The sequence below is a fragment of the Salvelinus alpinus genome, chromosome 11 (genome assembly GCF_045679555.1).
Source record: "Salvelinus alpinus chromosome 11, SLU_Salpinus.1, whole genome shotgun sequence".
Classification (NCBI taxonomy): Eukaryota; Metazoa; Chordata; class Actinopteri; order Salmoniformes; family Salmonidae; genus Salvelinus; species Salvelinus alpinus.
Window position 1 is genome coordinate 56824503 of NC_092096.1, and position 72089 is coordinate 56896591.

A 72089-nucleotide genomic window follows, 5' to 3' on the forward strand; every position below is an offset into this window, starting at 1 on the left:
ATACGACACAGTCCTTTCTATTAAGTGTTTTGTAGGCCAACCACATATTCTCCCTACCCTCTTAACCAGTTTCAGTTCCCAAATGGTCACTATCTGAGATGTCTTTCACATTAATTACCTGTACCGGATTGGAGAGCTTAGGTGGTGGTGTGGGACTTGGTCTTGAAGTGGTGGAGGAGGCCGGCTGAACCCTGGTCCGTTGGAACTGGTGGTGGTTCTGGCAGTACTGTGATGGTAACATCCCCATCGTATCCTAATCAGACAGCTCAGGACTACAAGCAGTCCTGTAAAGCCCCATCCTCTCCCAGAGAACACATCATCAGCCAGAGATCAAGCAACACTTTCACTTCTATGAACGTACACAGTGATGAGAGGGCGGGGTCAGGGATTCTTCATTAAGGAGTTGACCCCCGAACTCTATTAGCAACGGTTCTTCTCCTTAACTCTGTGATCATTCGACAGTGTCAGTGTGTCTCACCCTCCAAGTGCGATATGCCCCCAGGTCGAGTGAATCACCTTCTCCTTTAATTCACCTGTAACGCATAAAATCCTGGACATACAGGTTTGGTTAACAAACAGTTTCTCATTTGTTCTATCTGATTATATATTTAACTTCTATGCCTATTTGTTAGCTAGAAATTTTTCATTTTTAATTAGTTTATTATCCAATAGGCCCCATCCTATCCTAGACCACAATGTACCCCTCCCCCGTTTGATACCTGGCTCTGGCCAGGTATCAACCTTACCTACTCTAAATAATGACTTAGGTAAGATTAGTAAAATATTCTTATGTTCTACATTATAATATAGGAACGCCCCTTTCATTTTCCACATGTCCAATTGTCCCTTGGGCGTCCATTCATATCTATCCTTTACTTTAAAATGTATCTGTGCTGCTTATATATGTTAACCCCCTTCTCTCCTATCTTATTCCACAGCCTACCTTGCTCATTTCCTGGTCCCCCCTCCCCACTCTGCTCTCAAACCTTCAAGGTCTCAACAGTGCGGGGTAGACCCATCTGTCTGCCTTTTTCTAATAATAGTCAATAACAACTATGTGTTCCTTTAGCAATATTAACTAAGTGTCTCACTATTTTGACTTAATCTAAAATCATGGATTTAAAAATAACAACAACATGTCTTATAGTGTCAATCTCTAAAGTCCGTACATAACCTTAATAAACCTATCTCTATCCTATCAATAATTTTAATACTATTTAAATAAAAATCTTCTAATGGCCAAAACAAATGCTAACCCTATCAAAGCCTTTCTTTACTAATAAGCTTTTTCCCCCAAGAGTCCACTATCAATAATTAATATATGTTTTACAGTGTGGATACCTTATCAACAGTAAAGTACCACTCCTAAGAACTGAAACTTATGTCTTTTCATTAATGATTTTAATGTTTATGTATTTTCCTGCCCTATTGGCTTAAAATATCTCCCGTTCAACCCTCAATGTATAAGATATCTCCCTCCATTTATTATCAATGACAAATGGGATCTTTTCTGTTGTAATACCAAATCAATAATAGCCAATGCAAAACCTTCATAGCCAATGTTTAAAAACAGAATCCTGAACCACTTCCTCTTTCTCCCTAGAGGTTATTCCCCTGTTCCCCATAATGAAAACAGATAATGTTTAGAATACGTTTACTCTTTGTTCGAATTCCCTGGTGTTACCTAACCAAAAACCAATAACTTTTAGCCACTTTTGAAAGTGACTCAAAGCTATAATGTACGCATATTCCCTCTAAATGAGAAAACCAGATTTCTCTGTCATAATTTGATACGGCCACACCCGGTGGGGAAAGAACAAATTGTATCCCGTTCCTCCTATAATACCCAATGCTAAATTCAAAGTTGTGGTTAATATACGGATTTGCCAATCATTATCAAATGTTGAATATATAGGTTTAGTAATGTTATCAAACAGATTAGTATAGTTCAAATCAGGATACAACATCATTGCCTGGTTGCAAAAGTGCATCGTGAGTTATGTCGACAACTAGCGCTCAACCCGTGTTCAGAACGCAGCAACTTTTAACGAACTGTAAATCATCGTTGACTCACTGCAACAGGCAATAGTACGGGTTCGATAACCCAAAACAAATTTATCACAAAGGTTGGATCTTGAATAGAATTTACAACATCCATCAACATCTCTCAATCAAAATTATATTGCAGGAAATACAGAAAATAGTGTACCTGAACAATGCGTCGTTACACAACAAATCATTCTGTCTCTAGCAACGTACCCTGAAAATTTAGTAGCCAATACAATACCAAAACTAACTCTCTTATTCCTGCCTCTAGGCAAAACATCCACTTACTCCAACTGAGTTTTGCACCAAAACTATCGTATAAGTAAAATCAACTTCTCAACTGTCTCAATTCCAAAATGTAAACGTACCATATACTTCGCTAAATTCAAATCGCATGTCAGTCATCCATAATAATTATAACATTCCGATGGGCACAACTTTATCGTATTTCTCCGTTATTCTTTAGAATTCATCAGGTTTAGGTAACTGTCACTTCTACGATTCAGTAATATAAATACGACTCACGTCTCCATACATTATTCATGAAGATCATTGAGGCAACACAACGTATCACATCGAAAGGGCATCGCTATCATCGACACTAATGACCATATTTCTTTTAGGCAAAACATACAAATGGTTTAATTACAATTAAAAACTCAGATTTTAGTCAGTACCGTGAATCGAAGTCCGGTCTCAAGCTTGGGAGGCAGCTATTTAACCCCTAAACCACCATTACTTTTGGAATAAAGGAGCCAATAACCCTATTATTATAATTTTCTGTAGTCTCTCTACTTCGAAAGTTTTTCGTTATGTCACCAGCATTCAACCAGACTCCCCGTCGAATTTAGGCTGCTCAAATCAGCTCTGACCTCAGTCAGTGTTCTGGAAGGAATTGGGGCTGGAGTGCAGTGTGTAAGGTGGTGCCAAGGTGCGCCTGATTTACCTTTGACCTGGACAGAGTGTGAAGTAATCTCCTTCACTTCGTACGGTCCAGTCCACCTGGGTTCCAGCCACTTTCTTTTGTGGACATTAACCCTCACCCAGTCACCAACTTTTACCTTCAGTGGTGGCGTGTCTCCCGGCAGCTCCCCCTCTTGGACCTTGCGAACCTGGGAAGAGAGTGCTGCAGAGAGTTCCGTCAATTTTTCACATAGTCTAACATTTCAATTTGTTGTACATCAAGAGCGGGCATATGACCACCCTCCCTTGGTGGACCAGGCATGACTCTTCCAGTCATTATCTCATGAGGAGAGAGATGGGTGCCTGCTCCTGGTGAGGCTCTCATGGCCATCAACGCCAGAGGCAGGGCTTCAACCCATGTCAACTTCGTACCTGCACATGCTTTAGCTATCTTAGCTTTCAACGTTTGGTTTGGCGTTCCACCAGACCTTGGGACCGGGGGTTGGTACACAGAACCGAATCTGTGTGTTATGCCAAATCTTTCTTCCACCTGTCTTAGGTGTTTGTTACTGAAATGTGAGCCATTTTCAGATCTGATTTGTCTTTAGATGCCATACCTGGGTATTAGTTTGGTTTGTAGCCACTTAACGACTGATTTGGCATCCTCTTTTGCTGTTGGTATTGCCTCTACCCATTTGGAGAACCTATCTACCATGACTAAGAGATAGCGTTTCCCTTTAGATACATTATCGGCACCCTTATCGGTGTAATCTATGCTAATGTCCTGAAAACATGCATTAGGCACTGGGTATGAGCCCATTGGTGTTTGATATGGTTTCTTTGGATTGTGGTATCTGCTATGGTGGTATAAACTAGTGTGTTCGGGCTACTTCCTGTTTTAAATCGTTATTTTCTATCTTTGTATACTTAGCCCGTCCTTGGTCGAAACCAGGGATGTATTCGTGGTGCAGACACAGACTTATCTCTTGTGTCTCACCCTCGCACACAAAGAAATAATGAGTATGTGGTGATATCGTCGGGGGTGTTATCGGAATCTGTTCAGTGATTTATATAAGCATTTTCTAAAAATGATTCGGCAATATCCCTTTGGAACAATATATTAGTAAATTCAAGCGGTTCTATAACAATTGTCAGAATAATTTTAGCACTTTGGGAAATACCAACAGCAGAAAGAGGGAAAAAGTAACCAGTCAGTATTCAGCACGGCGGCTGGGTTAATTCACAGCTCGGCGGCTGGTATGAGCAGTATTTGGGCTCAGCGGCCGTCAATATTACACCGTTTATATATTCACAGTATGGCAATTATTCCCCAACAAATGTTTTCTCTGATTTTGACACAAACGCATCCCCAGTCACAAAACTGTGGAACGTCAAATCCGGTTATTCTAATCCTACCTGACTACACCTCATACACGACCTATTCGATAGTACACAACTTATCAATAGGACATTTTACATGCAGATTCAGTCCATTTAACCACACCTCATACACAACCTATTCGATAGTACACAACTTATCAATAGGACATTTTACATGCAGATTCGGTTCATCAATACACCTGGAACCACACCTCAGACACAGCCTAAGTAATAGGTCTATGCAGATTCGGTTCAACCACACCTCATACAAGACCTATTCGATAGTACACAACTTATCAATAGGACATTTTACATGCAGATTCGGTTCATCAATACACCTGGAACCACACCTCAGACACAGCCTAAGTAATAGGTCTATGCAGATTCGGTTCAACCACACCTCATACAAGACCTATTCGATAGTACACAACTTATCGATAGGACATTTTACATGCAGATTCGGTTAACAAGTCTCCATTGAGACATCAATTTAAACATATATCAATATATTTTCCATGCAAGATATCTTTTAACCATGCCTTAATTTCTTAAAAGTAATTTAACAGCAATTCATACTCACGCTCAGTACTACTGATCAAAAATTTGGCAATTGACTAAAATATAATATGCAGATTTTTGATTTAACAGGCTCTGCTTGCCTTTTATGTCGAGCGCTCTGATCAGTTTCCTGAGGCAAGTTGAATGGCCGATGTCACCTGGCGACAGGTCACTCTTCCGTCTGGTTTGCGCTCAATGATTTGTCTCCTCTCACACCAACTTGTCATAGGTCGAATTCAGATGTTGAAACCATCCTCTGCGACCAAGTTTTGTTGATGATTAACTACCAGAGAGAGACCAAATCAAGACGCTGGACAGAGTGGATTTCAGTTGTAACAAAAAGGCAGTTTATTGGCACAAAGATATCTTGTCCTGCAGTTTAGCGTGCACGGACCTAGTCATATGGCTCAGTCTGGAGTCAGCTGAAAGAGGCTGCCTAAACAGAGGTTACAGCAGATTTTATACATGGAACAATGTAGGTAGAGTCTCGTCGTGTTGGTCTTCTGACTGGTCCTGAAGAGTTGGAGGCGGGCCTGCTCTAGCCAGAACAGGAGCCCCATTGGTGCACAGCAGAGTCCTCTGCTCTTGGCACCCGACCAGTAGAGAGGGGAGTGAAGTGTGTGTGTTCATGCGATGTAATGTTTGTGTGTCCAGGAGTCATGAGATAAGGGGAACTGTAACTGGCAGTTACTGTCTGGGGCTAGGGGGTTTCCTGATTAGAGGGATGTGAGCAATTACTTAAGTCAGGCGGTTTAGTTTGGCGCTCTATAACTGTTTTGTGCGGTCAGCATCCTTGTGACAATGGGGTACCTTGTTCTGTGCAACAGCAGTCTTGTGTTTTAGTCATGGGGTGTGTTGTGCAAGCTTTTAATCCTATGGTCACAAGCAGGCTCTAAAGCAGCCGGAGGGCCCTAGGCCAGTATATGAATATATGTATATATGACAAATCCCCCTCTTCACGTCTATTAGACGTGAACAATAGAAGCAACCAAACAATTTGGTAGGAACCACATTTTTTAATCCCCCTCTTCACGTCTTTTAAGACGTGAAAACTCTATCAGAAACAAGAAGAAGGATATAACGAAAACAAGAAGCCCCCTCTAGTAACCAGCGAAGCGAGGTAATTAAGCAAGGACAATTAATAGTATCCACCCTCCTCCAAGTGGTGCACCTGGAGTGGCCAAGAGGAGTAGTCAGGAGGAGGGGGTTCCTGAAAAGGTGCAAACGCCTCATCAGGGTCATCAACCGCCAAAAGCGGTTACATATGGGTCTGGTCGCTGGGCAATGGGGTAATGGCAGTGGTGATCACTCTAGTGGCTAATGTGCGTGCGCAAGGAATACAGCAACAACCGCACAGGGTTATGATAGCCACAAAAACAGCTACGGACACTAGGACAGAGGAGATCAGGGTCTTATAGTTACCAAACGCATCCATCCAGGAGTCCCACATAGTAGTGTCAACTCCGGAGTGTTGTTTAATCTTCCCATTAAGTGTACGAAGACCCTCTAGGGCAACAGTAAGACTACCATCAGTTGCTGTTATTGGGAATGAAAGTACAACATTGCTCCCCAAAACATGGCACAGACCCCCCCCCGCGTTCAGCCAATAACATATCGACCGCGATTCTATTTTGAAATGTCATCAGGGATGTAGCTGCCAATTGGCCATGGACCGCCTCGAAGCCTTGTTAACCAAAATCACACATTAGTAACCAAAAAACAAGAAAATGTTAAACCCTCAGGTCCATCCCTCTATACAACCTGTACCAGGTGGGCTCGTCGCCACCCGGGAACTTCAAACCTTCACAACAGGGAGGACAAACATCACTTTTTATTCATTCGACAACATCAACTACAGCAAACCAAGGGTCCTCCTCTGTCAGGCCCACTCTCCTGCGAAAGCTTGATTCCGTATCAGCCTCTCCAACTGGAGCATCAAGCAACGGCATCATACCAGAAGTCCTTGCCACATCTGTAACAGACTTCTTCAAACAAGGTATGATACAGGCAGCACAGCACATGAGCATAAGAAAAACAACAACTAGGGTCAGAAATCCAGTAATCATCATTGCAGTGTACTTACCAAACCAACCACCCAGCCAGGGGAACAGTCCACTCTCCTCCACACCTGCAAGACCCTTCATCTCCACCGATAACCTTGCCAACCCACTCAGAGCTTTTGAAATGCTCCCATCCGGACTAGTATTGTTAGGGACAAACGTGCAACACTGTTCTCCAATCATTTTACATACACCTCCCTGGTTGGCCAGAATCATGTCCAGTGCTAGTCTATTTTGTCTACTGGTTTGAGAGGTAGCATCCAATTGTTCAGCCATCCCCGTAAGTGCTGTGTGGGTGTAGTTAACAAATCGCTGTTAATTATAATAAAGATAATTGATCCAGGCATTTTGTTTAGTATCAACAATAGCTGGGCCAATGGTGGGCATCAGATGCCACAGACCATCATTTCTGTTTAATGCCTGGAATTCGTGGGGGACCCCTATTGGGACCCCCAACAGGTTGGTGTGGATGTTATCTGTACCCTCGGACCAAGGAGCGTCACGGTTCTGCCGTCTCCTGGTTTGGTCCCGGGCCTCTGTGTCATGTGCAGCTCCCAGGAGGTGGTTAGCTGTAGCCTCAATAATAGGCAATGGTGTTTATCAGACTGGCCAAAGCACATGTGCCCTGACAATCTCCTTTCAAAATGGGGGTCAACCGCCTGGCAGGTCCACACATCCACCATATATCAGCAACACCTCTAGTTAATAGTGACATTAGTGATGCAGGCAGTAGTAGGGAGCCTCCCATAGTCTATACCCCTACCTGTACCAGTGTTACAGCTGTAATATCCCCCATATGCCTTGACTCCCCACGGTACCTTCTGGGGAGGGACTTCTGGGAACACAAGACTCAGAGTTTTACACAGGGTTGAATTTGGCTTAAACTTTCCAATATGCACATCCAACCTTCCCCATTACTTAGGGCAAATGGGTGAGCAGCCAGAATAGGTCTGGCATGTCCACATACGACACAGTCCTTTCTATTAAGTGTTTTGTAGGCCAACCACATATTCTCCCTACCCTCTTAACCAGTTTCAGTTCCCAAATGGTCACTATCTGAGATGTCTTTCACATTAATTACCTGTACCGGATTGGAGAGCTTAGGTGGTGGTGTGGGACTTGGTCTTGAAGTGGTGGAGGAGGCCGGCTGAACCCTGGTCCGTTGGAACTGGTGGTGGTTCTGGCAGTACTGTGATGGTAACATCCCCATCGTATCCTAATCAGACAGCTCAGGACTACAAGCAGTCCTGTAAAGCCCCATCCTCTCCCAGAGAACACATCATCAGCCAGAGATCAAGCAACACTTTCACTTCTATGAACGTACACAGTGATGAGAGGGCGGGGTCAGGGATTCTTCATTAAGGAGTTGACCCCCGAACTCTATTAGCAACGGTTCTTCTCCTTAACTCTGTGATCATTCGACAGTGTCAGTGTGTCTCACCCTCCAAGTGCGATATGCCCCCAGGTCGAGTGAATCACCTTCTCCTTTAATTCACCTGTAACGCATAAAATCCTGGACATACAGGTTTGGTTAACAAACAGTTTCTCATTTGTTCTATCTGATTATATATTTAACTTCTATGCCTATTTGTTAGCTAGAAATTTTAAATTTTTAATTAGTTTATTATCCAATAGGCCCCATCCTATCCTAGACCACAATGTACCCCTCCCCCGTTTGATACCTGGCTCTGGCCAGGTATCAACCTTACCTACTCTAAATAATGACTTAGGTAAGATTAGTAAAATATTCTTATGTTCTACATTATAATATAGGAACGCCCCTTTCATTTTCCACATGTCCAATTGTCCCTTGGGCGTCCATTCATATCTATCCTTTACTTTAAAATGTATCTGTGCTGCTTATATATGTTAACCCCCTTCTCTCCTATCTTATTCCACAGCCTACCTTGCTCATTTCCTGGTCCCCCCTCCCCACTCTGCTCTCAAACCTTCAAGGTCTCAACAGTGCGGGGTAGACCCATCTGTCTGCCTTTTTCTAATAATAGTCAATAACAACTATGTGTTCCTTTAGCAATATTAACTAAGTGTCTCACTATTTTGACTTAATCTAAAATCATGGATTTAAAAATAACAACAACATGTCTTATAGTGTCAATCTCTAAAGTCCGTACATAACCTTAATAAACCTATCTCTATCCTATCAATAATTTTAATACTATTTAAATAAAAATCTTCTAATGGCCAAAACAAATGCTAACCCTATCAAAGCCTTTCTTTACTAATAAGCTTTTTCCCCCAAGAGTCCACTATCAATAATTAATATATGTTTTACAGTGTGGATACCTTATCAACAGTAAAGTACCACTCCTAAGAACTGAAACTTATGTCTTTTCATTAATGATTTTAATGTTTATGTATTTTCCTGCCCTATTGGCTTAAAATATCTCCCGTTCAACCCTCAATGTATAAGATATCTCCCTCCATTTATTATCAATGACAAATGGGATCTTTTCTGTTGTAATACCAAATCAATAATAGCCAATGCAAAACCTTCATAGCCAATGTTTAAAAACAGAATCCTGAACCACTTCCTCTTTCTCCCTAGAGGTTATTCCCCTGTTCCCCATAATGAAAACAGATAATGTTTAGAATACGTTTACTCTTTGTTCGAATTCCCTGGTGTTACCTAACCAAAAACCAATAACTTTTAGCCACTTTTGAAAGTGACTCAAAGCTATAATGTACGCATATTCCCTCTAAATGAGAAAACCAGATTTCTCTGTCATAATTTGATACGGCCACACCCGGTGGGGAAAGAACAAATTGTATCCCGTTCCTCCTATAATACCCAATGCTAAATTCAAAGTTGTGGTTAATATACGGATTTGCCAATCATTATCAAATGTTGAATATATAGGTTTAGTAATGTTATCAAACAGATTAGTATAGTTCAAATCAGGATACAACATCATTGCCTGGTTGCAAAAGTGCATCGTGAGTTATGTCGACAACTAGCGCTCAACCCGTGTTCAGAACGCAGCAACTTTTAACGAACTGTAAATCATCGTTGACTCACTGCAACAGGCAATAGTACGGGTTCGATAACCCAAAACAAATTTATCACAAAGGTTGGATCTTGAATAGAATTTACAACATCCATCAACATCTCTCAATCAAAATTATATTGCAGGAAATACAGAAAATAGTGTACCTGAACAATGCGTCGTTACACAACAAATCATTCTGTCTCTAGCAACGTACCCTGAAAATTTAGTAGCCAATACAATACCAAAACTAACTCTCTTATTCCTGCCTCTAGGCAAAACATCCACTTACTCCAACTGAGTTTTGCACCAAAACTATCGTATAAGTAAAATCAACTTCTCAACTGTCTCAATTCCAAAATGTAAACGTACCATATACTTCGCTAAATTCAAATCGCATGTCAGTCATCCATAATAATTATAACATTCCGATGGGCACAACTTTATCGTATTTCTCCGTTATTCTTTAGAATTCATCAGGTTTAGGTAACTGTCACTTCTACGATTCAGTAATATAAATACGACTCACGTCTCCATACATTATTCATGAAGATCATTGAGGCAACACAACGTATCACATCGAAAGGGCATCGCTATCATCGACACTAATGACCATATTTTTTTTAGGCAAAACATACAAATGGTTTAATTACAATTAAAAACTCAGATTTTAGTCAGTACCGTGAATCGAAGTCCGGTCTCAAGCTTGGGAGGCAGCTATTTAACCCCTAAACCACCATTACTTTTGGAATAAAGGAGCCAATAACCCTATTATTATAATTTTCTGTAGTCTCTCTACTTCGAATTGGTTTTAAGTTTTTCTTTATGTCACCAGCATTCAACCAGACTCCCCGTCGAATTTAGGCTGCTCAAATCAGCTCTGACCTCAGTCAGTGTTCTGGAAGGAATTGGGGCTGGAGTGCAGTGTGTAAGGTGGTGCCAAGGTGCGCCTGATTTACCTTTGACCTGGACAGAGTGTGAAGTAATCTCCTTCACTTCGTACGGTCCAGTCCACCTGGGTTCCAGCCACTTTCTTTTGTGGACATTAACCCTCACCCAGTCACCAACTTTTACCTTCAGTGGTGGCGTGTCTCCCGGCAGCTCCCCCTCTTGGACCTTGCGAACCTGGGAAGAGAGTGCTGCAGAGAGTTCCGTCAATTTTTCACATAGTCTAACATTTCAATTTGTTGTACATCAAGAGCGGGCATATGACCACCCTCCCTTGGTGGACCAGGCATGACTCTTCCAGTCATTATCTCATGAGGAGAGAGATGGGTGCCTGCTCCTGGTGAGGCTCTCATGGCCATCAACGCCAGAGGCAGGGCTTCAACCCATGTCAACTTCGTACCTGCACATGCTTTAGCTATCTTAGCTTTCAACGTTTGGTTTGGCGTTCCACCAGACCTTGGGACCGGGGGTTGGTACACAGAACCGAATCTGTGTGTTATGCCAAATCTTTCTTCCACCTGTCTTAGGTGTTTGTTACTGAAATGTGAGCCATTTTCAGATCTGATTTGTCTTTAGATGCCATACCTGGGTATTAGTTTGGTTTGTAGCCACTTAACGACTGATTTGGCATCCTCTTTTGCTGTTGGTATTGCCTCTACCCATTTGGAGAACCTATCTACCATGACTAAGAGATAGCGTTTCCCTTTAGATACATTATCGGCACCCTTATCGGTGTAATCTATGCTAATGTCCTGAAAACATGCATTAGGCACTGGGTATGAGCCCATTGGTGTTTGATATGGTTTCTTTGGATTGTGGTATCTGCTATGGTGGTATAAACTAGTGTGTTCGGGCTACTTCCTGTTTTAAATCGTTATTTTCTATCTTTGTATACTTAGCCCGTCCTTGGTCGAAACCAGGGATGTATTCGTGGTGCAGACACAGACTTATCTCTTGTGTCTCACCCTCGCACACAAAGAAATAATGAGTATGTGGTGATATCGTCGGGGGTGTTATCGGAATCTGTTCAGTGATTTATATAAGCATTTTCTAAAAATGATTCGGCAATATCCCTTTGGAACAATATATTAGTAAATTCAAGCGGTTCTATAACAATTGTCAGAATAATTTTAGCACTTTGGGAAATACCAACAGCAGAAAGAGGGAAAAAGTAACCAGTCAGTATTCAGCACGGCGGCTGGGTTAATTCACAGCTCGGCGGCTGGTATGAGCAGTATTTGGGCTCAGCGGCCGTCAATATTACACCGTTTATATATTCACAGTATGGCAATTATTCCCCAACAAATGTTTTCTCTGATTTTGACACAAACGCATCCCCAGTCACAAAACTGTGGAACGTCAAATCCGGTTATTCTAATCCTACCTGACTACACCTCATACACGACCTATTCGATAGTACACAACTTATCAATAGGACATTTTACATGCAGATTCAGTCCATTTAACCACACCTCATACACAACCTATTCGATAGTACACAACTTATCAATAGGACATTTTACATGCAGATTCGGTTCATCAATACACCTGGAACCACACCTCAGACACAGCCTAAGTAATAGGTCTATGCAGATTCGGTTCAACCACACCTCATACAAGACCTATTCGATAGTACACAACTTATCAATAGGACATTTTACATGCAGATTCGGTTCATCAATACACCTGGAACCACACCTCAGACACAGCCTAAGTAATAGGTCTATGCAGATTCGGTTCAACCACACCTCATACAAGACCTATTCGATAGTACACAACTTATCGATAGGACATTTTACATGCAGATTCGGTTAACAAGTCTCCATTGAGACATCAATTTAAACATATATCAATATATTTTCCATGCAAGATATCTTTTAACCATGCCTTAATTTCTTAAAAGTAATTTAACAGCAATTCATACTCACGCTCAGTACTACTGATCAAAAATTTGGCAATTGACTAAAATATAATATGCAGATTTTTGATTTAACAGGCTCTGCTTGCCTTTTATGTCGAGCGCTCTGATCAGTTTCCTGAGGCAAGTTGAATGGCCGATGTCACCTGGCGACAGGTCACTCTTCCGTCTGGTTTGCGCTCAATGATTTGTCTCCTCTCACACCAACTTGTCATAGGTCGAATTCAGATGTTGAAACCATCCTCTGCGACCAAGTTTTGTTGATGATTAACTACCAGAGAGAGACCAAATCAAGACGCTGGACAGAGTGGATTTCAGTTGTAACAAAAAGGCAGTTTATTGGCACAAAGATATCTTGTCCTGCAGTTTAGCGTGCACGGACCTAGTCATATGGCTCAGTCTGGAGTCAGCTGAAAGAGGCTGCCTAAACAGAGGTTACAGCAGATTTTATACATGGAACAATGTAGGTAGAGTCTCGTCGTGTTGGTCTTCTGACTGGTCCTGAAGAGTTGGAGGCGGGCCTGCTCTAGCCAGAACAGGAGCCCCATTGGTGCACAGCAGAGTCCTCTGCTCTTGGCACCCGACCAGTAGAGAGGGGAGTGAAGTGTGTGTGTTCATGCGATGTAATGTTTGTGTGTCCAGGAGTCATGAGATAAGGGGAACTGTAACTGGCAGTTACTGTCTGGGGCTAGGGGGTTTCCTGATTAGAGGGATGTGAGCAATTACTTAAGTCAGGCGGTTTAGTTTGGCGCTCTATAACTGTTTTGTGCGGTCAGCATCCTTGTGACAATGGGGTACCTTGTTCTGTGCAACAGCAGTCTTGTGTTTTAGTCATGGGGTGTGTTGTGCAAGCTTTTAATCCTATGGTCACAAGCAGGCTCTAAAGCAGCCGGAGGGCCCTAGGCCAGTATATGAATATATGTATATGACACTAGCCAGAGCATATCAAATCTGTCTGGTTTCTAGTTGGTGAATGCCATGGCAAGCAAGGAATTAAGCTAGCAACACTAACCATTTAGTTAGTGAACATCAGCAAGCTAAATAGATGATCTGAGTAAGACTAGCAGGAGTATGGGGTAAAGTTCTAACATGGTAAATTATGCAAGTCAACCTCTTGCTAGCTACATTAGTGACACCAGCTCGTCACATATTGGCTACCTAAGGTAGCATCATGGCAATCTTATTTCTGGAGGCAATGGAAATAGCATTTGAGTTAGCCCACCCAGGGTTGACTTCAGTGCCAATGTTAGAGCTTTAAAGTGTTAATTAATTAGTATTCACTTGGGGTATAATCCAAACTGAATGAAGCCACATCAGGACAAGCTAGAGACTTGCAAGATTTTATTTAAGACATTTACACTCAATACTCTTAACATTCAGTCACTTCATTAGTTCCTACGGAGAGAGGGGGAAAAAAGTTAGCTCAGTTTGAAATGTAACACCATACTAGTAGTCATTGTATGTCATAAAATTGTTGTGTGACTTGTGGGCCAAATGCCAACTTAGCCTTATAATGCAGGCATTTCTCCCAGGAGTACCTCCTGTTTGAGGTATAATGGTGGGCTGAAATAATTTGTGGACAGAGTCAGGAGTAAGTATCTCCACTTTTTAGATGCATGACAAAGTATTGAACACTCACTTTACAGGAACTCTAGTCAAGATGGTGCCATGTCCTGGTGAGTCTGCTTCAAACCGCCGATACGCAAACAGCTTGTATAGGCCACTCAGTGGATAGACACACCGCACTGTTAACCTAACGAGAAAACAATTGAACAGTGTACATTAAAGCCACAAGAGCCTGTAGTGAGAGTTATTGACTGATGAATATTTATTGTACTTGTGTTTGAACCAATGAGACAGTATATTATTAGTGAAGTCATGTACACAAAGGCAGTATACCTGGTTGAGACTGGTGCTTCCACAGATTGGCTTGTGTGCTCAACGGTTATCTCATTTTCGTAGGTAAGGTGCTGGTAATCAAACTGCAACACAAGAGGTCAAAACAAACCGGAATTTAATAAGTTAACCATTAACCTGTTGAAAGCCATGTCTAAACGCTTACGGTTCATTCTTGTCAGGCCTCATGAGAAATCAAGACAGTTTAAGTCTAAATAGTTGGCCTGTATGCTGAAAGTTCTTGAGCTAAACCAGGGTTTCCCCAAACTCAGTCCTGGGGCACATACTTTGCCCTGGCATTACACAGATTCAAATACCAACTCAGCAAGCTTTGAATAAGCTGTGTAGCACATAAGCAAAATAATATAAGGTCCCAGGGGCCCTAGAATAAAGTTTGGGAACACAGAGTTAAAGGCACACTCATCACTTGGACCGATTCTGCACATGTAGTATAACTAGATGGGTTATTCTGGTGTTCAAATTATTTGGCCAGATTAGGATATGGGGCAAAGGTTGTGCTTAAACAATTTAAGTTAAATGAGGGCTTCAGCTGAGTCCTTTGGTAAGAGTGGAGGCTTCAAACCAAAAATCCAGAACTGGACCCAGAACTAAAACCCGCAGCTGACAAATTTATCAAGATTGTTATTGGTTAAGATTGAAGACCGTTGGAACTTTAATTTTAAATACCGATCACTCGTAGAGCCAGACACCTGATTGCAGTTATGACTAATTCTATGGGTTGGACAGTGCTATACCTTGACCCTGGTTCCACAGGTGTCGAGTCTAAAGCTAAAGAGAACCCTGGTGTCATCCATCTCTTGGGGCCTGCAGGTGGAGTCCAGGAGGGAGGTTCTGCTGGGTTCAGATCCAGGGATGGCCAAAATCACAGACACCACTGTCATCACACCTTCAGTGGAACACACTGGAGAGAGGAAGGCCTGTTAGTGCTGATCAATCCTATAAAAGCGTCACCAGGCAAAAGCAATCGAAGCTGCAGGTCAATATATGACCAACTAGTAGTTACCTATGACCTCAGTAGTCTGGAAGAGACACGCTTTGGCCAAGGAGCTCTTGACCGCCAAGGTCTTTGGAACCCTTGAGAGAATTTCAAAAGTGCCACGGAACTGCTTCAAATTGATGTCCTGGGGAAAAAAAAGAGCAGGTACATTTTAAAATTATAACTCCTACTTTACCCAACGACAAGTCAGTTTAAGCGCTTGACCAATGAGCATCTCACCTTATAAGTGTAGCCAACAGTGAAGAGGGGCACTTCCAGGGTCAGACTCTTGCTGTCATTCCGCATAATGTATCCCCGCTTGGCTGCCAGATTTGGGGTCAGAAGGTATGGGCCAACACCCACCTCCCACAGGTAGTCAAATGGCTTATGGTCCATCTGGAAACGGATGCTTTTCTCGTTGCAGATGCCTTTGAAGACCGGAGGAACTGATGAGAAGGAAAGCCAAATAGTTTAATCAATAGTGACAAGATGACGTTAGGGGTAAACATGGGGAAGTGTAGTGGTTGGTTGCTGGGCTGTGTCATCTGAACCAGAAGACTAGGAATACCATCGTGCAGCCCAGGTCTCTTATAGTTGAAGGTTTTAGTCAACTTACAGACATCATTGAACTGAGCCACGACTGAGGCCAGGTAGTAGTAGGGCTCCTCCTGAGGCAGGATGACCAAAGTGTAGTTGATGTCCAACGAGTACTCAAGAAGCCCCTCTGTAGGGTACTATGGACAGGAACACAACTCATTAAGAAACAGCACAAGCCTTCCAATTCACCTCTTAAAACCATTGGAGAAAGTTGAGGCGAGGAACCCCCTGTACTCCAATGTTGAGGAAAAGCCGAGACAAGTAGCTAATATCATTACCAGCTTGTGAATAACGGCGTCAAATGGCACCCTGAGAATGTAGGCATGTAGGGTACTATTGGGCTGGGGGACCATGGTTATGACGAGGCCACTTTTATTCGCCTCTCGTATGGTGAAGTTGTGACCATTGAGCTTCACAGCCACCAGGTCAACATCGTAGGAGAGGTTCCCCAGGTAAACAGTAAACACACGATCCTCAAGGACTGTTTCTGTAGTGGGGAAGGACAACAGGGTCATTAGCAATCATGACCATGGCACTGAAGAGCCACTTCGGATTGGCTAGTAGAACTCCTTACGGTTAATGATGGAGGTGTGCTGGATCAGAAGGGGTGTGCTCATGGGCCTGTGGAGGCGGAGTCTGGTCTCGGCACCAGAGTCATCAAGAAAGGTTTGTTCATAGTAGAGACGGAACACATAGAACTCATGGTACATGTTGTCCATCACAAAGCTCTGGAAGAGTTGAAACCGTTATGAAGCATCTGCCATTAGGTTATAGGGTACAAAGTAGAATATTCAAGGTGTACAGCGGACATGAGCGACTGAAGCCATTTGCAGCTTCAGAATACAAGGTAAACGTCTGCATGCTACTGACTTTTCTGTATCCTCCGGCAGCGTTGAAGGGGATACTGATCTGGACAGTGGTGTCACTGATGTCCATGCTGTAGCCTCGCTCTGCTGTGATGGGCTCATTCAGGAGCTGACCATCCACCCCCATTGAGATCTTGCTGCTCTCCAACCCAGAGAGGCCAGAGACCAGCGGGGACAGCAGAGTGGGGGTCTGCCAGACCAGCCCCACCCCATCATACATTCCTTCATCTGGAAAGAGGTTATACATAGACGCTTTAAGGCTGATGAACACTTCCTGGTTTAGTGATCAATCAGTGCAGTTATCCGAAATTACTTTATAGGTGAAAAAAGTCACTAGATTGAGCGATCACTATTGCTTTAGCCCATCCAGTCCTTTGAACCTTGAATGGTCAGGGCTGATATGTCACGGAAACTTACCAGTGCTGCAAGCAACCGCCAAGTTCACCATGATGACCAACCATCTCTGCCTGGAGACAAGTATTGGATAGACCATCTCAACCAACATACCATTCACCTGGAATTAGATAATGATTTGGTACCTGCCAACAATACAGCATGAAGATAACTGAAAAGCAATGTAAATAAATCCAGTATTCCAGCCTAAACAAGTTATATTTTAAGAGATCCTACAGGAAAGCATGACCCTACCCATCAAGGCATTTAATGTAATTTGAGATGGGAAAGCCTCATGCTACCATTGAGACATACCCAAGATAACTGCATCCATTTAAATCCTCACCATGGTGACAGACCCCATGACAGAGCTTGGCGTGTAGGGTGAACGGAACACCAGCCTCCCCTGGGTGAGGTAGAACACGTAGCCCAGCTCCCGAGCCTCTGAGGGGGACATGGGAGTCAGCTGCTGCCCATCGTGCTGGAACATCACCTGCCAGGTAGACGTGGCAGAGCTGTGGGCCTGATGGGGAACAAAAGACAGGTCATGCATGGTGGTATTGGGGACAAACTGGTGGAGCTCATCTAATTGAGAATTTGCCAAATAGCCTTTAGCTTACTGTAGCAAGGGCAGCAGTCCAGTCATCTGCTTTTGTACCAGGTAGACCAGACACGTCACCCCTCACCGACACCTACAGGGGAAGATAAGACCATACTCCTATAAAAAAAGGTTAAGGATAGTCTAGGCCAGCATCAGCACAAATATAACCCTGGATGCACAGTCTAGATCCATGCATCAGTACCTCCATATAGTTCTCCTCACAGCTGACTTCTCTGGTGGACCAGGGTAAAGGGAGGGAGCAGTTTGCAGTCACAGTGTAGGTGGTTTCCACTCCATTCACATCAATTGTGATCAAGTTAAAGCTAAAAGTGAACACCTCATCATCCTAAAATACAATACACAAGACCTTCAACTTTAAGAAATGCAAAAAAAGTTTAAAAACCCTTCTAGCTTTGAAAAGATTATCATGTGTGGTGATATGAACCTGGTTGTCAGTGTGGCAGGAGAAGTAGGAGGCTCTGAGTTCAGCATGGCCAGGCAGAGGGAGGATACTGAACATGTAGCCACACTCTGACCCATACTGCTTAGTGATGGGGTGTATACCATCAGCATCTAGATGGGGAAAAGGATTGGGTTAAATGATTTGAATATGCTCAAGTCAGGAAGAAATACAATTTCAACTCCATAAGTGGTCCAACAGCACAGTGAGAGACTGAAATATACTGCAGGGAGAGACATGCTGTCAGCACCAGCTACCAAACAATGGCCAAGATCTTTAGTTGACCAAACCGGATTTCAGGCCCATTTTGCATCAGAATTAAGGTTAAAAGCATACTTACCAACCGCTTCAAAGCGAGGTTCATTCCCAGCGAATGAGAGTTGGGTTGTTACCAACAGGTATCGATCCCGACACACAGTCTCAATGGCCCCTATATTAGACCCACAAGGTGAGACTATGAAGGGTGGAAGGTATATGATTCTGACCAACAATTAATACTAGTGTTATATAGCTTGTACAAAAGGCTAATCTGACCCAATTTCAGTTTCTTACCTCTTGGAAGGTCAGAACATCTTACACTAGGCCATACAGACAGGAGTACAAATACTCTAAGAAAAACATAAGCACAGGTCAACAAAGTGTGCTAGTGTCAAAACACTTACTCAAACATTTATGCCCGCCACCAAACTTACCCCAACCAACACCCAAAAGCCATTGCCACTGAGCAGTGTCTAACCCTAGCCAGGAACAACTAGCAAACTACACCTGCTAACTAACCCAAGCTAACATAAACCATGGGCTTGCAGTATCCTGGACCAAACAGCAGTTGATGAGTGGCACATTCTCTCTCTGGCACTTGTATATAGGAGTGGTGCTTTGCTTGACCAATTACAAGCTTTCTGGAGTTAATGTGCAGGTAATTCATTTGATAATTGGGTCACATGGTTGGGCAGTTTACAAGAGCCTAAGGGTGCATCTCAATAGTCTAATGTGGATTCCTCTCCTCATCTCCTCTCATTCCCCCCTTCTTAGGACATGTTTTCCATCTCCATAGTCTGTAATTTATATTTATACATATCATTTCATGTTCTTGGTACAGATAAATCCTTGACTTTGGGGAATCAGCTTTGTGATCAAGTCCAGTATTATATTTTTACTTGGCAATGGGCTCATTATATGAAAAACATTAAGTAGGGATTTGAATAAACTTCACAGATTTGCAAACATGTTTATATTTTTTAATGAGCATTCAACAGAACATCTTCACTGTAGCACACCCACCACTGCCACATACTGCCCTGACCTCTGTTGGAGGCCTCTATGAGTGCATTTCAGTGAATGCCAAACCACCTCCTCACCCCTACCAACTCGCTCTGAGGGCCCTCCATTGTCATGCAAACTCACAAGGGTGACTTCCAGAGAGTGCTGAGTGGATCAATAAATCTTTCAACTTCGGGACACACTCCTGACTTGAATGATGCAATTAATGTTCCACATTTATATAATAAAACCAGCATGAAATTAAAATGAATAAATCCCCGTTGTTTTACAAAATATAAACATCAGTAACAGTTAAACATTAATTGGGGATGTACTTCGATGGCAGGGTATCGACACTGGATTGTCGGCCTGAAATAAACAAAATAGTTTGTAGAAATATACATTTGAATTGTGGGAAAAGAGAGCGTGTGTGTGTGTTTACCTGTAAGGGGAGTCTCTTGGCGGTACCGCACCTGGTTCTCATACACTAGGGAATGTCCCTCAACCTAGGTGAGGTAGAACATGTATGACTGAGTTAACACATAACATGTAACATGATGAATCATAAGGATTTAACAATTCACCCATACGCATCGGTTCCCGATTCAAATGTTTAAGATATGACTGCATCCCCAACGATACCAATCGCTGATTCACAAGTTTATTTTTTTATCATATTTCTTTATTTCTACCTTCCGAAAATACCTCATATTTTATGACAACTGGTGCGCATCTCCTTCAGTGACGAACTAAGCATGTAACTGTGTTGACAGTCATTGATTTACAAGTCATTTTGCAATCCGAACAATCCCAGGCAATATCAGTAGCCTAGTCAAACCGTTCTCTAAAACGTATCATTCCTCTATCGTATCACATGTATTTACTAGATACATATTGTATTTAATCGTCTTGAACGGGAAATATGCACATCCCTAATGAATCAACATGTGTTAGCACACCAAGGTTATTAAAGTAAACTAAAACTAATCGTGAAAAAAATGATTGGGGGGGTAAAGTCGAACAGGGTTTTCAAGCTCCAAATGAAGATTTACTTTATAATGGAAAGGTAGACTCAGTGAGATGACGTTGCCATGAGCAGCGCCACAGATATTGAGTGCGTTTGAGTGGTAAAGCAACCGACTCTAGACGAAAGTCAGAGTGAATTCGGGGGAGGTGCATTTGCGACTGACAACAGTTAGACACTAATGTGGTTTTCCAACAGCAAGGCTCAGATCAACATGGCAGTGTTGCCACTGTTCATAAAATGTTTTCTTTATAAAGTTTGAAATAAACATGTATCCAACCCCCATATCACACACTCACAAACTGAAATCATAATATAAAATTGTGTACACATTTTACAATCAATTAGTGAGAGAGCCTCAAATATCACATGTATTTGTATATATCTACTGTACACATAAATCACAACAAATTGGTTCCTGTTTCAGTCATGTCTTTGGTCACGTTCACGTGGGTCCATCAAAAACACCCTAATGATTGGTTGACAATAAAGCCTCCAACAATGCAGGCGATGGCTGCAGAATGAAGTTGGTGAAGAGCAACTACAGAAACTTGTAGTCAACTGCAGTCAAAACTTCATGACCTTTGATCACACCATTTTTATTTCCAGAATGCAACACACATTGAAAGGCAGTGACCAACGATGGTCACAGACATGACAAAAGTGATCCTCTCGAACGCGCCCATTGACATGCGCATTTATGCAAGATTTTGCTCTCACAGTCACACTGTCTGTCGCCTCAAATTTGTTTCTCAACCTGTGTTCACTTACGTTGTAAACTTTAAGTCATAGGCTAGGTTGTAGCAACCTCATGATGGGCATAGGGAAAATTTGAGTATCATGTTTAACCTCGCACTTCAACGCTCCTGGTTGTTGCTGAAATTGACCCATCTATAATTGACCCATCTCACTGTCTACCTTTAAACCTAACCTTTGACCTGTCCCATCACCTTATGCATTAGCGCCCCACAGTGGAAAGAAGTGACATCCCAAAAAACACAAAAACTGTCTCCTAGCCTCCTACGCTTCTTTCTGTACTATCACTAAAACTGAAACTGAATAATATAAAAACGAATTATAAATGTTTTATAAAACTTAAACTAAATAAAAACTAGCAAAGTGGATTTGAAAACTAACTGAACTAAAATGAATTTCAAATAAAAATCTTAAAACGAAATGTTTTTAAAATACTTAAACTAAATAAAAACGAGTAAAGCAGATCTGAAAACTAACTGAACTAAATCGAATTTAAAAAAAATAATCTTAAAACGACTAGAAATAAAAACTAATATAAAAACACACAACTATAATAACCTTATAGCGCACACTCAGGTTGCTGTGGTACCACAGTAATCCAGGGAGAAGTTGAAAAGGGCCCTGATGCTGTCCGTCTCTTCGGGGACACAGCTGAGGTCAAATATGGTGGTGCAGTTTGGTTGGGTGGGCGGGCAGGATTGTACCTGTCAGTCATTATCATCATCCTGGTAAGCACACTGGAAGTCAAGAGTTGAAGGATCGGTTTTAACAGTGTTTGAATGAGGTCACTTCGGTCATTATTTTCAATAGTATACCACATGTGTGTGTGTGTTACGCAGTAGCTCCCTGACAGGGAAGGTGCAGAGCTGGATAAGGCTGTCCTCCACTCTGTGTGTATGTTCACCACACTCACCTCCAACCTGCATACTCAGTTCCTACAAGGGGATGCAGCGAGCGAGAAAGGGGAGGTTTTCATAATGAAAGCATCCCCTGCATTGACTTAGATGTAAAGAAAAATTATATACGTTTTAAATATATTTATCAAATAACTTTCCCTAATGGTATGTTTAAGCTCTCAAAATACTCAACAAATGCTTATATACTCTATGATTCACAAATTAATTCTTAATTAATCCAACAAAGAGTGTACCAAGATCTGTGGGGCTTTAATGAGATTGAGATTAGGAATCACTTGAATGAATTACAGATTAAAAGACCCACATTAAGGCTGGTTAAGACAAGTTTCCAAAGCCTACATATCGCATGCAATCCAACAGTTGGATGCCCCCTCAAACGTGTAGCGAGGGTATTGTAGGTGAGTTTCATAGCTACAGCCAATAGGTGGCGCCACATCACCATTTTCCTTCGTTTCATATTAACAACATTTGACAAAATATGAAACTCACAAAGTGTGTGTGTGTGTGTGTGCGCCCGCACGCGTGCACCTTAACGTGTTCCCTCAGCTCCAAATGGAACGCTGACCTCTATCATCATGCCCCCTCTCATTGATCACACACTCACTCAGGGCAAACGTCTCCACCCCTATCCTCATGCCCATGTCCCTGAACCGCCCATGGACCAGGGGGTAGAGGACATGGGGGACAGGCCAGAGCAGGTGGGACCCATCCACTGTCGCCTCATCTGGTGGAGTTGAGAGAGGGCGGGATAGATGGAGGAGGAGCGGAGGAAAGAGAGGTAGGGATAAAGGAGATTTTCAAAAGAAGGCATGGCAGATAGGACCCCAGTCAAAACTATCACTTAGACAGAAAACATGGACTGACTAATAGAGCAGGCCGTTGTGGCATCAATGGCAAGGACCTTCCCTTGATGTGGGTACAGGAATGTGGCATTGACCACCTCCAACTCCACCCATTTGTCCTGTTTGTGCATAGATCCTGCTAAGAGGCAAAAAAACAGAGTTACTCCATCTCTAACCGTATACATTAAAGCACACATAAACTGAGCACCATAAACCCCCTACCTACATAGAAGTAACCTCTGACCTTGATGGTGTAGGAGGGATGAGGAGTAGGGGCAGCGGAGGATGATCCTGGAGCCTGAATCAGAGATGTGGTAACCCAGGGCACTGGCCTCCGTCATGTGCCTGGGTCTATACTCCTCCTGCGGTTGGCCTGGTCTGTGAACATCATGTTCCTATCTCCCTCCTCCTCCTTCGACTGCTCAGATTCTAACACAGCTGGGACTGGTCGCTTTATGGACACCTTGGAGACATATTAAAGGAGAGACAGACGGTGTAAGGGAAATTAAAACATTGCTGATTTGAAACACGTAAGTTTGACATGGACGTTTGGCAAAGTTCCACGCTCAGATGGACAGTAATGCTCTCGGGGTGGCAGGTAGCCTAGTGGTTAGAGATTTGGACTTGTAATCGAAAGGTTGCAAGATCGAATCCCCGAGCTGACAAAGTAAAAATATGTAATTCTGCCCCTGAACAAGGCAGTTAACGCACTGTTCCTAGGCCATCATTGTAAATAAGAAAATGTTCTTAACTGACTTGCCTAGTTAAATAAAGGTAATATGATATTATATTGTGGTCTGATGGTACTGTAAGTCACCTCTGTGTAGTTCTCCTCACGGATGAGCTCCTGGCTACACTGGGGAGAGCAGTGGCGCAGGAAGGGGTACCGCTACGTCCCTCCCATCTACCTGCTGGGTCATCAGCCACCACCTTGGACTGAAATCCGAGTCCCCCTGTAGAAACAGACACACAAAGAGATATTATTAAATAAATCAAATGTTATTGGTGGTCAAATACATATATTTGGCAGGTGCAGCGAAATGCTTATGACTAGTATGTCCTGTGTTTTTGTTGTTGCGAAGAGGTATAATTTGTTGCCAGTATTTTTGTAGCCGGTCCTACTAAGGTATGTCTATGACATTTTTACATTTTAGTCATTTAGCAGACGCTCTTATCCAGAGCGACTTACAGTAGAGTGCATACATTTTTTATTACATTTTTACATACTGAGACAAGGATATCCCTACCGGCCAAGAGCAGACGCTCTTATCCAGAGCGACTTACAGTAGAGTGCATACATTTTTTTTTTTTTTTTTTACTGAGACAAGGATATCCCTACCGGCCAAACGCTCCCTAACCCGGACGACGCTATGCCAATTGTGCGTCGCCCCACGGATATGACAAAAGGACTTTTTGATTGTGAAATTGTGGTGACTATTTAACAGTCTAATAGCCTGGAGATAGAAGCTGTTTTTCAGTCTCTTGATCCCAGCTTTGATGCACATGTACTGTCTCTGCCTTCTAGATGGTTGCAGGGTGAACAGGCCATGGTGAGGTCCTTGAGGATCTTCCTGTGACACCGGGTGCTGTAGATGTCTTAGAGGGCAGGCAGTGTGCCCCTGGTGATGCGTTACGCTGCCTAAACCACCCTCTGGAGAACCCTGCGATTGCAGAAGTTGAAATTGCTGTACCAGGCAATTGGTGCATGGTGCATCTGTAGAAGCTTGAGGGTCTTAAGGCCAAGCCGAATTTCTGTAATTGACTGCCAAATAGAGTCAATGACACACAAAAAAACGTACCAAAATATATTTAGTGGGATTCATTGTTGAGTGCAACATCAGTGAATGAGGTGAGTTTAACACCCCAACCTAGTGTACAAAAAGGACTTTATCAATCCAAAGCGATTATATTATCACAAATAAGGAAATTCCAATATGGGTCAACCTAGTCGCCGACGTGGCAGGCTGACCAGACAGGAAGTGGACTCCATGGTGGTCTGAAGACATCAGAGGTTTACAGGAAGTGAACGTCAATATTCACAGTGCTCCTAGCTTACTCTAAGGGGACACAAAATAGTGTTATTTAATTGAATGATGTCTGAACCCATCACCATTTCAACCAATAACATTGCACTTTCACCTTCAACGTCGAATCGGATCATTGGGCAGTGGGAGCCAGACACTCAGACTGGAATGTTCCTTTAACACAGGACAGATGGAAACATTACCATAAACTCATTGACACAACATGTTGTATTTGGTATGAGTCAGTAATTAAAGCAAGGAGGCTGATCAACAGTGGCATGTGTTTCACAGATTGTTTGTTTATGGTGTTTCCATCCGTCTAACCATATGCAACCACAAGAACATGGTGAATGAATAACACTGAGATTCTGTACAGTTTCATCATGTGTTTCCTGTCTGACAGGGTTATTTTCCAATCCTGTCAGATATACAGTACCAATCAAAAGTTTGGACACACCTACTCATTCAAGGGGTTCTCTTTATTTTTACTATTTTCTACATTGTAGAATAATGGTGAAGTCCTCACAACTATGAAATAACACATATGGAATCATGTAGTAACCCAAAAAAGTGTTAAACAAATCAAAATATATTTTAAATTCTTCAAAGTAGCCACCCTTTGCCTTGATGACAGCTTTGCACACTCTTGGCATTCTCAACCAGCTTCATGAGGTTGTCACCTGGAATATATTTCAATTAACAGGTGTGCCTTGTTAAAAGTTAATTTGTGGAATTTCTTTCCTTAATGTGTTTGAACCAATCAGCTATGTTGTGACAAGGTAGGGTTGGTATACAGAAGATAGGCCTATTTGGTAAAAGACCAAGTCCATATTATGGCAAGAACAGCTCAAATAAGCAAAGAGAAACGACAGTCCATCATTACTTTAAGACATGAAGGTCAGTCAATGCGGAAAATGTCAAGAACTTTGAACGTTTTTTCAAGTGCAGTCGGAAAAAACATCAAACGCTATGATGAAACTGGCTCTCATGAGGACCGCCACAGGAAAGGAAGACCCAGAGTTACCTCTGTTACAGAGGATACGTTCATTAGAGTTACCAGACTCAGAAATTGCAGCCCAAATAAATGCTTCACAGAGTTCAAGTAACAGACACATCTGTTCAGAGGAGGCTGTGTGTATCAGGCCTTCATAGTCAAATTGCTGCAAAGAAACCACTACTAAAGGCCACAAATAATAATAAGAGACTTTCTTGACCCAAGAAACACGAGCAATGGACATTAGACCGGTGGAAATCTGTCCTTGAGATTTTTGGTTCCAACCGCCATGTCTTTGTGAGACGCAGAGTAGCTGAACGGATGATCTCCACATGTGTGGTTCCCACCGTGAAGCATGGAGGAGGTGGTGGGATGTGTGTGGGTGCTTTGCTCGTGACACTGTCTATGAAGTATTTAGAATTCAAACCACACTTAACCAGCATGGCTACCACAGCATTCTGCAGCGATACGCCATCACATCTGGTTTGCGGTTAGTGGGACTATGATTTGTTTTTCAACAGGACAATGACCAAAAACACACCTCCAGACTGTGTAAGTGCTATTTGACATAGGAGAGTGATCGAGTGCTGCATCAGATGACCTGGCCTTCACAATCACCCGACCTTAACCCAATTGAGAAGGTTTGGGATGAGTTGGACCGAAGAGTGAAGGAAAAGCAGCCAACAAGTGCTCATCATATGTGGGAACTCCTTCAAGACTGTTGGAAAAGCATTCCAGGTGAAGCTGGTTGAGAGAATGCCAAGAGTGTGCAAAGATGTCATCAAGGCAAGGGTGGCAACTTTGAAGAATCTAAAGTCAAAAATATATTTTGATTTGTAGAACACTTTATTGGTTACTACATGATTCCATGTTATTTCATAGTTTTGATGTCTTCACTATTATTCTACAATGTAGAAAATAGTTGTAAAAAATAAAGAAAAACCCTTGAATGAGTAGGTGTCCAAACTTTTGACTGGTACTATACATGCATAATTTAAGTGCATCTGAGACTCACTTTTATTGTGAATCTTCTATTGGATGTTGTCCTAATAAAATATCTCTGTTTTTGGATTTGTCCACATTTTCGACAGTGTGCGGGTCTTCATCTCTCCTACAAATTTAGAGACAAAGAAAGCACTTGACTGAAGTCTCCTCTACTGATACTAAGAAAGGTTATGCTGTAGATGGCCACCAGGGGTCGACACTATCATATGACATTTTCAGTAAGAGAAGAAGTCGGGTCGTTCATGTATAAGTTAAGTGCGGTAGGTAAGAGCAGCACTGTAAATGTAATCAAATTTAGCAACTGGTACATGAGTATGGGTACTGTTGAGTGTAGCACAGAGTAATAGTATGCGGGGAAAAAGTGAGGAATTAAAATGTATATATTTATGTGGAATAACTATTCTATCACTGTGACCAAATACTAGTAGCTTCACAGTCACTACCATCCACTCTCAAAAACTCACCCCAGCATGTTTTTGGGAGACCAAACTTTTACTTAACAATGTATGGTCATGTCTGGTATAGTGTGAAGGTGAAGTGAAAAATAATTGAATTTCTACTTCCTTCTATTTTTCTATTTTCTTGTGCAATTAGTCAAACTTACAGTTGTATTGCCGTCCATAACTGGCGCCATTTTGACTATTTGTTGACACCTGTTCGCACCTAATTGGTAGAAAGCTGTTTGCTGTCATAGGATCTGCCAATTAACAAGGCACATTGAACAACCGCTATTTAGCTGCCTGGCCCATGATTAAAATATAAAATTTACAAGGAAATATTCAAACCCCATGTATTAATTGGCCCTCATATTTCTGAAATCACTTTAGGCTTAAATGTATGTACGCCTACCCAACAGGTTCACATATTATGTCTAAACACGCATTTATCCTACGTTTCTCTGTAACACGGGAAGATACAGATGATCCCTTGCGTGTGAGACAACACCCGAGAGATGAGATCGAAGAACAAGGGATCTTCCGAAATAATATCTATAATGTAGATTTCTGTTTTAAAAGAAAATGCATTTGGCAGATAATTGTATCGCAGAAAGACGCATAAGATTCTGATGCAGAATACATTAAATTAAGATTAATGAAAAAGAGGGAAGGAATGATGCATTTGCAATTTACTCGTTTTATGTATAGGTGTGACAGCGTACATTAACGCAGTGCAAACGTGCTAAAATACACAGTTCTGGGTTTAGATTTTTACAGACAACAAGATGAGCAGCGGCAGTGTAAGTAACCAACCTAAGGAATCTATTTCTGTTTCGGAAATGAATCATTTGACAATTAAATGTTTCTTGTAGCCTATGTATTCAATCACCCATAGATGAAATATGATCAATGATGTAGTTTTCAAATGCAGTTGTTGATATTATTTGATTTATATTTCCTTTGCATTCATAACCATGCATCTAAATGTCAGTGGATGTATTGTTTGTGCACCATATAGTGGGATACTTGTCAAGGATGCTGAGGTGTTGCTAGGAGATAAGGGGTATTTTATTTTCCATGCACCATACTGAGGTCCTTGCTTTCAGATAAACAACATTTGCTAAAATATGAAATTCACAAAGTGTGTGTGTGTGGCAGAAGCGAGAGAGAGAACAGAGGAAAAAACTGCAGCACTTTCTGACAGACCTGGCCTTATTGGGATCACTGCAGGTTAGTTCTTATAGTTCTAGAACCAGATACATGATAGTTACAGAACACCTAAATAATAATAATTTTAAAGGTCAGAAAACATATATTATCATCAGGATAATCTTGTGTCTCTCCATGTAGGGTTTCCGGTACTTTCAACCTTGGCTGAGGGGGAGAGAGGAGCTACTCCTGACAGTAGTCAATGAAGACCTGGTTAGTGTTGAACTAACTCCACTAATTAACTGCACCTATCTTGTTTTCTCAAACATCCAGAAATCGATGATGAGCCATTCCTTTAAGTCTATATGAGTGGTTCCCAAACTTTATATAGTCCCGTACCCCTTCAAACATTCAACCTCCAGCTGCATACCCCCTCTAGCACCAGGGTCAGCGCACTCTCATATGTTGTTTTTGACATCATTGTAAGCCTGCCACACACACTATACGATACATTTATTAAACATAAGAATGAGTGTGAGTTTTTATCACAACCCGGCTCGTGGGAAGTGACAAAGAGCTCTTATAGGACCAGGGCACAAATAATAATATAATAATAATAAATACATTTGCTTTTTATTTAGCCATCTTACATATAAAACCTTATTTGTTCATCAAAAATTGTGAATAACTCACAACAGGTTAATAAGAAGGGTGTGCTTGAAAGGATGCACATAACTCTGCAATGTTGGGTTGTATTGGAGAGTCTTAAATTATTTTCCACACACAGTCTTTGCCTGTATTTAGTTTTCATGCTAGTGAGGGCCGAGTATCCACTCTCACATACGTACATGGTTGCAAAGGGCATCAGTGTCTTAACAGCGCGATTTGCCAAGGCAAGAAACTCTGAGCGCAGCCCTATCCAGAAATCTGGCAGTGGCTTCTGATAAAATTTTCACAGAACCGCTTTCTTGCAATTTCGATGAGCCTCTCTTGTTCACATATCTGTAAGTGTACTAGAGGCAGGACATGAAAAGGATAACGAATCCAGTTGATTGTGTCATCCGTTTCAGGAAAGTACCAGCGTAATTGCGCACCAAGTTCACTCAGGTGCTTCGCTATATCACATTTTACATTGTCCGTAAGCTTGAGTTCATTTGCACACACAAAATCATACAATGATGGAAAGACCTGTGTGTTGTCCTTGTTAATGCAGACAGAAAAGAGCTCCAACTTCTTAATCATAGCCTCAATTTTGTCCCGCACATTGAATATAGTTGCAGAGAGTCCCTGTAATCCTAGATTCAAATCATTCAGGCGAGGAAAAAACATCACCCAGATAGGCCAGTCGTGTGAGAAACTCGTCATCATGCAAGCGATCAGACAAGTGAAAATTATGGTCAGTAAAGAAAACGTTAAGCTCATCTCTCAATTAAAAAAAAACATATCAATACTTTGCCCCTTGATAACCAGCGCATTTCTGTATGTTGTAAAAGTGTTACATGGTCGCTGCCCATATCATTGCATAATTCAGAAAATACACGAGAGTTCAGCGGCCTTGCTTTAACAAAGTTAACCATTTTCACCGCAGTGTCCAAAACGTCTTTCAAGCTGTCAGGCATTCCCTTGGCAGCAAGAGCCTCTCGGTGGATGCTGTAGTCCATTTGATGTCACAAAGCTGTCCATTGCTTTAAAAATATCCTCTCATGTTGTCCTGGTTTCCAGTGGTTTGCAGAAGAGGATGTCTTCCTTAATTGACCCCCCCATAAACGTAACGGACATATAGCAGAAGCTGTGCCAGGCCCACCACGTCTGTTGACTCTGTAACGCATATAATTAATTTACTTGTATGCGAAGCAGTAATTGTTTCAAAACATCTCCTGCCATGTCACTGATGCGTTGTGAAACAGTGTTGTTTGATGGAGGCATTGTCTGTATAGTTTTTTGGGCCTTTTCCCCCAGCATTGTCTCAGCCACATCCCCGGCAGCAGAAAGAATTAAGTCCTCCACAATAGTATGCGGCTTGCCTGTCCTAGCCACTCGGTAGCTCACTATATAAGATGCTTCTAGCCCCTTCTTATTAATGGTATCTGTTGCTTTTATACATGTCTTAGTACTCGAAAGTTGTCTTAATTCTTGCTCAAAAAACTCCTGTGGCTTATTTTTCAAATGGTCATGTTTTGTTTCTAAATGTCTGCGCAAGAGTGAAGGTTTCCTGCGAGAGAGTAACGGTTAATGTGATTGGATGTTAATTATTTGACATTGTGTTGTTATTTCGACTGAACACTAGATGGTTTAATTTTATTTTTTGGCAGTGAAACGAGGCTACTCAGGCGAGAGAAAAAACTCACCCAAATGTATAGCCCCGTTGGAAAATATAAATGTACTATGAAGAATTATTATTATTAATAATATATATATATTTTTTATGTGACGTACCCCCAACGGCATTTTTTGTTTGGGAATACCTGGTCTATATTACTGTTAATCTTTTATTCCAGGACAGTAGGGAGAAAACATTTTAAAAGAGAGTGAAACATGGAAATTCTACTTTAACTTGACCAATTAGAACACTGATTTCCATTCTCTGTTCCAAAAACTTTTGCTACAGTGTGCTCTACTGAACACGACCCTGGTCTGCCCCCTCAGGGTTGGCGTTCCCCTGGGTTCATGGTGTCGGCAGCGTCCTCCTTCATTAGCAGTTCCTCATCCAGCAGCACCAGTAGCACTTACAGCCTGGCTAGTGACGCCAGCTCCCCCCTGCCCGGGGACCACCAGGTGCCTCATCAAGGCCCTCAGGGGCCACAAAGCATGCCAAGGAAGCAGCAGCACTCATCACAGGGGCCCAACCACCATGCCCACAAGTGAGGGGTTATGTTTTGCGAGTATTGAAGTACACACACAAATACACACATGCAAATATGAAACACACACAACATGCATGGATTCATGCCCACATGCACACACACAGAATCATTGATCTATCTTTTTCCACAGGGGCAGCAGTGAGGCCCATCTCCTACCAGCCTCCCCCAGTGAGAGGGAGATAGCAGTGCCTGTGAGTATAGTCATCATTGCGTTCCATTCACTTTGAGTTGTAAATAAATCTGTTTTATTCTGACCCTCGCTCATCTCTTCAGGAAGTGAATTGCACTCTTTTCCTATTGGCTGGCTACGCCAAGTATGGTCGCCCGTACGCCTGGATAAGGTCCAATCACGAGCGCCTGGTCAACATTGGAGGCACTGATTCGATGGTCAAGGACACGCCCATGAAACTCAAGGCCATCACGGACTGGGGATCACAAGGTTTAGAACGTTTATATTTATGTTTTTCTAGTTTGCACCCCACCATGACAATAATCCATCTGAAACACTGCATCACATACTTGGCTGATCAGCTATCCTCCTTTTCCCTGTTGCTCTTCCTATAGGAATACGGGTATGGGATGTAGTGAGTGAGCTGGTGTGTCTGTGCACCGTTCCATCTCCCTCCAACCCCTTTGCCCTGGACATGCGCTACCTGAAAAGCCTTCCTCTCCCAGAGCGCTTCCTGGTCTCTGGGGCTCTGCTTAACTTTCTGGAAACCTACGCTGTCTATGGCAACCGGGATGAGCTGCACTACAACAAAGGTAAGTCAGAATTAAATAAAACTTCCTGTAAACGTATCTATTTCTGTACCCAGTATCAAATCGTCAAGACTAGAATAGGCCTATGGTGCTGGGGTTTAGTGAACATTTTCAACACAGAATCAAAACATCCAATTATGAATGTGTTGACCTGCAATGCCAAGTGTTTATAAATGGCTTAAGATGCCTGGGCTACATTTGTATTTATTATCCAACCAATAATATTCATGAACATAATTATTATGATGAGTGTTGCTCTAGTCCTATAGTTGCTAGGTGGCACTGTTGGGCTGTATATGTATGGCAAATGGCCTTCCTTTCTTAATCTCCTCACTCTATCTTTCTCTCTCTCAGTCGTAGAAGAGATGAAGTCTCTGAGGCGTCTCCATGTCCAGACTCTGTCTGAGGTCCAAAGAAGACCGGGCAGAAGCACCAGGCCAGCCACTCCCGTTTCAGGAGAGTCCTCAGAGGAAGAGTGACAAGGGTCATATTCTTTAGTGCACAGCACACCGTAGCAAAACGCTTTGCAACGAAAAACAAAAAAAACTAGTTTCTTATAGGGCAAGTCCAGGGGTGCTTTCAGTTGAATATAACATTTGCTATGTTGCGTAACGGTTTGTACTGAACGACACGTTTCCCCAAAACGTTCAACGTTCTTAAACAAGACTTTGAGGTACGTTTGCTCCGATTGGTAATGTATTTTAAGGGCAGCGGTGCATTTTGAACCCACAAGCCAACCCCTCCCCATTATTCAACTGGTCGTTTCTGAACAGCACCGTTTCCTTTTAATTGAATGCTACACAAATTTTTTCCCAACTGAATGCCGCCCAGGTAGTCCCCCCGTTTCAGGATGTTTTCTTCCTTTTGGTGCCCCTGAACACAACCCTGATGTGGTGGTCAGAGTAGACATTGTAGGATGGAAGGAGATTGAGGGGGTACTAGTATATCCCTAAGTCTGTGCATTTTTAATATAGGTAAACATATAGCCATATTGAATGATTATTTCCCCAACAGAGGTGTGATCAATGTGCCAATAACACAATACAAAGGGAACTATTATTTGTCCCCCCTGAAAAATGCTCTCATTCAAATATGCTAGGCCCATAAATAGGGCACATTTGAATGTATGGTACTCCATTTCAATGTGTTAATGTACTGTAATTTCACCTCTGTCCGAGTGACGTAGAGGTAAATGCCAGTTTAAGCAATTATGAAATGGGTCAGAATAAAGTAAAGTATCCTAAGAAATAAGCCTCATGACCTTCAGCTTATCCCATGACCCATGATGAACTTCTGCTCTCCAGCTCCATGATGGAATGTGTTCTTTCGAGTCCGAGATATAACGCCCCTTTAAAAAAAGAAAAAAAATGGCAAATAGCCTTTTTAAATAGATACGCCTCAGATTGTTTTGTCTCATTCATCAAACGCTTGGCACCAGGACTAAAGATACAGTACACACTGTAGTGTGGTACAGGAGTCTTGTTTTGGCCTGAGGTTGGCTGTTTTGATGTTCTGCGTCTTCAGTTGAGGTAGAAAAATACATTTTCAAATATACAAGCACATACAGCATCATTGTATAAAAGTTTATTATTCCATAGAATACATATTTAAATATGTGCACAAAGATGTTTCAAACAAGTGCAACGTAAAACCAGACCTTAAAGCATGCACTTACTCTCCAAAGATGAGGTTGTGCCATTTGCGGTTTGAGATATATCAGAATACATAGTCATTTAAAATAAATGGTTAAACAAACATCCATTGACATAACCTGTCAGGTCAAATAACATTTTAAAACAGAGGCAGATAGCCATCGCTAACATTTTCTTGTTTATTTGTCACTAAAATTGTAAGGTGTAATGTGTGGTGGAAGTTTAGGGGTTGGCCTGAGGATAGGTAGGGACTCAAATGTAGAATAGCCCCTATACCACCCCATTCGTAGACAAACAGTCTCCGGTGTAAACTCTATACAAAACACCAGTCAGCTGTCATGAAACTAAATGATACAATACTGCATACTGTAGTATCACGTCGAGGAATTAAGCTGGGATGTAATGTGACCTTTTCATAATGGTTGCCTGAGTGTAGAGGTCTTTACTGTATGGAATGAGCGGATGTGGCATGGGGAAGTGTGTGAGGCGCGAGAGAGAGCGTGTGTAAGAGAAACAGGTATTTGAGCTTGGGGCCACACTAACACTATGAAACATGCAAAGTCATGAGGTTACAGTAGGTTAGGCCAGACAGAGAGGAGAGGTTGGGGGCGGGGCCAAGGAGGATTTGTGAACTCTAATGTCCCCATCGGAATGCAGGAGCACGACAGAAGTTCCGAACAGTTCAAACCAACGTTCCTGCCCCACAGAGGAACAGAGGTAGCCTAGCGGTTAGAGCGTTGGGCCAGTAAGTGAAAGGTCGCTGGTTTGAATACCTGAGCCGACAAGGTGAAAAATCTGTCGATGTGCCCTTGAACTAGGCACTTTTTTTGCTCCAGGGCCGCTGAACTACAATATCTGACCCGGGGAACACATTTCACTGCACCTATCCGGTATATGTGACAAAAACATTACTACTACTTTGCACACACAGGAAGTGGGGAATGAGGAGGGTCACATGAGTGATTTTTCCAAATAAAATGCTAATAATATACATCTAACTGGTTCATCATTATTTAAAAAAAAACTGTTCTAGCAAACACTAACGCCTGTAAGGGAGGATTTAGTGTGAATAAGTAGGTTGATATCGCATCTATAGTATACATAGCCGTGAGGCTCATTCAAATTCAGAAGATTTGTGAAGACAGAGTTAGCATAGTCTTGGACTAAGATGCACTGTCAATGACCGGCCACATCATCATCATGATGATGGTGACACTTTGCTTCTTGAAAGTCCAATATCTTGAAAACTTGACTGCTGACATGGAAAATATTTCAAACTGTACCAAGTGGACTATTGAAAAAAATTAACTTGTTTTTGATTGGATTTTCCCTTTAACAGTTCCATTTGAATTCCACAGCCCAGCCAGGCAATTTATAAACTTAATCTCTCCTGTAAAATAGTGTTAAGACATTATTTCCCCACACTACTAGGCTAGTATTTGGTTTGCAACAGTTGGGGTTTGTCTAAACATTGCTGCTTGCCTCAGACCTGTGCAACGATGTTACAGGTTATATTTGCGATCTCCACCGTGCCATCAGAGAGAATGAACGTGACAAGACTGACAGCTTCTCTTAGTCAGGAAAATTTATTTATACAGGGTAATAACAATGGATATGTCAAAAGAAATGGCAATAGAAACAAAGGTAAAACAAACTAAAATGCACATAGTTTGCCATCATTTCAGCTGCTTGATGTGATAGTGTCAGCTTTAGTTAGCTAACTACCAAAGGAAAAGTAGCTAGCCTGCATGGCAACCTTTTTTGGATGACCAGCTCATTTGGCTAGCTACTGCATTATTTCAGAACTATCAACTGGCTTTTGCTCAGACTAGATTGTCTGGTGGAAGGATGAAATAAAACAAATTTACTCATTAAAATAACATTGAATGAAAACACATCTTTAAAAAAAAAATTGGTAACCGTTTTATAAAAGCAATCAGGCCCCAGGAATTATCGTGAATAACATCCTCCTAAGGGCTGTTTCCCTGATCCTCCATGTTGGGCCTTAGTCGTGAGTTATTCACATGATAAACCTGGGTTCTCATGTCTTATTTCTTAATTACAGTTCTGCCTATGAACACAGCCTACTGTGTACCTATGACCACCCAGCAGATGTTCTTCTATGGTCGGCTCAAATGAACCCTTTATGCCCCATGAATCCTCACACACACTTTGTAACACCTCTCCCAAGACCAACACGGAGCTCACATTTCAGGGTCAGCTCAAACAAAGTTCCTCCCCCCTTTAAAAAAAAACAAGTGTACAGGCTGATGATCCATAAGCTAACAACAAAAACCTAATTGAAATAAATAAAAAAAACTATAAAAAAAACAACCATCATTGCTATGACTGTAACCAGTTTCAACCATTCCAGCCCATACCCAGTATTGTATTGAGAGAAGATTGTGGTTTGGGGATATCTTTGGTCATATCCTTACCTAGTTAAAAAGGCACACAAGACCATGTGCTCCTTTCTTCGACGCATAACTGGCAGTTTAGAGTCGCAAGGCCACTAGAAAACAAGTGACTTGGAGTGGCGATGGATATTAGCAGTTTAGCATTGAAGCTTTCCAACAGCGAAAGCAAGTCACAAGGCAACAGAGGTGAATGCTGGCAACAGCGTACCATCAACCCAATGCCTTGTTCCCAGGTCTTCCAAGGCAGCTAGTCATTAACTGTCCCGGTTTGTAGGCTAATGTTCAATCCAGTCATGAACTGTACTGTAGACTTACTAAGGCAATGTCCCATTTAAAAGAAAGTCCAGCACTAATCTCCTTCTCTCACCCTTCAGTCCTGTTGAGTCCAGTAGTGGTGGGTTCTTTCAATCCCTCGTCTCTTCCCTTCCCTCCCTCCCTACGTGCTGTAACTAGTCTCTGTGGGTGTCATCAGTTTAGTGTCATGCTGGGGATCAGTTGTCTCAGTGCCAGATGTCTGAGGTGGATCTCTTCCTGATCATGGCACTCAGTGGACTGCGAGACAGGGACCTCCTCTTCTTCCAACGGACTGCAAACCGACACAGGAGAGAGAGAGGGAGTTAAATGTGCTGGCTGGGCTTGGTTTTAATCACATACAACTCTCAAGAAAAAGACAGTGAAATGTGCAAATACAGGTACATACACATTCATGCGTTAACTGAAGACTATCAATTGATCCCTTTGAAAGTTTCCCCTACTGATAGGCAATCACCTTACCGCCTGCCTAAAAATGTTGTTTTCAATTGAATATTTCAGTGTGTCAGGTGCTCAGGCCATGTTCACCTCGTCTTAAGCTAGCTGTTAGCATGGAGTTTTTGGAGGTAGTAGGGGTGGTGGGCATATCCTCTCCCTCCTTCACCCCAACCTTTTCTGGGGTCAGTGTGCCGGTACTTCCGCCGTCCCCCTGCCAGTCGCTCAGTGCCCTCTGGAAGGAGTGTGCCAGACAGGCCGTCATGTCACGTGCCCGCTCTGCCCGGCTGCACCAGAACACCCGGCACTGCAGCTGTTGCCCACGCTGCTTACATATGTACAGAAACACGTTGGGTCTGGTGGCGTCGGCCGCGCAGTAGGCTATGTCCTGGAGGTACGTCTTCGTGAGCTGGCGTCCTGTGCTGAGCTCTTTGACTTCGACATAGCGTGGACGAACAACCAACGCGTGGTCTTTGCTCAGCTTCTTTCCATTTGCGGCCCCTTCGAGCAGACGGGCTATGGCATCCTGGGCCTGCTCTCGATCCAGGGAGAAGATTTTCTCAGTGCCCAGGTAGTGGACCTTGAATAGCGGATCGCCGTGGGAGAGGGACTCTGTGCGGTCGCGGCAGAAACGGCGGCGTAACGCAGCTGGGGATTTCTTGAGGGTCTCCATCAGGTGGAAGGTATTGAGAGACATAGTGGATAGGAGGGTGGGTTTTGAAGGGGTCAAGGGGGGGTTAGTGGTAGATGTGGCACAGGTGTCGTGGTCTTCAGTCCTTTTCCTAGTTGTATTTCCCACTTTCTCTTTGAGTCGGGTGCAGTTGGAGTCAACGTTTTGATCTGGAATACAGAGAAAGACAAAAAAATTGCAGCCTAGTTAAATACATTACCACACAAATCAGACACATGAATTGCCAACACCATAACATAGGTTATGTGGTATATGGACACACGGCTCATGAGAGATTTTACTAAAAATAAATATATATATATTTTTTTTGTTGAGAGGTGAACTATACTTTTAAGCGTATTATGCAGAGTGGACACGTGTCAGTAGTTAAAGGGGACTGTTAGGACACAATGAACTGGGTTGTGGAAAAACAACCTAAGAGCCAGCCCAGGATCAGGTGCAGCAATAAAACAGTCTGAGGCAATATTCACTCACTAGATTCAGTACAGAACCATCAAATATTTAACAGTTACTGTGCCTCATCTTAATAAACCCAGCTCAACCTAGCTGCTGAGCTGGAAAAACAGCAAATCAAATGACAGTCCAGTGGAGGTGTATCCCCCCCCCCCTTCCCCATATTAACACCAAGGCTGTCATAGGCTTACCCTTCACCTCTAGCGCATGATCTGTAGGCTTAGAAGACAAAACATTTTGTTTTTTACATTACAAATGTTACATTACAAGTGATTTGATGTGTACTTACTGCAATTCATGGCATTGACTTGACCGGACTTGTGTTACAACTAGACACTACATAAGAGCCAATGTGACCCAAACAATGGACTGTCTAACGGAGGTTAAGCATCACCAGCTGGACATAACTCTCCCATTGTCTTAAGAATGTCCCGAAAACACCACTCTCCTCTTGGCACATTGTGTGAGATGTACGGCCCCAGCCATTGTTAGGCACTTCCCCTCCCCTTTCTCTTTTCTCTGCCATTCTCTCCATATCCTACAGCCTCCCTCAGATGTTGCTTTGACTGCGAACCGCCGACTGTTCCAAGATGATGGCCATTGTTAGGCAAGCCCACTTCTCAGGAAACAGCTTCGCTTTCTACCCCGCCACACATAATATTTATCCTAAAAAAAATGGCATGCTTTGGTGAGATGGCATGCTTTGGTGAGATCAAGAGACCTAGACATCAGAAATAGTGTTATCACACACAAATACAGACCTCTTCTCACCCCACCCCAGGCTACAAGTTAAGTAATCTTCCACAGTCAATATGTTCAGTTCTTTTGGCATGTCTACAAACTGGTAGATAGCAGATACAGGTGAATATGTACACATACAGTAACGCCGATCGTAACTATGTTCAGAATGTGGCCAGACTGCATTTTTCTGCACAGTGCTTTTTAATAGGATCAAGAATGTCCATTAGTAAATAGAGCAATGTGACAAATCCCAGAGGATATTAACTGATGTACTGTACTGCCCTAGTGGCAGACAGTAAGGTCTGTGTGTCTGTGCAGACTGGGAAATATGGAGTGGTTGAAATGCCATTATGCACTGAGGACATAAGCGGTTTTTCCCTTAGTAGAGTGTCTTTACTAGATGGCCCCGATTATGAGCCATGGAAAAGTCAGCAGCACATTGACGTTCCAATGACTCCACAATTTCGTAAACCCACAATTTCAAACACATTCAATATGCGCCAAATGACACTTGATTTATTGGTAAATGCATGTACTTTGGAAATTCACAAAAATAGCCAACTGCGTCGAACGTCAAATAATTTTCATTCTGAAAAATAATAGTAATAGTCACATGAAATTGGTTTGTCAGTTTCCCTTCTCATGACTCCAATTACATTACAGTGGAGACTGTTACTGAATCTAGTTGATAGGTAATCGACGTGTTGGGCTGTTCCCCGGACTCCGTGTGTAGGGATTTGTACAATGCTTAAACAAGGCTATTGAACTTGGTGTCTTGTCTTTAATCTTTTATCCAACATATCATACTGAAACAGAGACCACGTCCCATCATTTTGCCTTGAGTGAGTCTAAACGCAAATATGCCTCGCACGCTATATGGTTTTGGAAACATTTGACGTACCTTTCATGTGAGCGAGATACACACACGATTATTTACGTTTCTAAACGTTTAAACATAGTGTCGGGATTGTAGATCACATGGAGCCAGCTGTGGTCCGTACCATCAACTGAAATCCCAAAACGGGCTGAAAACCCCTCGAGTTCAGTAGAGTGAGGGAAAAAAGTATGCATCTTACCTGGCTTCAGTTTCATGCAAATGATGTCCTGTGGCGCTTCAAAGAGTGCCCGTCTTCACAACTGATTGGATGCAAATGAACGGTCTCTGCTTCAGCACGGTTGTTTTCTCAATTATTGGAATACTTATATAAGATCAACCAAAATGCGCGTCTCGTTTAAAAACATCCCAATTCTGACCCAAAGCTTCGCTTAGCATTGCCTGCTCAAGATTCACGATACATTCCAATAATGTATTTTATGGACTAAAACTAGAAAAGAACGTGGCACAATTTAGGATATTATGACTGTTCGGGACTAAAAACTCGTGCTTCCCTCGTCGGCTTGTGTGATACTCATCCGCTCAACTTTAATGTGGTGACGCCTTCTCGAGCTGAGCTTATGAACAGCGTGGGCGCGCCTCCGGCCTACTATGCAAGTGGACGAGCATTTGCGTCTGTGAGGGGGTTTTGAGTGTGTGAGTAAAAGGTGGGAGAAATGTGTGTGTGTGTGTGTGTGTGTGTGTGTGTGTGTGTGTGTGTGACTGTTAGTGAAAGGCGCACAGGGGGATAAGGGGAAAACTATAGGGCTTTGAGCATAGAAAGAGGAGAAAATACAAAGCCAAGACAAATAGTACCTGGAGGCGACGTTAGGCCTTACTATAGGGGAATGCTGGTATAGCCTATATACATAAATGCACACATAACTAAAGATGCATTGACTTGATAAAGAGGACAAGGAAAGATAACAACTCAGTCACTGTGTGTCATAAACAAATAGAAAGTAAATGACTGATAACATAATTATAGACACATTCATTGTAACATTATATAAATTAGGCCATTAGCCTAGCTCTTTCAATTAAAACAAATACACAATTGTTTTTTGTTGACAATACAGTGTCTCAGACAATAAACTGCGGTAGCCTAGGTCTATAGCCATAGCAACATCTGAAAACCACTACTGCCCATCAGTACATTGCATCATTTATAGCCTCTTGCTAATGAGGGTTATTAACCCTAGTTTGTATGTTCTTTTTTATATTTTTATGTTGGGGGCATTCGAGCTGAGGTGATGGAAAACGCTATATGGTTCCATGTGTGTGTGTGTGTGTGTGTGTGTGTGTGTGTGTGTGTGTGTGTGTTTCAGAGAGGAACAGTGCGCCCCTGTTTAATCTGGGTTTGGCCCAGCAGGAACTGTTAAGGTTTGGAAGTCACACCCACCAAAGTACCTTACAGTACACAGTGGAACTATTATTAGGCACCGATGACGCTATGAACCATCTACCATACCCACCCACCCACTAAACTAACATGATTTCAGCTCTACCAATGAAATAGAGCAGAACTGGCTAGGATGTGAATTGTCACGCAACTTGGGTCAAGATCTGTTTCTTGCTTTGCTCTTAGGAACAGGGCACCATTGAAAGTAGTCATTTCTGGGGTGGCGTTAAGTGTGGAGGTGGAGCAATTGAAGTTGAAAATTCATGGTGTTTGTGACGCCTGCCATTTGGTGCGACGCAGGCCTGGTGGGGAGCATGGTGAAACAGAGGAGTCACTGTCAGTCCTTTTGAGTTTTGAGTCAGAGTCTCTAGCCAAACAAAGTCATGTTAGGATATATCAGTTATCATGTTAGAGCTTTTGTGCCGAATCTACTGCAGTGTTTCAGGTGCAACATTTATGGTCATGTCACAGCAGTGTGTAGGAGGGAGACTCCAAGATGTGGGAAGTGTGCAGGAGGACATGGGACAGAGGATTGTGTTGTTCCCGTGTATAAAGTTGTGTGTGTCAACAGTAGGGGAGCTCATGTTGCTGGGGATCGGAAGTGTCAGGTGCGAGAGAGGCAGGTTGAGGTGGCCAGAGTCAGAGTAGCGCAGGAGGTGTCATATGCGGAGGCAGTGAAGAAAGTAGAGGAGGATGGGTCAAGGGTGAGGGAGCCTGAAAGGATCCCAGGGAGTAGTAGATTTGTGCCAGCACAGAGGAATAGGGCAACAATTAATTTATGCTTCAGTAAGGTCTGCTTTTTAGTGTTTTATAGGAATGGTTATCAAATGTACCGCAGAAATGGAACGTAAATCACAGAACATAGATGTTGTGGTGGCAGCTGCAGAGAAGTATTTGGGTATACGAGATTTGTCTTCAGGAGAGTTACAAGGTGTGTTGAGGGGTGGTGTCCCGTCCTCCCAGGCCGTTGGCTTGGTGTAGAATCAGTTAGGGTCAAAGTAGTGGAATGGGGTGGTGATTTTATTTCTATGAAATAGTGGTATATAGGTGTAGGGTTAGCTGGTGGTGCCATTTTTTCCTTTTCCCATTTCCTTTTTATTTTTGTATCACAAATGTTTGATGCGATCCGCCAACCCAATCCTCAAAGAAGAAGAAGAGGAAGGCTGTGAATTGACAATCCGAAAACAGGGGTTAAGGCAATGGGCGAAAGATGATCTTAGTGGTACGAAGCTTTCAGGAAACTCACACCAGAGTATTTGCTGGTTGAAACTGGTTGCGATGGGTGGCTAAATCCATCATGACACCGTGTCTACAGTCATATCAAGGAGGTCAGTAACCTCTTTTTTTGTTTCCAGCTCCAAGCAGCCACTTCCTGCATCTCTGAAGCAAAAGATAATGAGATTGAAGCTTTTTTGAGAACCACACAGGGGCTCATTCTAGTGGAACAATATGTTAACAAGATGTTGTGTAGATAAAATGAGTTGAGTTGACATCCACGGTAGCAGCAGTGAACCCAACAATCCAGTATTCTGTTATCTCATGTTTCCATCAATACATTTTTGGACATCAGTGTTAAAAGAACACGCTGACATTGTTGACAGAAGGGAACAAATGAGCCGTAAAAAAAGACATTGTGAATGGGAGATTTTATCCCAAATCCATTTTCCATTTTTCCATCCAATCAGAGCATCCACTTTTATTAATTCTACTTACAGTTCTCAACAAGTAGAAGTTTGATCTGAGATCTTGGCTTTTGGGAAATAATAGGAAAAACCTCAATATATTGCAACTTTGCAAAACAAAACGGAATGTACATTTGACCAGAGCATAATGGCATTAGTTCAGGTGATTAAGAATGACTTAGATTAATGTATGAAGTGTGAAGATACACACACTCATGAGATAATCAATGACATTCAAATGATCTCAAATTATTAATTGTACTTCCCTACCCATCAACAGCCTGTTAAGACTAACAAACACAACTTTTTTGGAGAGTGGTTAGAGAACACTTTGAGGATTAGAATTGTACAGTTGTCACAAGCTCATATTGATCAGCCAACAAATCTCTGCTGTTGCAAACCAAATGCTAGTCTAAAAGAAATGGGAGATCATGTCTAGATGCTTTTTACAGTGTAGTTCTAGCATATAAATTGCTGAGCTGATGAGATAGCGGATTTCACAATCAGATGAAACAGAGTAAATACGCATTTCAACGTCATAGATTTTAGGCGGTGATAACTTGTGGAAAAGACACCGACTGGAATGCGGTTTTAACCAATCAGCATCCATGATTAGACCCACCTGTTGTTTAAAATATAGTAATACAGGATATTGGTATTGAGTGCAGCCAGGTCACCCTTGATACAAGTCAGTATTCGATGTCTCTCCATGTCTGAGGACGTCGGGACATGATGTGGAAACCGGCCACTAGGGGCAACAGTAAGCGCTGTTACCTTCAAGTAGGCCTCTGGTGCCAAAGGTTGCATGTTCGAATCCAGCAATAGAAACTTGTTTTTGAGAGTTTTGTTTTCAGCCTATCTCAAACTTTAACCCTTACCTTAACCATTCGGAGTTAATACCCAACCTTAAAACCTCGGAGTTAATGCCTAAACTTAAACCCTAACCTTAAAAATGTGTAGTTACGTAACCTTAAACACATAGAAATTTGACATTTGGAACAACTTAGAAATTTGACGCTTGAGAAACATGGATGAATGTCTAATTCTGACATGAGACTGTGAGAGCATGTTAGACCCAGGCTTCCACTGAATCATATGAAGCATCTGACCACCAAGGTCTGTTGAGGATAACCGTGTAAGTCGGGTTACCAGTTAGCCATGCAGGATAACCTAGTAATTAGAACATTTTGCCAGTATTGAGAGAGTGTGTATGTGTGTGTTTGCATGTGTGTATGTGTGCTTGTGCATGCGCTTGAGTGTGTGTGACAAACCCTCAAACCCTCAGTCGGCTTCTATTGAATTTAGTGATAACAATGCCCAGTCCCAGTCCAGAGGGTATACTACAAATCAGAATCAATGAGTTAGCCAGCTAACTTGCTAAATATTATGAAATAACTTTTTATTTTTTAGAAGGATAAGCTTGAAATGGGTATGGTCTAATTGACTTGATAACCAAAAACACATATCTAAGCTTTCTTAATGAATCAGAAAATCAATAGTTATTTCTGGTCGTTTGTCAAAGTTAGCTGGCTAACTCATTGATGCTGCTACCCCTGAGATGTCTTCAAAAAATTAAACAAAAGGTTCCCGCTCGCCCCACCAAACACTCCATTCAGTAGAATACTAAGCACAACAGGCCTGCGCTTGGCTGCTAGCCAATCCCTAAACATCCTTATCCCTTCCCAAAAGGAAATGTTGTTTTTGCATTCTGAGGAATGAGCGTAAAAACGTATATTTAAATCGTTGTTTCACATCACTTATTGTCAGTGGTGTAAAGTACTTAAGTAAAAATACTTTAAAGTACAACTTAAGTAGTTTTTTTGTGGTATCTTTACTTCACTATTTATATTTTTGACAACTTTTACTTTTACTTCACTACATTTCTAAAGAAAATAATGTAATTTTGAAACCATACATTTTCCCTGACACCCAAAAGTACTCGTTACATTTTGAATGCTTACCAGGACAGAAAAATTGTCCAATTTACACACTTATCAAGAGAACATCCATGGTCATCCCTACTGCCGATGTTCTGATAGACTCACTAAACACACATGCTTAGTTTGTGTTGGAGTGTGACCCTGGCTATCCATAATAAAACATTTAAAAAGTGGTGTTTTTTTATGTAAGGAATTTGAAATGATTTATACTTTTACTTTTGATACTTAAGTACTAGACTTTTACTCAAGTAGTATTTTACTGGGTGACTTTCACTTTTACTTTAGTCATTTTCTATTGAGGTATCTTAACTTTTACTCAAGTATGACAATTGGGTACTTTTTCCACCACTGCTTATTGTCATATTTTTACGTTAGGCCAATTGGTCAAAATTGATCGGAAACATTCAAAAGCACCCCCATAAACTCAACAACACAACACTGCGTCCAAGATGGCCGCCTTTGAAGGGTCGTTAGTGTAAGGTCTGTTATGGGAAACTACTTCCTCAGGATGTCGCTATGCTATTTGCACCCTGCCTGTGTTGCACTGCATTATAGGCCTACTGTACGTGCCTATATCAGAGGCAGGCCCATTGAAATGTTTACTTATAGGAATAACAAGTGGCCTCTGTTGTTTTGTTAACTGACAACAACATTTTTATGGGCCAATGTAGGGTGATATATTGGACAGGAACTGGGTTGTATATTGTGGCTTACTGTAAATGCAGGTGTGAATGGCTGTTAAACATTTATTGAGCACATTGCAGATAAAACTGTAGCCCTAGAGCTATCTTCATAGTTTCTAAATTGTTGAGAAGTACTTTTCATCAGTACATATAATGTAGTTATGAAAGTTCAATCAGTAAGGCTGGTCTGAATGGATCATCACTTCATCTTGTAAACTATAATTCATATTGCTTCTATCTCACTCATCAGCATAGCAGGTATTTATATAGTATAGTCTATAACATTACCTCATCTGTAAAGCTGCTATTTATAGGGTAGTGTTTTATAATGTTCCCTCATCAGCATAACAGGTATTTATATGGTAGCTGTTATGTTACCGCATCAGCATAGCAGGTATTTATATGGTAATGTTTATAACGTTACCTCATAAGCATAGCAGGTATCCATTGTAGTGTTTATAAAAGGTACCTCATAAGCATAGCAGGTATTGATATGGGAGTGTCCATGTTACCCCATCAGCAAAGCAGGTAATTTTATGGTAATGTTAATAATGTTACTTAATCAGGATAGCATCACGTTTTTGGTTTCTTCATGATTCCATATGTGCTATTTTATAGTTTTGATGTCTTCACTATTGTTCTACAATGTAGAAAATAGTAAAAATAAAGAAAAACACTTGAATGACTAGGTGTGTCCAAGCTTTTGATTGGTACTGTATGTAAATGTAATATTTCAGTTTTTTATTTTTAATAAATTAGCAAAAAATTGTAAAAACCTGTTTTTGCTTTGTCATTATGGGGGATTATGTGTAGATTGATGAGGAAAAAAATCTATTTAATACATTTTAGACTAAGACTAACGTAAAAAAAATTGGAAATTGTCAAGGGGTCTGAGTACCTTCCGAATGCGCTGTATATATTTTCAAATAACTGCCCTATTTCTGGTCCACAAATTGATTTTGACAAACAAATAGGTCCCAAAACATCTGTGCAGCCCTCCATTGAATTTTGAAATCCCGACGTGGCCCTTGAGCCAAAAGTTTTGCCCATCCCTGATGTAGGCCGACTACAAACGTAAACTTTGTACCCAGGTCTATTGGGAAACACCTGAACCAGTGCACGTTTACAAGAAAAAGTAGGCTAGAACAATTTACAAAGTTGTGCCTCTTGTTTCAATGGCAAGAAATGAATGTCCATTATCTGTAAATACCTTTTACTTTGAGAGAGGCCTAGGGCAAGGCAATAGGGGCAACACAAGCTTTTGCTGAATAGGTAATTCTGGGAAGTAAGCCTGAAAATCTACGCCTATTTAATGTCTGTGGATAAATTATCTGATTTACCAGAGCAGGTTGCACTGGGTTATTGTTTAATTTTCTCTCTAAACGTCCACTGTGTCAGACAGAGACTGACCTGACCTGACCTTCTTGAGTCACATGTCCAACAGTTATCAGTAGGCGTGAGACGCGAAGTCGAGCTGAATAAACATTGTTCGTTGCCTCTCGCCCTGTAGTGGGCTGCCTACTGGAGTGACACGACAACCACACATTTCCTAATATGGTTTACAGATGAGAGTTTAAAGTCTGTGGCAGAGAATGACTGAGTGAGATTGTGTCTCCTTTTTTTCTTCTCTCTTTTTCTTTCTCTTTTTCTTGCGGCAGGGTTAAGTCAGCGCACATGATGATCTCATTTCCTATTTTATCCTGGATCACCAGACAAAGTAGTGACTGATTGTTTTAAAAGGAGGAATTCAGTTTGAAAAGAATAGAAAAGACTATAGACTGTCATTTGAGGAGGGGCTGTAGAAATCCCTTTTTTATTTTTTTTACTTCATGGCCTAGCCCACTGTGCTGTCCTGATCTGCCCTGAACAAGTCATCATCTATTAATTAACATACCAAATAAACTATTACATTTCCCATAAATCTATGGTAGCCAAATTCTGGTCACAAATGTTACTGCAGCACAAGCACTGAGAGTTGTAACACCCAGTGACAGATACAGTGCATTCGGAAAGTATTCAGACCCGTTGACTTTTTTGCAAAACATTTTTTTCTAAAAATCGTTTCTATTTTTGCTTTGTCATTATGGGGAATTGTGTGTAGATTGATGAAGGAAAAAAACGATTTAATCAATTTTAGAATAAGGCTGCAACGTAACAAAATTTGGAAAAAGAATGCACTGAGTCTACCAAACATCAGAAACACCTTCCTAATATTGACGCCAATATTGACTCCAATGCTTCCCGCAGTTGTGTCAAGTTGGCTGGATGTCCTTTGGTTGGTGGACCATTTTTGATACACACAGGAAACTGTTGAGCGCCTGGCACCTACTACCATACCATGTTCAAAGGCACCTAAATCTTTTGTCTTGCCCTTTCACCCTCTGAATGGTACACATTCACATCCATGTCTTAATTGTCTCAAGGCTTAAAAATCATTCTTTAACTTATTTCCTCCCGTTCATCTACACTGATTGAAGTGGATTTAACAAGCGTCATCAATAAGGGATCATAGCTTTCACCTGGATTCACCTGGTCAGTCTATGTCATGGAAAGAGCAGGTGTTCCTAATGTTTTGTACACTCAGTGTATATATGAGAGAGAGAGAGAGATCCATCCTTGATATGTAACAGCCTTGAACAGAAGGAATCATATGCACTTTTATTCCCTTGTGGCCATTCATTCCTATGGGAAAAACCGCCAGCCTACATAGATTAACACTAGAAGGCGTCTAGCCACTAGAGTAGTTCCCTTATCACAATGGTCCTATATTCCCCACACTGGGCTGGGTTGTTGTTCTTTGTGCTCCAGGCCATGTTATATATCCAGAAGTATGCTTATGCGACTAGTCTATAGGGCAGAGAGTTTCTCCTTGACCTGACCAACAAACAGTCTTAGCATAGAATTAGGGTTCAGAGTTTTTCCTGATGTTGCATCTATCAACCATACATTTTGACTAACTTATTGCTGCCTTCTCTTTGGCCTTTGTTAGATATATGTTTTGGCGAGGTTTGGTGATGTTGGTGATGACTGAACTGCCATGGAAATACTCCTCAGCTCACAGACCAATCACAGGATAGACTTAACAGGAAAAGAAGGCAGCTTCCTGTTCCGGCTGAAAAGAGCTCCTAAATTCTTTGGGAGCACATCAAGTCACAACACCAGGCCATTCAAACGGACTAAGATAAATGCCTTGGGAATCAAGTGACCCATTACAAGACTAAACATCATACATTATTTATGCTCAGTGAGATCAAGAATGACTATGATTAATTAGACAGAGAAGTTTAGTTCCAGATATTATTGAAGGGTTCTGGGCCTGTATTCACAAAGCGTCTAAGACTAGCGGTGGTAATAGGATCAGGTAATTGGATCACGCATTCAACCAGTTTGAATAGAGAAATGGACTCGTTCTCCTGTTTTGTGTCACTGTGTGTACCGCAATGAGCATTGAGAAAAGAAAGAAAACCAGAGAATTATCTTAGGTGGTCAGACACAAGATTGTAGCCAAGCATGGACAATCTCAAGGCTACAAGTCCATCTCCAGAGACCTTGATGTTCCTGTTTACACCGTACGTAATGTTATCAAGAAGTTTAAGGCCCATGCCACTGTAGCCAACCTCCCTGGATGTGGCCGCAAGAGAGAACTTGATGGAAGATTGTAGTAAAGGATTGTTTGAATTGTGGAGAAATCACCTCGATCAACTGCCACACAGATTCAAGCTGACCTTCAGACACAAGGTATGACAGTTTCAACTCCACCATCCGTCGCCAACTCAATGAAAGGTGGTTATATGGTAGGAGACCCATGAGGACCCCACTGCTGAGAGAAAGACATAAAAAAGTCAGACTGCAATTTGCCAAAACACACCTGAACATGCCAAAATCTTTCTGGTAGAATGTCCTGTGGACAGATGAGACCAAATTAGAGATTTTTGGTAAAGCACACCATCTCTATGTTCACAGAAAACAAAATGAAGCCTTCAGATAAAATAACACCTTCCCTACAGTCAAACATGGAGGAGGTTCAGTAATGTTTTGGGGTTGCTTTGCTGCCCCTGGCACTGGGTGCCTTGAACGTGTGCATGGCATCATGAAATCAGGAGAATACCAAGGCATTTTGGAGTGCAATGTAGGACCCAGTGTCAGAAAGCTGGGTCTCCGTCGAAAGTCATGGGTCTTCCAGCAGGACAATAACCACAAACATACTTCAAAAAGCACCCAGGATTAGTTCAAGACAAAACACTGTTCTGAAGTGGCCAGCAATGAGTCCAGATATAAATCCCATTTAAAACTTGGAGAAATCTGAAAACAGCAGTTGGGAGAAGGCCCCCTTCTAATCTGGGAGAACTGGAGCAGTTTGCACAAGAGGAGTGGGCCAAACTACCAGTACAGAGGTGCAGGAAGAGATTTTCGATGTACCGATTCCATGGCACATGGTTTATGAATTGACACACAAAATGACACCAGATTCAAAACTTTGAATTTTTTTATTTAAATTATTATACAAAATTAATGCAACTTATAGAATGTTATATATATGGGGGATACAATCTTCCCAGTTCTGCAGATTTTGCTGCGAGGAGGCAGAGTCATTAGATATTTAGAGATTTGAAAAGTCATAGTCAATCGATCAATAATATAATTATTTTACAATCTGTAGGAACTATGAGAATAGAAAGGTTCAGTGCTTTTGTGAAGCATCACAGCAAGGTTTAAAAATATATAGCAAATATAAATCCAATATGGATGGTGTTAAGAGATAGATGGGAGGGGTTGAATGGAGCTGAAGGGTGGGTCTAATAACGACAAGATAACAAATGTAAAACATACGGGTCTGTAAAATGTATATAGGTTCAGAACTTTTGTGAAATAGCACAGTTACAAATATATGGCAAATAGAAATCAAACTGTATGGACCAGAAATAGAGGAAGGCCAGGACTAAAAACAAACAAAATATAACTATTGTAAATTAGATTGTGTCTGTAAAATGTGTATAGTACTTATAAGCTAGAAGTAGAAGCCCAAGTGTTATTGTTTATTAGTTTACTCCAATTGGGGGAGCGGTGGAGGGTTTGCAGGGAATAATAAAGGAAGTATATAAACAAAAATTGTGTATGTATATATATGTGTATTTGTATGAATGTTTATATATATATGTGGGTATGTGTATGTATGTATATATATATATATATATAGATAGATATATATTTATTTATCCCCAAAATATATGGTGGATTGGAAATTATGCAGACAATTACATTGATGGAAGCAACAATCTATCCACAATATTAAAGTTGATCCACCCCCTAAATAAATAAAAAAATACAAGGAGTCGCTAGAACGCATTGAGCCAAATAAAGCCCCTCCCCTGGTCAAACCCTCCCCTAACCCAGACAACGCTGGGCCAATTGTGCGCCGCCCTATGGGACTCCCAATCACGGCCGATTGTGATACAGCCCAGAATCAAACCCGGGTCTGTAGTGACGCCTCTAGCACCGTGATGGAGTGCCTTAGACTGCTGCGCCACTCGGGAGGCCCTTCTGTTTATTTTCTGATTTAAATGGATGTAATAAGTTCAGAATAAAACATTTAAAAGGTTCTGTAATATTAACAGTAAAATCAAGAGTTGTGGGAACCTGTCACGCCCTGACCCTAGAGATCCTTTTATTCTCTATGTTTGTTTGGTCAGGGTGTGACTCGGGTGGGAAAGTCTATGCTTTCTGGTTCTTTGTTTTTGGCCGGGTATGATTCTCAATCAGGGACAGCTGTCTATCGTTGTCTCTGATTGGGAATCAGACTTAGGCAGCCTTTTTTCCTTTTCTCATTTGTGGGTTGTTGTCTTTGTTAGTGGCATGTATAGCCTTACAGAGCTTCATGTTCGTTTTGTTGTTTATTGTTTTGTTGGCGACATTTAAAATAAAAGAATGTACATTTACCACGCTGCACCTTGGTCCGGTCATTTCCTTGATGACGATCGTGATAGATCCAAATACTTGGGTAAATTTAAACTTATTTTAAGGGAGAATTGTAAGTTACTTGAAAAAAAGTGCTATGGTACCAATATTTTTGGCCACGATTGTACTTGGCTCCAGGACTAGGAAAGCAGTTACAGCTCTTAGTAGTCTACATTAGTAACCCCATCCACCAGATGTCCCACTTGGAACAGTGCCCAAAATAAGTTAATTTTATTGACCAGGGTCTGTGTAATGTGTACCTTGATAATGTGTGCTGTACACCTATTAAGTGGAATTGGCAAAGTGAAGAATAAAACCTTAAAATAAAAAAATCTACCTAAAATTGTTTTTGCACGTTGACATTCAACAGTTTGACGCAGGAAGCCCTAATGTTACCAAAATGTTTTATTACATGTATTGATAATGTCAACCTTGTATAATGGTTGGTTAGTAGTTAACACTTGGCACAGAAGTCTATGCAGGGTTGGGGAGTAACTGATTACATTTAATCGGTTACATGTAATCTGATAACAAAACTGTAACATAATAAGCAAAAATATATAAGCAAAAATATTGTAATCAGATTACATATACTTTAGAAAAACTAAAGGAAAACCTTTAAATTCAGAAAGGATGTTTGTGGGAAAAAATACATTATGACAACTTTCTGTTTTGTCAATGACATTTAATTCAGCATTGAAAAACAGTGCAAGTTTAAGTTTGTTGCACCTGAGCCAGTCAGAGACCACTATGATAACACACCACATGTATTTGTTGGATTATTTTTGTCTTCTCCTAATGCCTGGGAAAGTATTCTAAAAGTAATCAGATTACATTACTGAGTTTGAGTATTCCAAAAGTTACGTTACTGCTAAACATTTTGGACAGGTCACTAATAACTAATTGATTACTTTTATAAAGTAACCTACCCAACCCTGCACTTATGAAACAATGGATAATGTCATGTATTGATCTATAGCAGGGGTATTCAACTGTTACCCTACCAGGTCTGGAGCCTGCTGTTCTTTTGTTCTACCTTATAATTAATTGCACCCACCTGGTGTCCCAGGTCTAAAGGCCAATTTATGCTTGCTCTGAAAATGGGATCTGGAGGCTCCTTACGGAGGGTGTGACATAACCAAGCCTCTGGAGGCTTGCAGAGGCCAAATCGATCTCCGTACCGCATTGCTGTGCGCCTCCCAGATGTTGTAACAATGTAACATGTGGCGGGCTCTGTAAGGCTCCGCATTGACAGGATTGGACGATCTACAAACTTCAGGGCAATAAATATAAATATTTTATTACACATGTATTACAATAGGAAATATACGTTTATTATTCCTTCTTTACATGTGAAATAAGGGGATGCAATAAAATGCAAGATGCTGTTTTTGTGCATATAACCCTTGCCTTGATCTCCAGACTTTTTCTGGTACTTTTTCTGCAATCCTGTATGGGCCTGATATGACGCATTATGAGTAGGCCTAACAGTAGCTTACTGAAAGCTCCCCTTTTCCTTTTTCTCTCTGACTTTCTCTCTCACTGTTCACACTCATATTCTTTACAATGTTTCCATATCTAAATCCATGAGTTCCAGTGCTGGAAAAAGTACACCATTTTTTATACTTGAGTAAAAGTAAAGATGATTTTTTTTTTTTTTTCTCAAGTAAAAGTGATTCACCCAGTAAAATACTACTTGAATAAAAGTCTAAAAGTATTTGGTTTTAAATGTACTTAAGTATCAATCATTGAAAATGTCTTATATTACGCAAACCAAACATATGATTTTCTTTATTTAAAAAAAAATGTATGGATAGCCAGGGGCACAGTTCAACACTCAGACATAATTTACAAAGCATTTGTGTTTAGTGAGTCACACGATCAGAGGCAGTAGGGATGACCAGGGATGTTCTCTTGATAAGTGCATGAATTAGACAATTTTCCTGTCCTGCTAAGCATTCAAAATGTAACCAGTACTTTTGGATGTCATGGAAAATGTAAGGAGTAAAAAGTACATTATTTCTTTAGGAATGTAGTGGATTAAAAGTATAAATTCTCAAAAATATGAATAGTAAAGTAAAGTGCAGATACCCAAAAACACTACTTAGTACATTAAAGTATTTTTACTTAAGTACTTTACACCACTGTTGAGTTCTCTAGTGAGTCTATAAAAAACCTCCCAGGTTCTCGCGCGCGCGCGTCATCAGCAGGACCCAGAGAGGCTGATTGGAACAGTGGCAAGCTCTGCCTTTGCTTACGTCAAATGAAAGAAAGAGCCGTTAGTCCGTCTAGGACGAAACCGCACTCCCTGGCTTGAACGTAAGTGTTATTTTAGACACAAGTCACCATTTTTCGAGGGTAGAGTCTTGTAATGACGGCATTTCCTCCCCACCCTGTACCTACTCAATGCCCTGTACTGTGAAAACCCCTCTGTGTCAAATCTATTTTTACCCCCAACCACTACCTCTTTTCTATTTTTAGGGATAAAATCTGCAGCCTGGTCTCATAGACTAGACGTAACATACTACATGTAAATCCAGGATACTGAAATTAGTATGAAATGTTACATTTGGTATGGTTACATAAGACTGAAGGTTACTTAAGGCAAAAATGAAAGGAGGGTGGTTGGACGGGGTGGATAGTTGGGCTTATAATGCGAATGTCTAGCAACCTAAAGGTTGCACGTTCCAATATCATCACGGGCAAATTTAGCATTTTAGATAATTAGCAACTACTTACTACTTTTTAGCTACTTGGCATGTCTAACCTTTCCCTAACTTCATACCAAACTCCTAACCCTAACCTTAACCCCTAACCCCTAGCCTAAATAACTTTAGCCACCTAGCTAACGTTAGCCACAACAAATTGTAATTCGTATCATATCATACGAATTGTAATTCTTAACATATCATATGAAGTGGACGATGGACATCCACAAATTAATACATACCAATACGAAATGTAACATTGCATACTAAATGGAGGGAGACAGATTTACATGTACTATTTTACATCTACCCATACTACAGGTTGAAAATCCCTGTACATTGTGACTGTTATGGGTCGAATATTTAACCAGGTGATGATATGCCAAGTAGAAGTGTTATAAAGTGTTGTTATTTTATAAGCTACAGGTATGGTGCACGAGCGCAAATATAACCACCACAAAACATTGTTGATATTTTTTATATACATATTTGATACACTTTTTTGCGAGAATGACGCTGCAATGGATAGCAGCTGTCTTACAGGCTCCTGACCAATTATGTTATTTTGTGTTTTTTTGCACTGATCTTAACTTTTTTGGTACATAATGTTTCCGCCATCGTTTCATATGACTGAAAAGAGCTTCTGGACATCAGAACAGCAATCACTAACCTTGATTTGATTGACGTTTTCTACTTTAACAAGTCAGAGGCGCAGGACATACTGCTCACCCCGGATCAGGCCCTTATCCAAGAGAAAAAGGCAGTGTAAGAGACTACATTGGCGAGTACATAAACTGCCTCTACCCTCCATTCTATGGGTGAACGTACAATCACTGGAGAACAAATAGGACAAGCTCCATTCGAGACTATTCTATCAACGGGACCTGAAGAACTGTAATATCTTATGTTTCTCGAGTCGTGGTTGAACAAGGACATGGATAATATACATCTGTTTTTTTCTATGCATCAGCAGGATGGAACGGCAGCGTCGGGTAAGCTCAAGGGGGTAGGTGTTAAAAACAGCTTGCACAAGATCTCTAATCTCAAGGTTCTGCTCACCTGAGATAGAATACCTCACGATAAGCTGTAAACCATACTTTTTACCAAGATAGTTTTCATCTATATTTTTCGTAATTGTCTATTTACCACCACAAACCGGTGCAGGCACTGACACCGCACTCAACGAGCTGTATAGGGCCATAAGCAAACAAGAAAATGCTCATCCAGAGGTGGTGCTTCTAGTGGCCGATGATTTGAAAGCAGGGAAACTGAAATCTGTTTCATCTAATTTCTGGCCCAAAAAACTCTAGATCACCTTTACTCCGCACACAAAAACACATACAAAGCTCTCATTCGCCCTCCATTTGGCAAATTTGACCATAACTATATCCTTCTGATTCCTGCTTACAAGCTAAACTACAGGAAGACTGTTTCGCTAGCACAGACTGGAATATGTTCCGGGATTCATCCGATGGCATTGAAGAGTTTAACACATCAGTCTTCAGCTTCATTAATAAGTGCATCGACATCGATGTTCCCACAGTGACCGTACGTACATATCCCAACCAGAAGCCATGGATTACAACCAACATCCGCACTGAGCGGGACACTAATACGGACGCTTATAAAAAATCTTGCTATGAACTCTGACAAACCATCAAACAGGCAAAGCATCAATACAGGTCTAAAATCGAATCCTACTACACCGGATCTGATGCTTGTGTCAGGGCTTGCCAAATTAGCACAGATTACAAAGCGAATCGCAGCCACGAGCTGCCTAGTGAAATAAGCCTACCAGATGAGCTAAATGCCTTCTATGCACGCTTCAAGGCAAGCAACACTGAACCGTGCATTAGAACACCAGCTGTTCCGGACAACTGTGTGATCACGCTCTTCGTAGTCGATGTGAGTAAACCTTTAAACGGGTTAACATTCGGATTACCAGGACACATACTCAGAGCATGCGCTGACCAGCTGGCAAGTGTCTTCACTGACATTTTCAACCTCTCTCTGAACCAGTCTGTAATACCTACATGTTTCAAGCAGAACAACATAGTCCCTGTGCCCAAGAACGCCAAGGTAACCTGTCTAAATGACTATCGCCCCGTAGCACTCACATCTGTAGCCATGAAATGCTTTGAAAGGCTGGTCATGGCTCACATCAACACCATCATTCCAGGCACCCTGGACCCACTCCAATTCGCACATCGCCCCAACACATCCACAGATGATGCAATCTCTATTGCATTCCACACTGCCCTTTCCCACCTGGACAAGAGGCACACCTGTGTGAGAATGCTGTTCATTGACTACAGCTCAGCGTTCAACACCATGGTGCCCTACAAGCTCATCACTAAGCTAAAGACCCTGGGACTGAACACCTCCCTCTGCAAATGGATCCTGAACTTCCTGATGGGCCGCCCCCAGGTGGTGAGGGTAGACAACAACACATCTGCCATGCTAACTCAACACAGAGGCCCCTCAGGGGTGTCTGCTTAGTCCCCTCCTGTACTCCCTGTTCATTCACGACTGTGTGGCCGAGTACGACTCCAACACCCTCATTAAGTTTTCAGATGACATGATGCTGGTAGGCCTGATCCCCGCCGACAATGAGACAGCTTATAGGGAGAAGGTCAGAGACCTGGCAGTGTGGTGCCAGGACAACAAACTCTCCCTCAACATCAGCAAGACAAAGGAGATGATTGTGGACTGCAGGTAACAGAGGGGTAAGCATGCCGCCATTCATATTGACTGGGCTGTAGTAGAGTAGGTCGAAAGCTTCAAGTTCCTCAGTGTCCACATCACAGATACATGTTCAGATAAATTCAGCAAGATGTTGAGACCTTAACTTTACTCTTCTTTAAGTCACCACACTGAGAGATATTGAGAGAGAGAGAGAGAGAGAGAGAGAGAGAGAGAGAGAGAGAGAGAGAGAGAGAGAGAGAGAGAGAGAGAGAGAGACTCAGTTAGCTTACCATTTGAAGTATATTATTAGGCTATGTGGTCTAAAAAGGAAAATACAATCATGAGGATCCACTTTTATATAAAATATATATTTATTTAATTTGAACTTTTTACCCATTTTTCTCCCCAATTGGTAGTTACAGTCTTGTCCCATCGCTTCAACTCCCGTACGGACAGCGATGCGTCCTCCGAAACATGACCCTGCCAAGTCAGACTGCTTCTTGACACACTGCTCGCTTAACCCAGAAGCCAGCCGCACCAATGTGTCGGAGGAAGCACCGTACAACTGGCGACCGTGTCAGCGTGCATGCGCCCGGCCCGCCACATTTGTCGCAATCAGCACCAACTGATTGTATTCAACTGAAATGTGTCTTCCACATTTAACCCAACCCCTCTGAATCAGAGAGGTGTGGGGGGGGGCTGCCTTAATCAACATTCACGTCTACGGCACACAGTGGGTTAACTGCCTTGCTCAGGGGCAGAACGGCAGATTTTTACCTTGTCAGCTCGGGGATTTGATCCAGCAACCTTCCGGTTACTGGCCCAACGCTCAAACCACTAGGCTACCTGCCGCCCAACGCACAGAGAGAGCAGTGTGCAAACAAAACAAGCCTTGTAATATAAACTGTAATTACATGGGTGTATTAGTGAACTTTTTGTTTAAAACAAATATTTGAATGGGAAGAGACTGTCACTGGCAAACATGGTTACAGACCCAACAACATTATATAGTATCCCCTCCCCGAGAAGAAAAGCTCATGAGCTAATTATAATACACAAAGTAAGCAAAATAATTAAATCATTCAAACATTGCCAAATGATGAATTAGATACTAATGAGGTACACCTACAGTACCAGTCAAAAGTTTGGACACACCTACTCATTCCAGGGTTGTTCTTTATTTTTTACTATTTTCTACATTGTATAATAATAGTGAAGACATCAAAACTATGAAATAACACATGGAATCATGTAGTAACCAGAAAAGTGTTAAACAAATCAAAATGTATTTTATATTTGAGGTTCTTCAAAGTAGCCACCCTTTGCATTGATGACAGCTTTGCACACTCTTGGCATTCTCTCAACCAGCTTCATGAGGTAGTCACCTGGAATGCATTTCAATTAACAGGTGTGCCTTGTTAAAAGTTAATTTGTGGAATTTCTTTCCTTCTTAATGTGTTTGAGCCAATCAGTTGGGTTGTGACAAGGTAGTATAAAAGGCACAGGGCGAGACCCAGATGCAGACACAGGAGGCAGATGGTCCGTGTCTCTGATATTTATTGTAATACAAGGGACACCTGGAGGGGGGCACAAGCACAAGGACGTTTGAAACAGATGCGGGTGTGACAGTACCCCCCCCCCCCTTTAGGGGCACCACCTGGGGTCCTACCTGGGCGCATACCTGGTTGACCGGGGTGCCAGCAGTGGAACTCGGTGATGAGGGCCGGGTCCAGGATGTCCTTAGCGGGGACCCAGCACCTCTCCTCCGGGCCATAACCCTCCCAGTCAACCAGGTACTGGAATCCCCTGCCCCGAGGTCGAACCCTTAGAGGCGTCTCACCGTGTACGCCGGATGACCGACGATGAGACGGGAGGTGGTTGGGCCTGGAAACAGGAGACAAAGGACTGTGAGACAAGGGCTTAATCCTGGACACGTGAAAAGTGTGATGTATACGGAGGGTACTGGGCAACAGAAGACGAACAGCAGTGGGGCTAAGGACTTTGGAAATGGGGAAAGAACCAATAAAACGGGGGGAAAGTTTACGGACTCTACGCGGAGGGGCAGGTCCTGCGTAGACAGCCATACCCTATTCCGCCCACACAAGTTGCCGGCTCCAGGTGGTGGGGTTGGTTGAGACGAGGCACCTATGCGCAGTCTCCAGGTCTTGATTGGCACGCTCCTACTGGCCGTTGGACTGGGGATGAAACCCGGAGGACGCAATGAGGGTGCAGAACGCCTTCCAGAATTGGGGCGAGAATTGAGGACCACAATCAAAGACAATGTCGACAGGGAGTCCATGGATTCGGAAGACGTGCTGCACCATGAGCTGGGCCATCTCCTTTGCTGTAACATGGGGAGAGGGATGACATGGGCGGCTTTGGTGAGGGAACCTATCCACTACTGTCAGGATAGTGGTGTTGCCATCAGTCGGAGGAAGCCCAGTGACAAAATCCAGGGACATATGGGACCAGGGGCGATGAGGAACAGGGAGTGGCTGAAGGAGGCCAGCTGGAGCTTGCAGCGAAGTCTTATTCTGAGCACACACTGTGCATGTGGCGACGAAGGCTGAGATGTCAGGAACCATAGTGGGCCACCAGAAGCGTTGTCGGAGGAAGGCCAGGGTTCGACAGGAGCCGGGATGGCAGGTGAGCTTGGAGGAATGAACCCATTCCAGGACCTGAGATCCGTCCGAACCAGGCTCTCGATATCCCAGACAACTGTAGCTGCCAGTCATGAGTTAGGGAGGATGGTCTCAGAGTCAGATGGTGTGGCAGCGGAACTATACAGGCGAGACAGAGCATCCGGATTCACATTCTTGGACCCTGGGCGGTAGGAGATGGTGAAGTTGAACCTGGTGAACAACAGGGCACAACGGGCCTGCCTAGAATTAAGGCGCTTGGCAGTGCGGAGATATTCTAAATTCTTATGATCGGTCCACACCAAAAATTGATTTTCCGCCCCTTCCAGCCAGTGCCTCCACTCCTCCAACGCAATCTTGATCGCCAGAAGTTCCCGATGTCCTATGTCGTAGTTTCTCTCAACTGAGTTGAGATGATGGGACAGGAAGGCACAGGGACGCAGCTTTTGGTCCTCGGCAGACCGCTGGGACAGGACGGCCCCACTCCAACATCAGAAGCTTTGACCTCAACCACGGACTGACGGAAAGGATCTGGATGGATGAGGATGGGGGCTGTAATAAACCGACGCTTGAGGTCCAAAATGCCCTGTCAACAGCTGGAGACCATGTGAATGGCACCTTGGGAGAAGTGAGTGCAGAGAGGGGAGCTGCCAGTGTGCTGTAGCCCCGAATTAAGTGGTGGTAGAAATAAGCAAATCCCAGGAAACGTTGCAGCTGCACTCTGGATGTGGATTTGGGCCAATCCATCACCCCTCACCCCTCACACCTTTTTAGGATCCATCTGAACACTCCCTTCAGCGATGACATATCCCAGAAAGGAGGAATTCTCACTTCTCAGCTTTCACAAACAGCTGGTTCTCTAGGAGATGCTGAAGGACGTGTTCTTGAGCAGAATGGGAGAAAACAAGGATGTCGTCAAGGTAGACAAACACAAATCTATTCAACATGTCACGGAGCACATCGTTGACCAGGGCCTGGAACACTGCAGGAGTGTTGATGAGTCCAAATGGGCATGACCAGGTACTCATAGTGTCCACTAGCTGTGTTGAAGGCCGTCTTCCACTTGTCTCCTTCGCGTATCCGAATTATGTGGTAGGCATTCCGAAGATCCAACTTGGAAAAGATGGTTGCCGCCTGGAGAGGTTTGAAAGCTGAGGAGACGAGTGGTATAGGGTAGCGATTCTTCACTGTGATGTCATTGAGGCATCGGTAGTCGATAAATGGACGCAGGGTCTTGTCCTTTTTTCCACAAAGAAGAAACCTGCACCGGCAGGGGAAGCAGAAGGACGAATGCACCCGGCAGCCAGAGAGTCCTCAATGTACTCCTCCATGGCCTTTGTCTCAGGGCCAGACAGGGAATATAGCCACCCACGAGGTTGTGTTGTGCCCGGGAGTAGATCAATAGCACAATCGTAGTGATGATGCGGAGGGAGGAAGGTGGCGCGAGCCTTGCTGAACACCTCCAGGAGGTCCTGGTATTCCACGAGAACGGCAGAGAAATCGAAGGCTTTACCAGAGCCCACAGGATGACGTCCCAGGGCAGGCTGCGCTACCTTAAGGCAATGTGAGTGGCAGAACGGGCTCCAACCCAGGATAGAACCAGCGATCCAGTCAATAACGGAGTTGTGCCTCTGGAGCCATGAGAATCTCAAAACAACAGGAACATGGGGAGATTCAATGAGAAGAAGCTGTATGGACTCACTGTGATTGCCCGGCACGCACAGGTTAATGGGCACCGTACTATGAGTGACCCTGCCTATGGTGCGTCCATCCAGTGCTCTGGCATCCATGGGAACAGAGAAGAGTTGTGTGGAGATACCAAGCTCCGATACCAGAGTAACATCCATAAAACTCTCATCAGCTCCAGAGTCAATGAGCACTCAGAGAGATTTAGACCGGTCACCCCACAGCAGGATAACATGGAATAGAGTACGAGTAATGGTAGTTAGAAAAATCCCAGTATGTCCCACCATAGTACTCTTACCTAGCTGATGAGTCTGGTCTTTTACTGAACAGGCGGATTTGTAATGCCCTGTTGCACCACAATAGAGGAAACTGTTGGAGTTAAGCCTCTGTAGCCGTTTGTGAGGCGACAACCTAGCTCTGCCCCGTTGTGTAGGCACAGTAGAAAACGAGTCGCTCATTCCCGATGATTCCCGAGGGTATTCGGGTGCCTTCGAATCCTCTCGGAAATGCAGGCATCAGGGACTTCCGGGGTTCTTCGGGGGCGAGCAAGCAGCCTTGGACGAACGAGTGGGGCCGAAAACAGACCTCCTCTCCCTCCTGCGTTCCCGTAGATGTACATCAATCTATATTGTTAAGGCTATGAGGGAGTCGAGGTCCAGGGGTAACTCCCGAGTTGCGTGCTCGTCTTTAATCTCCTCGGATAGTCCATGAAGAAAGGTATCGGACAGAGAATCCGGGTTCCAAGTCTACTGCGTAGTCTGCCACACTACGGGGTTATTGACGTAATTGAAGTAGCTTTCGGGCCGCCTCTCTCCCAGACACCGGAGAATTTAATACCTTCTTCACCCATGCAATGAAATCCTCCAAATGAAGGCAAACCGCCATAGCCCAGGAGAGCAACCTACCAGACATTAGCGTTATAAGATAGGCTATTCTCGAACGGGATGAAGGGAACAAAGAGGGCTGCAGCTCAAATATGAGGGAGCACTGGGAAAGAAACGCCCTGCAGGTTCCAGGGTCCCCAAAATAGCGATCAGGAGAAGGTAAGCGGGGTTTTCGGGAAGCCGGGGTGGGCTGTACAAAATCACTGGCAGGGGAATTACTGAGCATCCGGGAGGTCTCCGTTGTGGCATGCTGCCTGATAGATAGTCCACGGAATTCTTCTAGTAACGTCTTGAAACCCTGGTCATGATGTACCCAACAGCGTATGGAGACCTTCCATAAGGCTCTGAAGTAGCTCATCATGTTTTTCATGTAGCTAAGAAAGTAATACTAATTGCATGTTGTATCGTATGCTGTTAGTAGCCCATGTGCCTCACCCTAATAATTTGGTACCTTTCCCTCTCATAATTTAGCCTACTGTTCTGACTTGGTGGTGCACATGTAGCCTATAGCCTGTTTTAGAGAAATGTCATCATCGAATATTGTAAGCGCTTTCATTGTCTGCCTACATGCCCCCTTTATTTATCTTACGGTTCTGACTTGGTGTATAGGGAGAACACAAAGAATGGCCCATGTTCTGAATTCTGTCGCTGTACATTTCAAAAGTGCTGAACAAATAATTATATTGACTATGTCCGTCTTAGCTCGCTCATTAATGTCTTAATCGAAATTTGAGAATTGCTTTGCAATGCTTGATATTTTCCGCTGGCTGCCCCTCCACCACAGAAAGAACTGAGCTAGCCTGCATTTTGGAACTGCCTTATTCAAGAAAGCAAAAAAGAGACCATGATTTTAACTCAATAAAAATGTTTTACATTGTTTGCAAACTGATATGTGACACATATTAATGTCAAAATAACATGCAAAACACTCAAAAATAATAATAATCAAATAAAAATCGTATCTGTTAGCTAAACAGTTGGGGCTCAAAAATCTAATCTAATTAAATCAAATCAAATGTTATTCGTCACATACACATATTTAGCAAGATGTTATTGTGGGTGTATTGAAATACTTGTGTTCCAAGCTCCAACAGTGCGTTAGTATCTGACAATTCACAACAATACTGTCACGCCCTGGCCATAGAGAGGTTTTTATTTTCTATTTTGGTTAGGCCAGGGTGTGACTAGGGTGGGCATTCTAGTATCTTTATTTCTATGTTGGTGTGGTTCCCAATCAGAGGCAGCTGTCTATCGTTGTCTCTGATTGGGGATCATATATAAGTTGTCATTTTTCGTTTGGGTTTTGTGGGTAGTTGTTTTCTGTTTAGTGTCTGCACCTGACAGGACTGTTTCGGGTTTCCCTCTTTGTTATTTTGTTCGAGTGTTTTGAGTAATACATTTATCATGAACACTTACCACGCTGCGTTTTGGTCCACTCCTTCATACGACGATCGTTACAAATACACACAAATCTAAAAGTAAAAGAATGGAATTAAGAAATGTATAAATATTAGGACGAGCAATGTCAGAGTGGCATTGACCAAAATCCAGTAGAATACAGTTTATATACAGTTGAAGTCTGAAGTTTACATACACCTTAGCCAAATACATTTAAACTTAGTTTTTCACAATTCCTGACATTTAATCCAAGTAAAAATTTACATTTACATTACATTTAAGTCATTTAGCAGACGCTCTTATCCAGAGCGACTTACAAATTGGTGCATTCACCTTATGATATCCAGTGGAACAACCACTTTACAATAGTGCATCTAACTCTTTTAAGGGGGGGGGGGGCGGGGTTAGAAGGATTACTTTATCCTATCCTAGGTATTCCTTAAAGAGGTGGGGTTTCAGGTGTCTCCGGAAGGTGGTGATTGACTCCGCTGACCTGGCGTCGTGAGGGAGTTTGTTCCACCATTGGGGTGCCAGAGCAGCGAACAGTTTTGACTGGGCTGAGCGGGAACTGTACTTCCTCAGAGGTAGGGAGGCGAGCAGGCCAGAGGTGGATGAACGCAGTGCCCTTGTTTGGGTGTAGGGCCTGATCAGAGCCTGAAGGTACGGAGGTGCCGTTCCCCTCACAGCTCCGTAGGCAAGCACCATGGTCTTGTAGCGGATGCGAGCTTCAACTGGAAGCCAGTGGAGAGAGCGGAGGAGCGGGGTGACGTGAGAGAACTTGGGAAAGTTGAACACCAGACGGGCTGCGGCGTTCTGGATGAGTTGTAGGGGTTTAATGGCACAGGCAGGGAGCCCAGCCAACAGCGAGTTGCAGTAATCCAGACGGGAGATGACAAGTGCCTGGATTAGGACCTGCGCCGCTTCCTGCGTGAGGCAGGGTCGTACTCTGCGAATGTTGTAGAGCATGAACCTACAGGAACGGGTCACCGCCTTGATGTTAGTTGAGAACGACAGGGTGTTGTCCAGGATCACGCCAAGGTTCTTAGCACTCTGGGAGGAGGACACAATGGAGTTGTCAACCGTGATGGCGAGATCATGGAACGGGCAGTCCTTCCCCGGGAGGAAGAGCAGCTCCGTCTTGCCGAGGTTCAGCTTGAGGTGGTGATCCGTCATCCACACTGATATGTCTGCCAGACATGCAGAGATGCGATTCACCACCTGGTTATCAGAGGGGGGAAAGGAGAAGATTAATTGTGTGTCGTCTGCATAGCAATGATAGGAGAGACCATGTGAGGATATGACAGAGCCAAGTGACTTGGTGTATAGCGAGAATAGGAGAGGGCCTAGAACAGAGCCCTGGGGGACACCAGTGGTGAGAGCACGTGGTGCGGAGACAGATTCTCGCCACGCCACCTGGTAGGAGCGACCTGTCAGGTAGGACGCAATCCAAGCATGGGCCGCGCCTGGAGATGCCCAGCTCGGAGAGGGTGGAGAGGAGGATCTGATGGTTCACAGTATCAAAGGCAGCCGATAGGTCTAGAAGGATGAGAGCAGAGGAGAGAGAGTTAGCTTTAGCAGTGCGGAGCGCCTCCGTGACACAGAGAAGAGCAGTCTCAGTTGAATGACTAGTCTTGAAACCTGACTGATTTGGATCAAGAAGGTCATTCTGAGAGAGATAGCAGGAGAGCTGGCCAAGGACGGCACGTTCAAGAGTTTTGGAGAGAAAAGAAAGAAGGGATACTGGTCTGTAGTTGTTGACATCGGAGGGATCGAGTGTAGGTTTTTTCAGAAGGGGTGCAACTCTCGCTCTCTTGAAGACGGAAGGGACGTAGCCAGCGGTCAAGGATGAGTTGATGAGCGAGGTGAGGTAAGGGAGAAGGTCTCCGGAAATGGTCTGGAGAAGAGAGGAGGGGATAGGGTCAAGCGGGCAGGTTGTTGGGCGGCCGGCCGTCACAAGACGCGAGATTTCATCTGGAGAGAGAGGGGAGAAAGAGGTCAAAGCACAGGGTAGGGCAGTGTGAGCAGAACCAGCTGTGTCGTTTGACTTAGCAAACGAGGATCGGATGTCGTCGACCTTCTTTTCAAAATGGTTGACGAAGTCATCAGCAGAGAGGGAGGAGGGGGGAGGAGGGGGAGGAGGATTCAGGAGGGAGGAGAAGGTGGCAAAGAGCTTCCTAGGGTTAGAGGCAGATGCTTGGAATTTAGAGTGGTAGAAATTGGCTTTAGCAGCAGAGACAGAAGAGGAGAATGTAGAGAGGAGGGAGTGAAAGGATGCCAGGTCCGCAGGGAGGCGAGTTTTCCTCCATTTCCGCTCGGCTGCCCGGAGCCCTGTTCTGTGAGCTCGCAATGAGTCGTCGAGCCACGGAGCAGGAGGGGAGGACCGAGCCGGCCTGGAGGATAGGGGACATAGAGAGTCAAAGGATGCAGAAAGGGAGGAGAGGAGGGTTGAGGAGGCAGAATCAGGAGATAGGTTGGAGAAGGTTTGAGCAGAGGGAAGAGATGATAGGATGGAAGAGGAGAGAGTAGCGGGGGAGAGAGAGCGAAGGTTGGGACGGCGCGATACCATCCGAGTAGGGGCAGTGTGGGAAGTGTTGGATGAGAGCGAGAGGGAAAAGGATACAAGGTAGTGGTCGGAGACTTGGAGGGGAGTTGCAATGAGATTAGTGGAAGAACAGCATCTAGTAAAGATGAGGTCAAGCGTATTGCCTGCCTTGTGAGTAGGGGGGGAAGGTGAGAGGGTGAGGTCAAAAGAGGAGAGGAGTGGAAAGAAGGAGGCAGAGAGGAATGAGTCAAAGGTAGACGTGGGGAGGTTAAAGTCACCCAGAACTGTGAGAGGTGAGCCATCCTCAGGAAAGGAACTTATCAGGGCGTCAAGCTCATTGATGAACTCTCCAAGGGAACCTGGAGGGCGATAAATGATAAGGATGTTAAGCTTGAAAGGGCTGGTAACTGTGACAGCATGGAATTCAAAGGAGGCGATAGACAGATGGGTCAGGGGAGAAAGAGAGAATGTCCACTTGGGAGAGATGAGGATCCCAGTGCCACCACCCCGCTGACCAGAAGCTCTCGGGGTGTGCGAGAACACGTGGGCAGACGAGGAGAGAGCAGTAGGAGTAGCAGTGTTATCAGTGGTAATCCATGTTTCCGTCAGTGCCAAGAAGTCGAGGGACTGGAGGGAAGCATAGGCTGAGATGAACTCTGCCTTGTTGGCCGCAGATCGGCAGTTCCAGAGGCTGCCTGAGACCTGGAACTCCACGTGGGTCGTGCGCGCTGGGACCACCAGGTTAGAGTAGCAGCGGCCACGCGGTGTGAAGCGTTTGTATGGTCTGTGCAGAGAGGAGAGAACAGGGATAGACAGACACATAGTTGACAGGCTACAGAAGAGGCTACGCTAATGCAAAGGAGATTGGAATGACAAGTGGACTACACGTCTCGAATGTTCAGAAAGTTAAGCTTACGTTGCAAAAAATCTTATTGACTAAAATGATATAGTACTGCTGGCTGGTGAAATAGGCTAGCTAGCAGTGGCTGCGTTGTTGACTTTGTTTGAAAGTGTAGCTGGCTAGGTAACCTCTAACTGGCTAGGTAACCTCGACAATTACTCTAGACTACACAATTATCTTGGATACAAAGACGGCTATGTAGCCAGCTAAGATCAAACAAATCAAACTGTTGTACTGTAATGAAATGAAATGTAATACTACCTGTGGAGCAAAGCGGAATGCAACTACTCGCTCCAACCCGGAAGTGCGTATCGTAGAGGGAGAGGCAATAGAAGTGTTGTTTCTTGTATTATTGTCTTTTGTGTCTTTAGAGGACTGCTTCACCTTAATGTCCCCTTTCCCTTTTCTTCTGTCCTTATTTTGTCCCACTTTGTCCCTTCTTCTCTTCTGCCAACTAGACACTCCTTGTTAGCTAGCTAGCTTCTTCCAGGAATGTCCCTAGCAACTGCCTAGCAACAAGTAAACAACTTAGCTAGCTAAGAAAACGGTATAATTTTATGAAAAATTGTTACTTTTTCAAAAGCCTTTCTTCTTTGTTTGCTGCTTGTTTGGTCTCCTATTCAGTTTGCAGTTTTCTTTTGATTTTTTTTCGATGTACTTTACTCTAAAAAAACATTTAAATTTCAATATTTGTAGGAGCTCATCTTTTCAGCTGCTGCTGCTTAATTTGGAACTCCGGAAAAAAAAAAAAATGCCATGTCTTAGGTCAGTTAGGATCACCACTTTATTTTAAGAATGTGAAATGTCAGAATAATAGTTGACAGAATGATTTATTTCAGCTTTTATTTCTTTCATCACATTCCCAGTGGGTCAGAAGTGTACATACACTCAATCAGTATTTGGTAGCAGTGCCTTTAAATTGTTTAACTTGGGTCAAACATTTTGGGTAGCCTTCCACAAGCTTCCCACAATAAGTTGGGTGAATTTTGGCCCATTCCTCCTGACAGAGCTGGTGTAACTGAGTCAGGTTTGTAGGCCTCCTTGCTCGCCTACGCTTTTTCAGTTTTGCCCACAAATTTTCTATAGGATTGAGGTCAGGGCTTTGGGATTGCCACTCCAATACATTGACTTTGTTGTCCTTTAGCCATTTTGCCACAACTCATGATGCCATCTATTTTGTGAAGTGCACCAGTCCCTCCTGCAGCAAATCACCTCCACAACATGCTGCCACCCCCGTGCTTCATGGTTGGGATGGTGTTCTTCGCCATGCAGCCTCCCCCTTTTCTTCCAAACATAACGATGGTCATTATGGCCAAACAGTTCTATTTTTGTTTCATCAGACTAGGGGACATTTCTCCAAAAAGTACGATCTTTGTCGCCATGTGCAGTTGCAAACCGTAGTCTGGCTTTTTTATGGTGGTTTTGGAGCAGTGGTTTCTTCCTTGCTGAGTGGCCTTTCAGGTTATGTCGATATAGGACTCGTTTTACTGTGGATATAGATAATTGTGTACCTGTTTCCTCCAGCATCTTCACATGGTCCTTTGCTGTTGATCTGGGATTGTTTTGCACTTTTCACACCAAAGTACGTTCATCTCTAGGAGAGAGAACGCGTCTCCTTCCTGAGCGGTATGACGGCTGCGTGGTCCCATGGTGGTTATACTTGCGTACTATTGTTTGTACAGATGAACGTGGTACCTTCAGGCGTTTGGAAATTGCTCCCAAAGATGAAGCAGACTTGTGGAGGTCTACAATTGTTGGAAGAATTACTTGTGTCATGCACAAAGTAGATGTCCTAACCGACTTGCCAAAACTATAGTTTGTTAACAAGGAATTTGTGGAGTGGTTGAAAAATGAGTTTTAATGACTCCAACCTAAGTGTATGTAAACTTTCAACTTCAACTGTATATGCCCCACCTGCCTAGAAGGCCAGAATCCCGGAGTCGCCTCTTCACTGTTGAGACTGGTGTTTTGCAGGGTACTATATAATGAAGCTGCCAGTTGAGGACTTGTTAGGCGTCAGTTTGCGCTGTTCTTTGAAGGGAGTAGTACACAGATTTGTACGAGATCTTCAGTTTCTTGACAATTACTTGCATGGAATAGCCTTCATTTCTCAGAACAAGAATAGACTGACGAGTTTCAGAAGAAAGTTATTTGTTTTTGGACATTTTGAGCCTGTAATCGAACCCACAATTGCTGATGCGCCAGATACTCAACTAGTCTAAAGAACGCCAGTTTTATTGCTTCTTTAATCAGAAACAACAGTTTTCAGCTGAGCTAACATAACTGCAGAAGGGTTTTCTAATGATCAATTAGCCTTTTAAAATGATAAACTTGGATTAGCTAAAACAACGTTGGAACACAGGAGTGATGGTTGCTGATAACGTGCCTCTGTACGCCTATGTAGATATTCCATAAAAAATCTGCCGTTTCCAGCTACAATAGTCATTTACAACATTAACAATGTCTACACTGTATTTCTGATCAATTTGATGTTATTTTAATGGACACATTATTTTGCTTTTCTTTCAAAAACAAGGACATTTCTAAGTGACACCAAACTTTTGAATGGTAGTGTATGCTGCTGCTCCTCTTTATTATATGTCACTTCCTTCCTAGTTATACAGTATTTACATATCTACCTCAATTACATAGTACCCCTGCACATCGACTCGGTACTGATACCTCGTTTATATAGCCAATTTATCGTTACTCATTGTGTATCTATTATTACGTGTTTTACGTTGCTATTTTTTCTTTATTTTCTTTCACTCTGCTTTGTTGGGAACGGCCCGTAAGTAAGCATTTCACTGTTAAACTACACCTGTTGTTAACAAAGCATGTGACGAATAAAATGTGATTTGATTTGGCATTACACACATATTTCAAAATGCAAAATGTAATGGATGTCTCAGCAGATGTGGAAAGACTTTTAAACCGGGCTGAGATAGAGCAGCGTTTATGAGACAAGGGCGGATCCCCAAGGGTTATCTACGAAAAGCTGACACAAACATGTAACATGTTTTGCTCTATGACGCTCACAAGTCGTTAGAAGGTAAGGGGTCCTTCTACATAGGAGATCATAGGAAATCCAAGGACATAGTGCCTATAATATTGTAATAAGCTCACATAGATGCCGTCACAAACTCCAAACAGTTGTCACTAGCTAATTGTATATTAATTTCCCACTGAGAAAACAATTTCTGTACTTACAGCATTCACATAAATTCATTTTTAGCAGGTTTCTGCTTTTTCAGACGTATTTGTTTTATTGACATTTGCCAATAAAACTCATGAATGCAACTGTTTATGTCAAATTGTTTTGTGTTGTACTTGTATCCCTGGTTGTCCTGAAAATAAAATTGTTAGGCTAAATATAAGGTCTGGACATGCAGATAATTGAAAGGCAGATAAATGAAAAGACGATTTTTGCTGGGGCCTCGGGACTGATAGGGTTAAAACTGCACCAATGTTCCTCACGGTATGCAATGACTTTGTCCATGTTTTTCCAATTCTTGCTTTTTGTGTTCGAAATTAATATTATGTAGGCCCAGTATACTTTCGAGGTCCACTGGTGCTACTCGGGTTGACTGCGTTTCCTGGCGAGTTCCCACGGTCGCCACCTACGCACGGAGGGCGCTATTAAATTATTAACAGCCTAGACTTTACGGTTGTGATGTAAAAGCGAGTTTATCACGTTCCTGCACTTTTCCGGATTACTGTACCTTGGTCTGACCTCGGTCTATCTTGTAATATTCTACATCCTTGATTTATATTTCATAATATGGATTTCTCCATTCGTGCTTCTACACTGGAAGACTGCAAAGATATCGCGCGGATGATCTTGGTGAGCTGTCACAAATGCGCGTGTGCATGGCCGCCCCGCACGTGCTTGGAATTTGGATACATGAATGATACATTTGCATAGAAATATTACGTCAGTATCCACAATACATAGATTGCTGCTCCTCATCATGAGAAATAAAATAATTTGTTTGCAGCTACTGTTAGGCTACATTGTATCCATTATTTGTCTGGCAAAACAAAATAATCTTATTCGATATGCTACAGTAGCCATATTTGTACAGTTATTTTTATAGAAATGTTTTTTCAAACCTGGCCCCGTTATGTTACCAAACGTTGTCGAACGTTGGACCAAATGGCATAAATGGAGCCAACATGATTCCTTGGTCTATATATCGGGGAGAGGCATGTTTGTTCTATATTATTTATTTCTACCGGAACCTTCCAAAACGTGTACTTGGGTCTATTCATTAGTCAGATTCTGTTGCAACACGTTTGGTCTGTTGTAAAACTTTTTGCAACGGAAAACGTTTACTCCAACCGCAAAACGCTTTGCAACAAAAAACGTGTCCCTAGTGTGAGATAATCTTTTATAAACTGGGTGATTCCAGTCCTGAATGCTGATTGGCTGACAGCCGTGGTATAACCCGTATACCACGGTTTACTGCTCTGGTGGTAACCAGTTTATAATAGCAATAAGGCACCTCGGGGGTTGTGGTATATGGCCAATATACCACAGCTAAGGCCTGTATCCAGGCACTCCCTCGTGCCTTATTATGAATACAAGCCTTCTATGATAGTCTCAGTGCTAAATCAAAGTTACGTTTGGAATCAATAACACTAATGCCATTTTGTTAGGCCTAATGTGTATTTTATGTCCTCATGTGTCCTCAGGAACTGGCTGAATACGAGAAAGTATTGGACCAAGTGAAAGTTACACAGAAAGGTA

At 42.7% G+C, this 72089-nt stretch overlaps 4 protein-coding genes across 6 annotated transcripts in view; 2 read left to right on the forward strand and 2 right to left on the reverse strand.

Moving 5' to 3' along the window:
* Positions 1-14142: 14142 nt before the first annotated feature.
* Positions 14143-19492, reverse strand: LOC139534518 (uncharacterized). Its single transcript, XM_071333706.1, has 18 exons — positions 19321-19492; positions 19181-19236; positions 18969-19058; positions 18614-18741; positions 18371-18514; positions 18188-18259; positions 17914-18090; positions 17592-17688; positions 17179-17402; positions 16883-17036; positions 16587-16795; positions 16328-16445; positions 15952-16157; positions 15739-15856; positions 15470-15636; positions 14718-14800; positions 14458-14571; positions 14143-14213 (listed from the first exon to the last, which is right to left on the reverse strand). The coding sequence occupies exons 1-18, from the start codon at positions 19341-19343 to the stop codon at positions 14207-14209; spliced, it is 2187 nt and encodes a 728-aa protein (XP_071189807.1). The 5' UTR covers positions 19344-19492; the 3' UTR covers positions 14143-14206.
* An 8889-nt stretch (positions 19493-28381) lies between these two features.
* Positions 28382-33907, forward strand: LOC139534519 (uncharacterized). 3 transcript variants are annotated; one of them, XM_071333707.1, is made up of 8 exons: positions 28382-28687; positions 29046-29117; positions 29238-29309; positions 31683-31897; positions 32031-32091; positions 32174-32339; positions 32465-32662; positions 33014-33907. In XM_071333707.1, the coding sequence occupies exons 1-8, from the start codon at positions 28673-28675 to the stop codon at positions 33136-33138; spliced, it is 924 nt and encodes a 307-aa protein (XP_071189808.1). In that variant the 5' UTR covers positions 28382-28672; the 3' UTR covers positions 33139-33907. The 3 variants fall into 3 exon arrangements, with proteins under 3 accessions (XP_071189808.1, XP_071189809.1, XP_071189810.1); XM_071333709.1 differs by lacking the exon at positions 28382-28687 and having other exon boundaries at positions 31645-31897; XM_071333708.1 differs by lacking the exons at positions 29046-29117; positions 29238-29309 and having other exon boundaries at positions 28561-28687.
* A 1971-nt stretch (positions 33908-35878) lies between these two features.
* LOC139534520 (low density lipoprotein receptor adapter protein 1-like) lies at positions 35879-40793 on the reverse strand. Its single transcript, XM_071333710.1, has 3 exons — positions 40437-40793; positions 37569-38315; positions 35879-37314 (listed from the first exon to the last, which is right to left on the reverse strand). The coding sequence occupies exons 1-3, from the start codon at positions 40450-40452 to the stop codon at positions 37229-37231; spliced, it is 849 nt and encodes a 282-aa protein (XP_071189811.1). The 5' UTR covers positions 40453-40793; the 3' UTR covers positions 35879-37228.
* Positions 40794-71005: 30212 nt separating this feature from the next.
* Positions 71006-72089, forward strand: part of sat2a.1 (spermidine/spermine N1-acetyltransferase family member 2a, tandem duplicate 1) — an 8412-nt gene continuing 7328 nt past the window's right edge. The window contains exons 1-2 of the mRNA XM_071333711.1: positions 71006-71183; positions 72035-72086. Of these exons, the coding sequence (XP_071189812.1) occupies positions 71121-71183; positions 72035-72086 (115 nt within the window). The 5' untranslated portion in view covers positions 71006-71120. The remainder of the gene's footprint in view (positions 71184-72034; positions 72087-72089) is intronic.

Bases quoted from the DNA above. Each gene is read 5' to 3' on its own strand.
- LOC139534520 (XM_071333710.1), bottom strand. The intron at 37,315-37,568 runs GTGAACATGGCC...GTCGGTTTGCAG, and splicing joins AACAGCTAGCTTAAGACGAG to TCCGTTGGAAGAAGAGGAGG.
- LOC139534519 (XM_071333707.1), top strand. The intron at 29,118-29,237 runs GTTAGTTCTTAT...CTCTCCATGTAG, and splicing joins CCTTATTGGGATCACTGCAG to GGTTTCCGGTACTTTCAACC. The intron at 32,663-33,013 runs GTAAGTCAGAAT...TCTCTCTCTCAG, and splicing joins TGAGCTGCACTACAACAAAG to TCGTAGAAGAGATGAAGTCT.
- LOC139534518 (XM_071333706.1), bottom strand. From the start codon at position 19,343: ATGGCTTTTGGGTGTTGGTTGGG. The intron at 18,742-18,968 runs GTAAGTATGCTT...TTCCCCATCTAG, and splicing joins ACCTCGCTTTGAAGCGGTTG to ATGCTGATGGTATACACCCC. The intron at 16,796-16,882 runs GTAAGGAGTTCT...TCCCCACTACAG, and splicing joins GCACACCTCCATCATTAACC to AAACAGTCCTTGAGGATCGT.